The sequence below is a fragment of the Sorex fumeus genome, unplaced genomic scaffold (assembly GCF_029834395.1).
Source record: "Sorex fumeus unplaced genomic scaffold, SorFum_2.1 ptg000050l, whole genome shotgun sequence".
Lineage (NCBI taxonomy): Eukaryota > Metazoa > Chordata > Mammalia > Eulipotyphla > Soricidae > Sorex > Sorex fumeus.
Window position 1 is genome coordinate 5,582,658 of NW_026606107.1, and position 72,089 is coordinate 5,654,746.

Here is a 72,089-nt window from a genome sequence, read left to right on the forward strand (position 1 = left end):
ATTAAATTTGTAAAAGGCATTTTTAACACTGCAAATCCTCTGCTTGCTTCTTCAATCTCCAGGTGAGGACAGCCTTCCAGCTGATACCACCTGTAATTTTTAGAACCAGAACAGGAAACAGATTCCCTTCCCTTTACCTGATTCTTAGACACCTTCAGATTGAACCTCTGCCATCATTGCAAGCCCACTTCCTCAACCTAAATCGAATACTCCTTGCACTGACAGGAACTCATTTGTTCCCACCTATCCAATACATTTCATCATCTTACTGTGAACTGACAGTGTCTCACTTAGAACTCAGTCTCCACCAATAGAACCTTTACAGCAGATTTTGCAACTTACATATACCCTGCTGAACATTTCTCACTAGAGAGCGATAGGAGGCAGAAATTAGTAGAGGCATAAAATTCTGATTTACTGAACAGAACACAGGATCACCCTTGAAGTCATCTGGAATTTTAAATTCCACCTCTAATACTCACAAATCATTTGAATATTGAAATAACAAAGGAACTTAAGAGACTTAGGCAGATAAGAACAGATATAGGGCTATGTCTTCAAGTTTCTCAAAACTGTTAATGCAGCCTATTTATGACTTCAGAACAATAGTCTCCTCAGAGCTAACTGAAATAAAGAAACCATAGAGTCAGATATTTGCTCAACTCAAATATTGATGGAAAATGTTAAAAAATTCATTAATTAATAATCACAAGAACTGATTTCAGAAGTAAGTCACAGAAGCAGAACTGAGGAAGTTAAAAACCAAATCAGTGGACTTGGAGTGAATATAGAAGATGTCATCAAAAAGTAAAAAGCAACTTTAGTAGAATAAACTGGAAGAAACTCTAAGATATTTAGTACATAATAGTAAAAGGAATAACCTGAGAATCATGAGGATAACCAAAAATGAGGAATGAAGAGATAAGGATAGTACTGCTGGTTAAAAAGTTAATAGCTATGAACTTTCTGTCATCCACAAATAGTGACAGTTTAAATTCTTACTTTCCTATCTGGATGCTATAATATCTTTTTATTGCTAAAGTGCTGTGATATGCACCTCCAATACTATAGTAAATAGACTACTGTATTTAGAAAACCCTAAAGAATCTACATAAAGCTCATATAAACAATAGATCTGTACCATAAAGTGGTAGACTACAGAATTAACACAAAAATGTCTATGGTTTTCTAATATGTAAATAATTAAATAGAAGAGATATTAATACACTCCCATACACAGTTCTGCCTCATAAAATATAGTACCTAGGAATAATCTTGACTAAAGAGGTAAAATATTTAACAAAGAAAACTACAAAACAGGACTTCAATAAATAAATACAGCTAAGTCATCTGCAAAAAAGTCAATACATTAAAATCAATGGCATTCTTATACACGAGAAAGTGATCAAGGTGTCTATTCAAATTTCAATAGTATACAAAACATCAAGTATCTAGGAATCAGCTCAACAAAAGATGTGGGAGATCTATACCATGATAACTTTAAATTGCTTAAGAAAGAGAAGAACTTGCACAATGGAAAAATATTCCAGCTCATACATGGGAAGATTCAACATTATTCAAATGTTGAATCTACCTAAATGTTGAATCTACCTAAACTATTATATAGCTTCAATACATTCCCCATCCAAATTCAAACAAAATTCTTCTATGATCTAGAAATGTCAATAAACTTTTTGTATGTTACCACAAAATACTATGAATAACCAAAGCTATACTAAGAATACAGAATTGGGAGTTATTTAATTATCAAATTTGAAACTGTGATATGAAGCTACAATGATCAAAACTTCATGGGACTGGAATAAAGATTCACTCTTTGATCAATGAGAAGAACAGGATACTCAATAACAAAAGCCTATAAATGTATATGTACTGTTCATTTTCAATAAGCATGATGAGAACATAAAAATGAGTAAAGATAGCCATTTCAATAATGATGCTGGGAAAACTGTACAACTGTCTGTAAGAAGTCAAAACTGCTTACATATCTTACACCTTACACAATAGTCAATTCAAAGTTGTTCAAAGAACCTTGAAATCAGAATAGAAACTATAAAGTACATTGAAGAAAATATAGGCAAAGCACTTCAAGATTTGGACCCCAAAAGAGTCTTTAAGGATGTAATATCACTTTTAAAGGAAACAAAATAAAAAAATAATCAAATGGACTACATAAAATTAAAAAGCTTCTGCATAGTAAAAGAAACAAATGACAAAACCAAAACACAACAGACTGAATGGGAAAATATCTCTCATGCATTCAATAATCATATAAAGACTTAATTAAAAGATATATAAACTACCTACACTCTGTCTGTATTCATCTAATTGTTAAATATTTTCGCCATCTGAAAATTGTGATAATTTCACTTATTTTGCAAATATATTTTATTCTTACCTGATAGCTTTACTTCAATATTTTTTATTCCATTGAATAATAGTCAAGACACCCTTGCCTTGTGCCTTACCTCAGAGGCAGTGCTTTCATTTTTTAGCTATTGATAATGATACTGACTGTGGGTTTGTTACAGATGGATATTACTGTTTTGAGGTATGTTCTTTCTAGTCCAATTTTATTGAGGGTTTTTGTGTTGGATATTGTCAAAAATTTTCCTTTGATTATCTATAATATATTGATAAGATAATATAATTTTTATCTTTCCTTTTATTGATTGGGTGTATTACATTAATTTCTCATGTATGTTGAACCAAATTTGCATCTCTAGGATGAATTATTTGTTTTTGGTGTCTGATCTTTTTGTCATACTATTGCATTTGGTTTGCTAGGATTATTTTGAAAATTTTTGTGTTAATTCTCATCAGGAAGACTTGTCTGAAGTTCTATTTCTTAGTATTATCTCTATTTGACTTGACTATTAATTTAATGTTGATTTCATAGTGAGTGATAGGAAGGACTACAATACCATTAATATTTTGGAAGAGCTTGAAGAATAAAGGGGTAATTCTTTTTTTTTAGGGTCTGATAAAACTTACTGATGAACCCATCTGTACAAGGATTTTGTTCTTGATGATTGTTAATTATAATTTTAATGTCCTTGGTTGGGATTGATCTGTTTAAATTTTCATTCAGTACTTTCTCCTCAGGTCTCTGAGGCATATGTTAATACAGGAAGAACAGTGAATCGAAGAGATATGCTTGGAGCTGGAGGTTCTTTGTCCTCTTAGTTATTTTTCCAACGCTCTTGATGGCATTCCAAGCTGCTCTCTTCCTCCTGCGCAACTCAGGTGCTAGGTCATTCATCATGTTGATTTCTCGACCTAGGTATATATAAATTTTACATTTGGAGATGGTCGTTCCATTGAGAGTGAATGGAACATCAGGAATAAGACTGTTTCTTATGAACATTGTCTTTGTGAGATTCAGTTGTGATTCGACCTTTCCACACTCACAGTCGAAGTCAGTTAGCATTTGTGCCTCTTAGCTGATGTTTGGTGTTATTAGAACGATGTCATCAGCAAATCGGAGGTGGTGTAGTTACCGACCATCTATCTTCACTCCCACTCCTTCCCATTCCAGTCATCACATGATGTTCTCGAGGGTGGCATTGAAGAGTTTTGGTGAAATGGTATCACCCTGCTGAACCCCTCTCTTGACGTGAATGATTACTTCTTTGTTGAATGGTGAGATCTTGGTAGTAAATCCATAATAGAGCTACAAGAAGATCCTGATGTGTTGAGTTTGTAGGCTCTGATTGGCTAGGGCTTCGATGACCGCTTCTGTCTCAACAGAATCAAAGGCCTTCTTTAAATCAATAAACGTTAGACAGAGCAGCATCTCGAAATCCTGAGAAACCTCAATGAGCTTGGTTATCGGGTGGATATAGTCGATGGTGCTGAATCCTTTTTGGAACCTGGCTTGCTCGCATGGTTGTCCTTCATCTAGTGTTCTGCCAATCCTATTCAGGATGACTCGAGTGAACAGTTTGTAGATGATAGACAATAGGCAGATTGGGCGATAGTTGCAAATGTCCTGGATGTCTCCCTTCTTGTATAGTAGTACAGTCCTGCTGGTTTTCCATTGGAATGGAACCTTGCATTCACACAGGTAGCGTGTGAAGAGCTGAGCCAGTGTATTGATGAGTACTGATGGTAAGTTCTTCAGGTGTTCAGGTCTGACTTGTCTGGGCCAGGTGCTCTTTGTTTCTATACCGACGAGATGGCATGCTGGATTTCGGAAGGGAGAACATTGGGAACGACATATCCATCCTGCAGAACTTGGTATTTGGGCAAGTGGATGTGGCTATTAAAGAGATCTGAGCGGCCGCACGGGAGCCTTGTGGAAAGCAGGTTTGAGCCGGGGCTGGCGGGAGCGGCAGGGACCTCATGGGAAGGGGGGCTTTGTGGGCCGTCCCCCACGCCCCACTGAGGTCGCCAGCTGCCCCCCACGAGCGGCTCTCCGGCACGGCCATGGCCCCGGAGGCACAAGGACTTAGCACAGAGAACCAGCCGCTTGGAGCAGAAAAGCAAATGGACTTGTGTTGAACCGCGCCACCAAGCCTGCCCGGAGGGGAAAGGGCGTTGACCGGCCCGCCCGCTCCTCTCTGGAAAGAAAGATGGCGGCCGCACGGGAGCCTTGTGGAAAGCAGGTTTGAGCCGGGGCTGGCGGGAGCGGCAGGGACCTCATGGGAAGGGGGGCTTTGTGGGCCGTCCCCCACGCCCCACCAAGGTCGCCAGCTGCCCCCCACGAGCGGCTCTCTGGCACGGCCACGACTCCAGGGCACAGAAACCAATCTCTTAACTAGCTAACTTTTAATAGAAATTCTTCCAGGATCAATAAGTAAAATAGTAGAAATTCAAAACCGCGCGGCCGCAATTGCGGCCGCGCGACATCATTTTATTCTTAAACCAAGTTGTAGAAAGCAAATAATTTCACAACGCTGTTTCAGCATGTCTGATTGTGGGGGGTGGGTCGTAAACTCTAAACAATAATTGTGCATCTTCTATCGAAATAATCTACCTAGTCAAAGTAGATAGAGTATTAACTAGAACATATCTGCCTCACAAGAATTGGGAGGGGTGGGAGGTGGGGGTCTATTGGGGTTCGGGGTTAAAAATGAGTATTGGTAAAGGGAAATGTGTTTGGTATCTACATGACTGAGACCTAAACCCGAAAGCTCTGTAACTTTTCCCACAGTGATTCAATAAATAAATAAATTATAAAAAAAAAATAAAGAGATCTGAGTAGAAGTCATGAATAATCTTCTCCATTGCCTTCTGGAAGATGTGATACATCCATCAGGACATCGGAGGGCAGTCATCTTGGTCTTGTAGTTGATGAAGGACAGACGGGCATTACGAATGCTTTTCCTGGCTTCTGCCGCATCTACCAGCACTGCTGCTCTCCTGTCGTTGAGGTCATCCTTGACCGCTTTTCTGTACTGTTTTGCCAGCTCAGATGTTTGCTTGTGGTTGCCTGAGGCATGTGCCAAGCCACGTTGCCGAATAAGTTCAAGAGTGTTCGAATAAAGGCTTTTTTTTTGTGGTTATCTCTCTCTTGGCATTCCTTGCACAACCATGGAGGTGCTGAATCATTTGATCATACTCCTCATCAATTTTGTCAATGATGGCATCTTGCCATGTTGCCACAACAGAGCTAAAGAGCTCCCAGTTGGTGGTCGTTCTGGGAGTTCTCTTCTTAAACTTTGCATTCTTTTCTCCCCGTTCTGTGAGGTAGAATTTTGCACAAAGAAGACGGTGGTCCGATCCTGTTTGGAATTTTGGGACAACAGCAAAACCGGTTAGGCAAAACTGCCGATTGAATATGATGTGGTCTATTTCATTGTGGAACCGTCCACCGGGAGACTCCCATGTCCAACGTTTAGAATCAGCCTTTTGGAGCTGTGAGTTACCATGGATGGTCTTGGTTGACATGATGAACTCAGACATTCTGTCACTCTGTTCCTTCCATTCTAGGTCATGGGTCCCTATGTGCAGTTCATTGGCTGATCTTCTTGGTCCTATCTTGCCATTAAAATCACCGACAATGATCTTGTAGAAGGTATGGTCTTCTTTATAGAACTTCTCCAGGTCCATGTAGAACTTCTCAATTTTTCCTTCACCATAATTGGATGTTGGTACATAGACAACAAAGATAGAAACTGCTGGCAGTGAGCCACATCTATTCAAGTGTAATCGTCCAATTTAGGTTGTTAGGCATTTGAATGAATCAATGCTCATGGCTAAGTTTGTGTTGATAAGGATACCGACACCACTGATGCCTCTTTTGTCACAAGTTCCAAGGAACAGTTCTTCTAAAATGTCGAAAACGGCGTGATGTGATTGATGTCTTCTCCTTTCGGTCAGACCAATGATGTCGTACTTGATCTTTTGCGCTTGTATCATCCAGTCCTGGATGGATGCATCAGATGCCAGCATATGTGCATTGAAAGTACAATCATTTTTGTATTTCTTTGTTTTGGCATTCTAGTTCGGCCTTGAAATTTTATCAATTTCTCTTTCCACTTCCTTCTCAACGCTGCCGTATTCAGGGTCAGGGGAATGAGATCCATTTTTTTCCCTGGATTTGGCATATCAAATATACCATGGATAGCTTGCCAGGCTCTGCCATGTGGGTGGGATATTCAAGGTAGCCTGAAAAAATAAATAAACATAAATAAAAAAGTTGCGCAACCGCAAATGCCACCTCGCGCTCCCAGGAGCTTGGTGTGATAATCTCTGGATCCTGGCCATTGTTGGGGTTACACGGCAGTTGGTGGGTGTAACTGTCTAGGTACTGGAAGGTCCAGTCCCAAATTGTGCATGGAGATCTCAGCCCCAGGTCCCGCACACCTGGGTTCATCTGCCAGTTCCTTTATGCGTGAGGCTCATCCAAGCGTGAGGAGAGTAGTCTCAGCATGACTTTGGCTGGGTCCCGGAGGTCTTCTGCTGTCGAGCCCTGGTGAGGACAGTCAGGCACGGGGTAGGAGACTCTGCCTTGTTCTCTCCCGGGAGCTTGGTGTGATAATCTCTGGATCCTAGCCCTACGAAAACAGGATGAGAATGCTATTCGGGTCTCTCAAAGAGGAATCGAAAGAGCTATGCTTGGATTATTACGCTTCACTTAAATGAGAGACAGAATCTGGAGTTCCAATCTCCGTCAAGACTCAAGAATCAGGGATGCTGTCCCATTTGCCAAGGCATCAAAAATCAGATGGGCTGGACACGTAATGAGGTTTAGAAACAACCGCTGGACTAGAGCCATTACAGACTGGATTCCACGGGACGTCAAAAGATTGCGTGGACGCCCAACTACAAGATGGTCAGACTTCTTCGTCAAGACCCTGAATTATAGGTTTGAGGCTCTGCATGTTCCTAGAACTAGCAGATGCCATTGGGCTATGGTAGCACACAACAGGGATGAATGGAGACATGAATAACGGGGCATCAAGTGATCAAGTGATCAAGTGACTTTCTCCTCACTCAGTTTTGTGAGGTTACATGTTTCTAAGAATCTGCCCCTTTTTCTAGGTAATTTCTCCTCTTCCATCTCTGATATGTTTTATTTAGGTACTTAATGAATATATATACATGTATATATTTGTTAATTTAGACAAAAGATTGTTTATATTGCTTATTCTTTTATATAACACTTTCCTGGTTACATGGACTTTTTGTATTGCTTTCTTGATTTCCATATCAATTGCCTCTGCTCTAATTTTTATTTATTTTGTTCCTTGTACTACTTTTGGAATTTGTTTTTCTTTGTTCTCATTAGTCCCCAGGAATATTTATATATCCCAATTGATTTCCTTTTTGATTCAGTTTTTGTTTAATGGTGTTTTGTTCACCTTCCAAATGGTGGTTTGTCTAATCTTTCATTTTTGTGGGTAAGATTAATTTCATCTACCTTTATGGCACTGTTATATGACAAGATGATTCACATGATTTCTATCTTTTTAAATCAATGGATGTTTGAGCTATAACTTAGTATGTAGTCTATGCCCTGGTATCTGCACTAGAGTATTTATTCAGATCTTTAAGGATGGAGAACCATATATATATATATATATATATATATATATATATATTATTCCTAGCTCATTTAACTCCTTGGTTAGGGCTCATGTCTTTATTGATATTCTGTCAGGTTAATAATTGTGGAGGCAGAATCTCCTTACCCCGCACCAGTCTGTCTTCACCAGGACACCTCAGGGGGTGGGTTGAGTTTCTGTATCTGCCCCAAGCAGAACCTTGGCAGTCAAAAACCTCCAGAACCCAGCTACAGCCATGCTCAAGGCCACTCCCCACATGCTTGGATGAGCCTAACCCATGAAGGAACGACAGAGGAACCCAAGGTATGCGGGCCCCATGGCTGAGATCTACAAACCTGCTTGGATTTGGAACTGGGCCTCCTCCCCAGCTCCCTAGTTTTACAGTGGCTTGGCAGTCAAACTCACAAACTGACCCCGATGCCATATAATCTCATCAGCAGCCAAGATCCAGAAGAGAGCAAAACAGTATTTCCTGGAGCACATGGCCATATTTGTGGCTGCATGACCTCTTATATTCTAACCCACTGATGGACCTAAAGTTGCACACATTTGTTTGGTTTTTATATACTTACTTGTATTGTCTTATATACAGACTTAAATGGCTCCAGAATGAAATACAATAATCTTCACACACTTCCCTCTTATTGTGGTGGGAAGATGCTCGCTGGTGGGCTGGGTGTTTGAATATTATCTGTAATAAACTATTGTGAACTACCTTATGAAAATAAAATGTCTACAAATCTCAAATAAATAAATAGAAATACAATTTAATTTAAAATTTTTTAAAAATAATGATGCAAATTGAAGTGTTTAAGCTCCACTTTATGATTGTATTTCCATAAATGTATTTCTTTAGGTCTGTGTGAAAAATTTTTAAAAACTTTGCTCACACGTCATTTGGTGATATATGCTGATAAGATATGGTACTTATTGATTTAGTGTTTATTCCTACATGTATTACATTGTATAAATAGAGTCTTATTAGGATTGATATAAGTATAGCTGTTAGTTTTTTCAATATTTTTGGTTTACCACTGACCTGTATGATTTTCATCCTTTCACCATGAGTTTGCATTTATGCTATAAATTTAGGCATAGTTTCATTAAGCAGAAGGAATGAAATTTATTTCCATATCTGTCTAGTAAATCTATGACTTTTAATAGGAGAATTAATTTCATGGACATTAAGAGAGATTATTGATATTAAGAGCGATGCTGCCATTTTTCTTTGTGTTGGGCTTAGCTTTTTTTGCTACTTTCCTTTTGGTATTTATAGGCTATACTTCAGTAATACTTTGTATTTATAAAAATTTGGAGGGGTCATATTTTCTGACTCTAATTTATTGTTTTTAATTTTTAATTGAATCACAGTAAAATATGCATTTGCAAAGTTATTCATGATTAGGTTTCAGTCATATAATGTTTCAACACCCGTCCCATCACCACTGTACCACTGTACATATCCTAGCACAGAGCCCCTCTGGCAGGCACTACTTTCTTTCTTCTTCTTTTCCTTCTCCTTCTTCTCCTTCTCCTCCTTATTCTCCTTTTCTCCTTTTTCTCCTCCTTCTCCTTCTCCTCCTCCTCTCCTCCTCCTCTTCCTCCTCCTCTTCCTCCTCCTCCTCCTCCTCCTTCTTTCTTCTTCTTCTTCTTCTTCTTCTTCTTCTTCTTCTTCTTCTTCTTCTATTCTTCCTCCTCTTCTTTTTCTTCTTCCTCCTACTCCTCTTTCTCCTCTTTCTCCTACTACTTCTTCTCCTTCTCCCATTCTCCTCATCTACATCCTCTCCCCTCCTTCTCTCCTTCTCCTCCTTCTCCTTCTCCTGTACCTCCTCCTTTTCTTCCTCTCCCCCTTCACTTCCTGCTCTGTCTATCTCAATCTTTCTGTTTTCTTTTGGGACTTAAGGCTTGCAATAGAGATACTGAAAAGTTATCGTGTATATCCATATACCTATATTCAACAGTTAATATCCAAAATGATAATTCCAAACTCCTATATTCATACTGGTCCCTTTCCTATCCTAACTGCCTTTAGCCCTCTGTACAGTCTAGTGGCAACCTTCCAACCATTTACCAGTTCTACTGACCCCAGTTTTCCTTGGTCTTGAATATTAGTCTCATACTAGTTTTATATCCCTCAAATGAAATCAGTCATTCTATATCTGTAATATAGTAATAAGTAATTCTTAAAGGGCTGACTTAGTTGAAGCAAATTTCAGTATATCTTTTGTCTGAAAATGTTTTATCCTGCTCTAAAATATAAATGACAGCTTCGCAGGTCAGGGAATCTGGGAAATTTTGTGGTGCTTTCTGTTTATTTGTTTTGGGGGAACCACACAGGAATTGCTTGTTGCTTTCCCCTGATTCTTGTCTCATGGATAACTGGATCAAAATCTGGGTTGCCATGTGTAAGGTAAACATTTTGGCAACTGTCCTATCTGCCGGTCCTGCATGTTTATTTTCAGTACTTTCAATAAATCATTTCACTCTTGTTTGCTTATGCAATTTTATATGGGATATCTATTGTAATTCTTATGTTATTTCCTTATATTTGATGGTTTTGCCCCAGAATGATGTTTTAAGTAGTCTGCCTTTCTTTGGTTCTTGTCATTTTTATTACAACATATCTAGGTGTTGTTTCATTTTAATTTGTTTGGTACTTTTCGACCTCTCCAGTCTATTCAATAGCTTCTCTAAAGAGATTGAGGAAGTTTTGAGCTATTACCTTTACCACTAGTTTTTACCCCTCTTCCTCCATTTTCTTTCCCAGTATTTGTATATTTCAGATTGTGACTCTTGATATTGTCTATTAGGTATGTTATATACTCTTCCATTGTTTTACTTCTCTTTTCTCTTACCACTTCATTATTTTGATCTGTTCTGTTATGTCTTCAAATTTGCTGTTATTATATTCTACATGCAAAATTTATTTCTGTTGTTTTCTACTATATTGTTTAGCTCCTCAATGCCATCTATTTGGTATTCTTTAACACTGTCAATCAATTATTATTTGAGCCGATTAAATTTCTCTTCCAATGATTGCTTCATTTTCATTTCCATTACACACGGTGTTGATTTGAGTTCCTCCTTAAGCGTTCTTTATAATTTTCATGAACTCTAGGTTTTGCCTAAATTTCAGTCACTGTGTAGCTGAACTCCATTGTTTTCAATTGTTCTTAGAGTTTTGTAGGTACTGAAAGTGGAGCTTTAGGTTCTTGGCTATCTAAATACTGACCTAATTTGTTATTTTACTCTAACTGGTTACAGGTAATAATCTGCTATTCTGACAGTTTTTCATTGTCCTGTAATGGTATTTTGTGGGACAGGCAGGTTTAGGTCTATTGACCCTCAGTTTTTTACCCGTATTTTTATTGAGTTACCATGGAGCAGAATTAAGACTCTGCAGTTTCCCACCCAACCCTGGATTGACTTGGATGGGTGGAATAGAATAATCACATATATGTTAACATGTTCCCAGGTGCTGTTGAGGCCACAGGGCTTACTACTGGCTGTTCAGTGAGGGATCACTTTTGGTCCTGTTCAACAAACCATATAGGGTGCCAGGGATTGAACCTGGTTGGTCATGTGAAAAGCAAAATGCCCTATCCTCTGTACTATCTCTTTGACTCCTCACACATGATAGAATATTAAGATGACCTAAGCTGTCCCAGTTTCCTGAGGCTTGCTAGGAGGAGGTAGAGGGTCACTCAGAGGACATCTTAAAAATAACAGATTCGAAAACTCAAAAAAGACAGCAGGCAGCGGTGGTCTGTCTCTCCCGCCGCCCATTGTTCAGTAGTTTCATGCCGCTTCCCCCACCCGGGGAGAGGTCGATACCGATGGGCAGGCGAAGGAAGGAAATGAGGGGCAGGCTTGTTGGTCTTAGTTGCACTTTATTCCAATCCTCTCTCCATTCATTCATGTCTCTCTCCTCTGTCTCCCCTCTTGCATCTTCCTCCCCCATGCTACTTCATTCTCCTTCTCGATCCCCCTTCATCCTCCTTCTCACTCTGGAATCTGGATACTGATCCCCCAACCCACTCTTAAATCCCAAAGCATGAGGGGTTTGGGGTAACAATTACACATAGGTGTGGTCACAATCAATAGGGGTAGAATGCTTCCCTTGGGGAAAGCCGCTTCTAGGACAGATACTCTCTCAGCAGGAAGATCCACCCTAGAACGAAATCCCCTGGGTGTGTTTCTCCTCTCCTTGTCCAACGAACATATAAGAATACATAATATAAATCATTTTGTATGGATACAGTAAGAAATACCTTTCATTCATTCATTCATCATCCTGTTATTCGTCGATTGCCTCGAGCAGGCCCCAGTAATGTCTCTTTCATCCTAGCCCTGAGATTATATTCAAGGCTCTTTAGGAGAATGAGACCCATCATTGTTACTGGTATTTGGCATATTTGGTGCGCCACGGGGAGTTTGCCAGACTCTGGCCTGTGGGCAGGCTATATGCGATAGCCTGCAAGTTTGTCCAGAGTAGGAATGAGATAATAAGATATCATAAAAAGATGTCCTGATAAGATGTCGTGCGGCCGCGAATGCGGCCGCACGGTTCCGGGAGCTGAATTTTATAGTCTCTGAGTCTTGGCCGTTGATGGGATTACACGGCGCCAGGGGGCCAGGTGGTGGGTGTGACCCCCGCCTACTGGAATTTGGAGGATCTGGGTGGAGGATGCTCGACTCCAATTCGAGTAGGCTTGGAGATCTCGGCCCCGGAATCCGCGTGGCTTTGTCCCTCTGCCAGTACCTTCATGTGTGCGGAGAGTGGTCTCAGCATGGTGGTGGCTGGTCCTGGAGGTCTTCGGCTGCCGGAGCCCTGGTCGGGGCGGGGAGGAAAGCTCAACCCGCTCCCCTCCAAGGGACCCTTAAACTTATAGAATTGCTTTCCTAGGGCCATCTCAATCTCAGACTACATTGCTCAGGCCAGATATTCTTTCCTATCCCTAGCAAGGTCCTAGTCTCATCATTACTTTTGGATCATGACAGCATTTGCTTATGATCAAACTCTTAACATACAGTTAAGAATCATGGCACTTTGTCTTGGCCCATCTCGATGCCAGGGTAGCTCACAGCTTGCCCTGGGTCCATTTAGTCCCTCGTCAGGACCCTGCTTTTGGGGTGTTAGGAATTAAGGGCAAGTGAGGATTAAGTCGATAAAGCAGATGCCCTGGAGTGAATAATATTCAGAGCCAATTAAATCTTAAGTTACAAAGCATAATTTTAACGGTCTTCCTGTATCTATACAAAAAGGGCATTGCATGAAAGTAAACTATTCTATTCGTAAGACATAAGGAGAGGAGAAAGGCAGTATTAACTTACAATACAAGTTCAGTGTCCTAGAAGGATCTGACCTTACAAATGAACAGATACTGATTAGGGGGAAAAGTTGATTAACTGGTTGGGGAAGAAAGCATAGAGAAGTGGTTACAGATAAACGAAGAAATTGGAGTGACTCGGGAGCACTGTGATGGGTGTAACCTGATAAACCTAAACTCCTTATGGCAAGGGAGAAAGGACAAAGCAAAGTCATCCTACAAACAGAGGTTTAAGATGTGTTCCAAAGTTAATTGGAGTTGAATACACAGGGTTTAAGGCCTCAATAATTCAACCATTTGCATTTAGGGAAGCCTTCAAAGACTTGTATACTTAAGGATTTGTTGAGGGCCAGAGATTCCCAACGTCTGGAGGCTGAGATGTCCCAGAGCTGAATGGATTTATAGATAACCTTATCTGACATGAGACTCTGGGTTGTTTAGGGAACAGGTTGGTACAGCGGATACTCCAAAATTCATAGGTTGCGGGAAGTCAGGCCAATTACATTTTTAAACAGTGAACAACCCCATTAGAATATTTTTAAATGAAATAAAATTATAATGTCTATATTTAATCTTTGCATTCCGTACCAGGTTGGATCCCTTATTTAATATTAAACTATTTTTATAGAATGTTGTTCTTTGAATACAAAATTACTTACAAATGGTGTTAATTATAATCCTCAGTCAATTCTTTCTTAAAATACTATATTGAATATTATTTTATAATATTAACTGACGTTTTTTGTAATTGCTTTATATAGATTTTATATAATTACTTCTTCCTACATCTCTGTTTGCATCTTCAGTGTATATTGATTTTGTTGAAAGCTCATTTTGCATATATAATTGTTCTATAAGTGATTAATTGGTAGGCAGTTACCTCACACTGCTTTGATGATCCTCATAGATACGAGGTTGATATTAAATCCTAAAAAATATGATGTAAATTTCTTTCCTAAAGTATGAAATGAAATTGGAACCTATAAGTTATATGGGAATGGAGAAATATTTTTCTTTAAGAAGAGTAGTTGTACCTAAAAAGGCTATAACTAATAAATTGCAAGTTATGACAATGGTCAAAATAATATAAAATATAATTAATTGGTTTTAGAGGAAAAAGAGGATAAAGCATTTAACTTTATTTTTATTACTATTTTTGTTTTATTGAATCACTGTGAGATACAGTTACAAAGCTTTTATGTTTGAGTTTTGGTCATACAATGATCAAACACCCATCCCTTCACCAGTGTGCATTTTCTACTACCAAATTCCCCAGTGTCCCCCCATCCCAACTCTTCCCCTGCTTGTGTGGCAGACAATTTCCACAATACATCCTCTCAACTTTTATTACATCCAATATTTCGACATCAGTCCAACCATTATTGTTTGTAATTTTCCCACCACCACTCAAAGCTGCCGAAAAGGGAATGCTAGACAATTTATTTTGTATTGCTTGTTATGAATAGCATATGATGTCATGTGGCTGCTCTTGCAGTCACGAGCTCCTGGAACTCTAAAATTTTTAATAATTCGGGTCTGGAGAGATCTGTGCAGTGAGCTGCTTGTTTCTGAGATTCTTTTGTGTCTCTGGATCATGGCCATTAAGGAGTTTAAATAGAAGCTGGATGCAGTTCATGGATATCACCTCAGGGTCCCTTCGGGGTGGGGGCACTAGAAGGACCAGCTACTCCAGTATCCCATGAGATCTGACATTTCCAGTTACTGCTCCAGAGTGCATTTAACTTTGTATCCGTTCTTTTCCATCTAGAGCTAAATGGAAAGTTTCCACATGAAATAACTATACTAAATATTGTAGAAATACTGTGGCTTAAGAAAAGTAAAGTAAAGTAAAGGCCCTCCCATTGATCATCGATTTGCTCAAGCAGGCCCAGTAACGTCTCCATTGGAGACTTTGTTGTTACTGTGTTTGGCATATCGAATACATCACGGGGAGCTTGCCAGGCTCTGCTGTGTGGGCGAGATACTCTCGGTAGCTTGCCGGGCTCTCCGAGAGGGGCGAAGGAATCGAACTCGGGTCGGCCATGCTGGCTGCGTGCAAGGCAAACGCCCTACCGCTGTGCTATCGCTCCAGCTTAAGAAAAATATATGAAATTATTTATTTAAAATATAAACATATTTTCTTGCTTTTATTTTGAGGACTTTTATATAAGAAAAGAAATACAATTCATGGACTAAATATATTGGACAAATAAATAAAGATTTGAAATTGAGATGACCAAGTAAAATCTACCTTCAGTTATAACTGAAACTTTAAAACCTAATTGAATAAAGCTTATACAGACACTAAAGTACAGACAAATAAACTCCTAAAGCAGGGTACAAGACATTTATTCCATATAAATGTATGCACTTATAAATGTATGTAGTTGTTCACTCGAGTCATCCTGAATAGGATTGGCAGAACACTAGATGAAGGACAACCATGCGAGCAAGCCGGGTTCTGCAAAGGATTCAGCACCATCAACCATATCCACACGATAACCAAGCTCATTGAGGTTTCTCAGGAGTTCAAGATGCCGCTCTGTCTAACGTCCATTGATTTAAAGAAGGTCTTGGATTATGTTGAGACAGAAGCGGTCATTGAAGTCATAGCCAATCAGGGCATTCAAACTCAATACATCAGGATCCTCCGTGAGGTCTATTACGGATTCACTACCAGGATCTCACCATTCTACAAAGAAGTAATCATTGATGTCAAGAGAGGGGTTCAGCAGGGTGATACCATTTCACCAAAACTCTTCAGTGCCACCCTCGAGAACATCATGTGACAACTGGAATGGGAAGGAATGGGAGTGAAGATAGATGGTCGGCAACTACACCACCTCCACTTTGCTGATGACATTGTTTTAATAACACCAAACATTAGCCAAGCGGCACAAATGCTGGCCGACTTTGACCGTGAGTGTGGAAAGGCCGGACTACAGCTGGAGCTTACAAAGACAATGTTTATGAGAAATAGCCTCGTTCCTGAAGCTCCATTCGCTCTCAAAGGAACAACCATCTCCGAATGCAATATTTATATATATCTAGATCGAGAAATCAGCATGATGAATGACCTGGCACCCGAGCTGCGCAGGAGAAAAAGAGCAGCTTGGAACGCCTTCAAGAGCATCGAAGAAATAGCTAAGAGGACAAAGAACCTCTGGCTCCAGGCTCATCTCTTTGATTCCACTGTTCTTCCTGCATTAACATATGCCTCAGAGACCTAGGCCCTACGCAAACAGGATGAAAACGGTGTTCGGGTCTCCCAAAGAGGAATTGAAAGAGCTATGCTTGGAATATCACGTTTCACTCAAATGAGAGAAAGAATCCGGAGTTCTGAGCTCCGACGTTGATCAAGAATCCAGGACGCTGTCTCGTTTGCCAAGGCATCAAAAATCAAATGGGCTGGTCACATAATGAGATTTAGAGATGACCGCTGGACTAGAGCCGTTATGGACTGGATTCCATGGGATGTCAAAAGACCGCCTGGCTGTCCACCTACCAGATGGTCAGACTTCTTCATCAAGACCATGAACAATCGGTTTGAGGCTCTTCGTGTTTCTAGAACGAACAGACGCCATTGGGCTACACTAGCACGCGACAGGGACAAATGGAGATTTTACTGGTGCCCGCTTGAGCAAATTGACGATTAATGGGAAGTCAAGCTATCAAGTGAAATGTATGCAGAGTGATACCAATCAACAGAAACATCTTTTTATTTTATGTATACTTATTTATTTAATTTTACTTTAGTTGTCTTTTTCTGTCTAATTGAAGAAACTCCTGACGTCAATATCGTGGAATGTTCAGCCAAATTTTTATTTAATGAGTTTTATAGTTTCTGGTTTAATCTTAAGGACTTTATTTTTTCATTGTCTGAAACTGTGATTTTATTTTATTTTATTTTTTAATTTTTATTAGTGAAACACCATGAGGTACAGTTGTAGACTTACAAATTTTTGTGCTTGGGTTTCATTTATACAATGATCAAGTACCCATCTGTTGGAATACAAGGAGCTTAGTTTTATCAGGTTGCACCCATCACAGTGCTCCTGAGTCACTCCCATTCATTTGTTTGTCTGTAACCACTTCTCTATGCTCTCTTCCCCAACCAATTAATCAGCTTTCTCCAATCAGAATCTGTTAATTTGTAAGGTCAGATCCTTTTAGGACACTGAACTTGTAAGTTAATATTGCCTTTCTCCTCTCCTTATGTCTTTTGAATAGTTCACCTTGATGCAATATACTTTTTGTATAGATACAGGAAGAAAATTAATATTATGCTTTGTAACCTAAGATTTGATTTACTTTGATTATTATTCACTCCGGGCATCTGCTTTCTCAACTTAAGCCTCAGTTGCCCTCACTTCCTAGCACCCCCAAAAGTAGGGTCCCAACGAGGGACTAGATGGAACCAGGGCAAGCAGATAAGCTATGTGCTACCCTGGCATCGAGATGGGCCAGTCCAAAGCACCACGATTCTTAACTATAAGTTAGGAGTTTGATCATAGACAAATGCTGTCTTGATTCAAAAGTAACGACAAGACTAGGACCCTGCTAGGGATAGGAAAGATATCTGGCCTGAGCACTGTAGTCTGAGATCGAGATGGCCCTAGGAGAACAATTATATAAGTTTACAGTATTTTTTACTGTGTCCATACAAAATGATTTATATTATGTATGCTTATATGTTTGTCGGACAAGGAGAGGAGAAACACACCAAGGAGACTCCATTCTAGGGTGAGTAGATCTGCTAAATGAGAATTTGTCCTAGAAGTGGCTTTCCAGTGTGTCCTGACTAGTTTGGATGAGGCTGAACAATTCTCCCCTTCAAACTGCCATCAGTAAATAATTTCAGTATATTGTAAGAGGCAGTTTTCCTTTTCTCTCAGAAATCTCAGGTGCTAGCCAGGCTGATCTTTCGGATGTAGATTCTGAGCTCTAGCCAGGCTAGTCTTTGGAATTCATAACTCTGATACTTGTCTTTGGGATGTAGATTCCAAGCTCTAGCAGACTGGTCTTTGGGATGCAAATTCAAATGCTTGTAGCTTGTGCAAGTGCTTGTTAAAGGTTTCAGTGTTGGTTTTGTGTCTTCTTTCCAGAGGCCAAAATTACTGGCCTGCAGATGTAAAGAAACAATGTATATTTTGCCACCTCAATGTTCTTTCTATAACTCCTTTTGATGACATCACTCTATTGTGCCCTTTAGAGGTACCATAATTTATATTAGGAGATTTTCGGGGCTCTGGAGGGAGGAACACGTGCTTTAGAGAACCTGGGAAAATGGGGCTGAGAGAACCAAGAGAGAGATCTGAGAGAATGGGGACAGAAGCTGAGAGAACAGGAAAGCACGTGCTTGAGAGATCCTGGGCCCTCCATGATGCACATTTCTTCCATGTAATAAACTGCTACTAAGACCAACCAGCCTATCCATCGCCATCGACCTTCCTGGAGTGGGGAAACGTGGACAGCGGGAGAGATAGGCTCCTGCCATCCCTTTGTTGTCTTCTTTGTTGTGTTTACATAGCCATCCTTCCACCAGTGCCCATTCTCCACCAAAACTGATCCCAGTATCCCTCCCCCCCCCGTACCCCACACCCTACCCTGCCTCTGTGGCAGGGCATTCCCTTTATTTCTCTTAGTTTGCTTTATGAATTGTGTGGATTACAATTTTAATTTATTTTTTTAAATGTGACTCTTCAGTTTCCCCACCACCATTTGTTGGAGATCATTCCTTTGTTCCACAAAATATGCTTAGCTCCTTTGTTGTACATTAACTGTCCACAAATCTGGGTTCTAAATCAGGACTCTTAATTCTGTACCTTTAACCTTTCAGGATTATTTTTATTTCAGCATCATGCACTTTTGATTTTCATACCTCTGTTTAAGATTAGGAAATAGAATGCCTTCCATCTTCTTTTTCCCTCCTTTGGGCTGTTTCGGATATTCTGAGAATTTCATAGTTCCATAAAATTTTAGGAGGGTTTGTTCCACATCTTTAAATAATTCCACTGAATTTTTATGAGTATTGCTTTGAATCTGTATGAGACATCAAGTAGAATAATTATTTAGCTGATAATGATTCTTCCAATACATGAACAAGAAATGCCTTGCTGTTTTCTAGTACCCTCTTTTATTACTCTTAGCAATCTTTATAAGATGTATAGTACTTACACTTCCCTTTTTGTTTACTAGGTAGTTGATATTGGGGTCACTATTTTGAAGAAGATTGTACATTTATGGGCTGGAGTGATAGCACAGCGGTAGAGTGTTTGCCTTGCGCAGCCAGCCCACCCAAGCCAGGTCCAATTCCTCTGCCCCTTTCAGAGAGCCTGGCAAGCTACCAAAAGTAACTCTCCCGCACATCAAAGCCTGGCAAGCTACTTGTGACTTATTCGATATGCCAAACATAGTAACAAGTTTCAAAATGGAGACATTATTGGGCTGCTGGAGAAAATTGATGAACAACAGGAGGACAGTACATTTATGTTTGGTTGGTTGTTTGGTTTTGTTTTGAGACCACACCTAGTTGTGGTCAGGGCTTACTCATTGCTCTGTCCTCAGGATCATGTATTAAGGATTGAAATAAATCAATCAGTCATGTGTAAGGTAAATTCCCCATCTTTTTTACTATCTCTCTGATCCTGATTATTGTATTCTCTATCTTTCTTCAGATCCGAAGAGTTTTTGTATAGAAATGTCAAGGATTTTGTGTATTTTGTGTATTAAATTTGTCTTCTGTCATCTATTTGGTTTTAATTTTTTCTAGTTTTATCTAACTAAGAGTTTATAGTTTACTCTTTCTTGTTGGTGTTGATTGAATAAATATAAACTCCTAAGAACTCTTTTTGCTGTGTCCCATAGTACTGGTAGTTGTTCTCTTCATTCTTGTTTATTTTGAGAAGCCTTTTGATTGGGTCACTTTCTTTCTTTCATAATTGTTCTTTAGCAATAAGTTGTTTATACTAGAGCACCACAAAACCTATAAGGTATTTATCCATTGGTTTAGTTTTGGGGTTTTGGACCATGCCTGGTGCTGCTCAAAAGTTACTCCTAGCTCTGCACTCAAGAATTATTTCTGGTGGTCCTCTGGAGACCATATGGGATGCTGGGGATTAAACCCTCATTGAAGATGTGCAATCAGGCACCTTACCTGCTTACCTATCTTTCCGCTTCTTCTCTCCATTTAAAGCATCTAAAACCAGGAACTCAAGTCATTTATAACGTCTGACAAACATTGGTGACACTGTCGACAAATACTCAATAAGAAACACTAGTTGTGTTAAGGCCTATATGATTTATAATATCACTGTCACTGTCAGGGAGAGGCTTATTGTTACAGGTACCTTCTTGAACACAAACACCTGAACCATATTAGGGTACCTAGAATGCCAGACAAAATGATACGGAGGAACTGATTTACACTGATATATCAAGACTAAAGCGTGGGAAGAATACCTAATACAAAAAACATGTAAACTACTTGAAGAAGACTTCAAATCATAAATGATGCTTACAGCAATGTGGAGCTCAATGAAAAAATATCACCCGGGACACAGAAAATATGATGAAATTTTATACAAAAATAATAGTGCAACAGTACATTAAAAATAAAATAAAGAGACCAAAGGTAGAATGAAAACAACAACAGTTGTGTTAATCAATGATAAGGTAGAAGAAACTATCAAAAAGACCAGCGATGCTCAATGACCTGCACTAACAAGAGAAAAACAAAATATAAAAGAGCATGCTTGTGTACTTAAGGATTTAGTAGTCTTGTAGTTTGTAATTTGTTGTTGTTGCTATTTATGTAGGAGTATTGCCATTTATTCAGCCATTGATTAAGCTGATTGAATTGGGTATGTACTCCTCATTACTTTTTTTTTTTAATGGAATCACCTGAGATAAAGTTACAAAGCTTTCATGTTCGAGATTCAGCCATACATTGATCAAACACCCATCCCTCCACCAATGCACACTCTCCACCATCAGTGTCCCCATTATGTTCCACCCCACATCCCAGTCCTCATCTTGCCTCCATGGCAAGCAATTTCCCCAATACTCTCTCTCTACTCTTGGAAATTATGTTTTGCTCAAATTTTCCCACCACCATTTAAGCCTGCTTGCCAGAGGCAGATGATAGATTATTTATTGTCTATTGCTCATTTTAAATATCTTGTGGGCTGTGGACAGCCACTTCTGAAATCCTAGATTGTTGAGTTCCAGAGAACTTTCTGGAGGGAACTAATCCATTTTGGGATTCAATTGGGCAACTCTGAACCAGGGCTGTTGGTGTGCTAATATGGCACCCAGATGCACGTTGTGGGGGTGACAGTCAAACCTACAAGCAGGCAGGAATCCGGTGAGGGACAGCCCGGTGCCTCTGCCGCAATATTGCATGAAGATTTCATCCTCGAAACTGGATACTTGAGCCTTGCTTGTGGAAGTTCTTGGTCACTGTGATTTCATCTGGAGTAGGTGGGGGAGACTGCACCTGCTCCATCTGAGGTGACCCAGTAAAATTGGTTCAGTATGGTGCCTGGAGAGATCTCCAGCTCTGTGCTTTCTCCTGGGACTCGCTGTTGTGTCTCTGGCTTTTGCTCTTTTTTAAGATTTATTTATGAGTCTCTGAAGCAAGAGAGTGTAGACTCTCTTGAGTGTATTACACTCCCCGTAATAGAGTGTACAGGGTGGCACTGGAGTTGGTTCCTAGGTTGACTGCCAGTGCTTTCATGTGCATTGGGAAGTGGGGATAGGTAGCCCACCCCAACTCCGTGAAAGCCCGGAGATTTCAGTCACAAAACCCACATACTCGAATTTTCAGTAGATTATATCTTGATGTCTCTCCTGAGATGGTGGAGTCAGGCTTAGAGTATGGTGGCAATTTTAGATTGTGAAACAAGTGGCTTCTGGGCGCTCTGCTTGGGCAGACACAGGTCAACCTGCCCCCCTCAGATTTACCCCAGTCTGTTCAGCCATGTGTGGGTCCAAGATTAACTAACTTTTGGTCTCTTTCGAGATTTATCTATGGGTCTCTGAGATAAGTCCAATAAGTAAGCTTGTATAGCTAATTAGGAGGTGGTTTGTGGCCATGGTTTCCACGTACCTAATTTTGGCTGTTTAATTTCTTGATAAACTTGGCCCCAAGTCATTGGGATCTGGCCAAAGGCACAGCGGCAATTTTGGGGTGTCAGGAAGCCTAAAGGTACCACCAGGTTACTGATGCACTTGCCCCACACATACAGGTTGATATGCTGGCGGCACCATACCCCCAATAGTTTGTAATTTTTATGGAATCTTAGGAGCCTGATTAATAACAGAAAACAGAGGATTATGTCTGATTAAATAAGACATTAGGGGATGCTTTGCTTCCCAACAGTGCTCCCTGTCGTGGTCAGTGCTAGATTCCTACCACAGTGCCCAAATGCCTAGACATCCCACAGCTGCTGCCATGTCAACTCACCCACAGGCCTTTCTACATAGATTCATGACTAATTCTTAGAAGGGATACAAATTTAGCCCCTAAAATGTATAGGTACATTGGTCTCTTAGCTGAAAATTCTGGGGCACTCTTGGCAGGGGTGCTAGCTGAGTCCCCCACCCTGTCCAAGCCCTAGCAGCTGTAACCTCACCCTCCACTCACAGTTGCAGCTATGTGTATGGACAAATCCACTGATTCACAAGTAATCTGTGAGACACCAAATATGAAAACTCCTGGTACATTGATTTTCCGGCTGAGAATTCTGTGGTCTTCATGGAATGGAAGCTAGCAGCCTTCCCCTACACTCCATACTTTCTGAAGTCCTGGAAACCATTCCAACATCCCACAGCTGCTGCCAAATCAATACTGCCACTTCCAAATTCTACAATACTGACATCACAATAGGAGTACACCGAATTAGATGGAAAAGTAACATAGACGCCAACTAAGCTCAACTAATAGAAATAATAACAGAATGCTAAATTAGCAACAAACAGCTTAGTAAATTCTAAGACAAACTTAATTATCCCATAGTGACAAAAAATGTTTTTCAGAAATTTTCCTTTACTTTTACTGAAGTATTTATGATAATTCCATTAGCCATATAAAATAAATTACTTTGTGGCTGGGAGCTGGAGCGATAGCACAGCGGGTAGGGCGTTCGCCTTACAAGCGGCCAACATGGCCGACCCGAGTTCGATTCCTCCGCCCCTCTCGGAGACCCCGGCAAGCTACCGAGAGTATTCGATATGCCAGACACAGTAACAACAAAGTCTCCAATGGAGACGTTACTGGGCCCGCTCGAGCAAATCGACGATCAACGGGAGGGCCTTTACCTTTACCTTTACCTTACTTTGTGGCTGCTAAAGGGGCAGGCTTGAGAGATGATGGGAAAATGCATATAATATTAGAGGGAAGGTCAATCTGATGCTGGGATTGCTGTTGGAACTTTGAATCACCATCATAACTGTATTATGAACAACTTTGCAAGCCACAGTGTTGAAATAAAGAAAAAAATAGGAGACTAAGCAATATTAAATCAGAAGTACTTAATACTTCCCTCTTCCCAATTCAGTTAAGGGTGAGTCTTGGTATCTCTACTGTGTGGGAAATTGTCACATTAATAAAAGCCCCAATGACTGAATAGTTCTCTGAACAGAACGAGTTTAGCTTTGTTTAGACAATGAGGGCTATAAATGTGTAATCAGGTAGTAATAGACTAGAGATTACCAAGGCCTCAATGCTACACATTAACTATTATTGCTGATTGTATAACCCTATGTAAATATTCTCTTATTTGCTCCTCCTGTACCTTCTAACCTCCCTTAATGTAACTTTTAATGCATACAATGTTTTACATGTCTGGAACCAGGTAGCCAGGATGAGGAAACAGAAACTGTATTTAAATAAAAGGCCACTCTATTCCCTTGTTTGGGATCATCAAGGATGGCCTGAAACAGAAACAAGCCACTTAAAAAATTCTTCTGTGTGCATTCTCTGTGTCTGGACCAAAAGTGATGTCTTAATTACATTTAAAATTTAAAAAAAATAGCACTGTAGCACTGTCCTCCTGTTGTTCATTGATTTGCTTGAGCAAGCACCAGTAACATCTCTATTGTGAGACTTGTTGTTACTGTTTTTGGCATATGGAATACATCATAAGGTGGGCGGGATACTCACAGTATCTTGCGGGGTTCTCCGAGAGGAATGGAGGAATCGAAGCAAGGTTGGCTGTGCGCATGGCAAACGCCCTACCCGCTGGGCTATCTCTCCAGCCTTAAAAAATTAAAAAAATATTATTATATTGGTTTTTGAACCATACCCAGCATTGATAAGGGCTTACTCCTGGCTCTGTGCTCAGGGATTACTTCAGGCAGGCCCAGGGAACCATAAAAGTGGTCGTCATTGAACCCAGGTTGGCTGCATGCAAGGCAAATGCCCAATCCACTGTAATGTAGTGGCAGAAATAAGCAGAAAATGTCTGACCCAGTCCCTACTGAAAAAAGCATGTATTAAATATCTGAACCACAGAACTAGCAAAACTGAAATATTGAGATCCAAATTACAACAAACAAACTAAAAAATGTGGCTATGAAGGAGGCCAGCTGGGGGTATTAGGGAAACTGGAGACACTGGAGGGAAGTTGACACCAGTAATGGGACTGGTGTTAAGAAATTGTATTATAGTGTACTAGCACAGCGGTAGGGCGTTTGCCTTACAAGTGGCCAGCATGGCCGACCTGAGTTCGATTCCTCTGCCCCTCTCGGAGAGCCCAGCAAGCTACCAAGAGTATCTCGCCCACATGGCAGAGCCTGGCAAGCTCCCCATGACGTATTCGATATGCCAAACACAGTAACAACAAGTCTCATGATGGAGACGTTACTGGGCCCGCTAGAGCAAATCGATGAACAATGGGAGGATCGTGATCGTGAACAATTTTGAAAAGCATGGTGCTTTAGTAACTATTTTAAATTTATCTTTAGTACCCCTTCCTAAAACTAGCCCACCATTAGTTCCTCTCAATGAATGTGATGCCAGCGGGTCTCTGGGTGAATTACGGAAAGCAAAGAAGAGAGAGATAGCATCCTCAAGAAGGGGATCTGACTCTTTCTCTCAATCCACCTTTGCCACCAAGGGGACAGCTGGGAACTCTAAGACTGAAAAAATCTCAAATGATCTTCAGCACAACACAGCCTTAAGACTCTCCAGCCACACTAGATAGCTGTCAAGCCACACCTGGCATCCACTTGTTCTGCAAGGCAGGGGGTTAATTTCTGATTTCTCCAGGAGCTGTGGACCGAGGCTGGAGTGTCAAATTGTTCTTTTAGGAAAGAAAAGTCAGTCCTAGACCTGACCCAGGCCTTTTGGATTATCCACCTTTCTCACAGAAAATAATTTCAGGAGCAGATTAGAGTGAAGTATAAACAGATTTTATTTGGAGTTTTTTAAAAAGTCAAGGGACAGAGATAAAGAGAGAGAAAGTATGGTACTCAAGAGAATGGGTTTCTGCAATGACAGAGAATGCTAGTACACATCCCAGCATTAGATAGGAAAGTATAAAAGTACACATTTCAAGAGGTGAGATGTGGGTGACACATGTGGCCCACATGCACTAGACCACAACACATAGGCATGTTTAGCACATGGGCTTGGGTGCATTTGCTTTGTTCACATTGGCTTTTATAGAGTTTCTCTCAAGCTGTTCCCCCTTGGGGCTTTAAACATAGGTAAGAGTCTATTGCTAGGATGATTGTCAAGGGGGTACAGTTGGGAGCAGTTGATGATCTTAATTTAAATTCCTTTATAGGCCTGTGTTCCAGTTGGGGCTTCTCTGAGTCCGGGTCCAGCCTTCTCTGGGTCTGTAGTGGTGCCAGGTAAAGGTTTTATTAGGCCTTTGTCCCTGTGTCCACAAGGTTAGTCCTGACAGCCTGAGGGCTAGTTGTTTTATTACTTTTTAGGAATTCCATCGCCATGAGTCCTTACTTATCTACCTGCCTCCCTCATATTCATTGCATTTAAAGCATGAGAAGCTTTAAATTAAAGCATTTAAAGCATTATTTACTTTTATGTTAACAATTATATTATCTAACTCTTCTAATAGCATGTCCAGTGAAAGACAGAATAGCAACTTTTTTTTGATAGAATGGAAACTATGATTAGGCAAATATTTTTACTCTTTTTTTGGGGAGGACACACTTGCTGTTACTCAGTATTAACTCTTCTCTATGTTCTCAGGGCTCACTCCTGTGGGCTAAGGAACAAAATGGGGTACCAGGGATCAAACCCAGGTAGGTTGTGCGTGTGCAAGGCAAATGTCCTATTCTGGCATAAAGCAAAAAAAATTTTAAGATATTTCAATCCAAAAATATACATTTTTGAAATCCAATATAGGAAAATTAGTATCTTGTAGGGCTGGATCGATAGCACAGCGGTAGGGCGTTTGCCTTTCAAGCAGCCAACATGGCCGACCGGAGTTCTATTCCTCCGCCAATCTCAGAGAGCCCGGCAAGCTGCCGAGAGTATCTCACCTGCACGGGCAGAGCCTGGCAAGCTCCCCGTGACATATTCGATATGCCAAACACAGTAACAAGTGTCACAATGGAAACGTTACTGGGCCTGCTCGAGCAAATTGATGAACAACTGGAGGACCGTGAACATGACCGTGAGTATCTTGTAGAATGAATGTTGTTGGCAGAAAAGAAACACAAATAGAGGAAGGAAATACTTGGAAGTCCATCAAAATTTCCACCTCATAATATTTTGTCTGACAATTTCAGAATGAAAGGTAATTAATGTATTCCTTTTTTTGTCATACCAAGGAAATATTCCAATGTAAGTTAAGTTGAAAGCATGTGTTAGTTTGCTTCTATTTTGGCAGTGGGTGTTGACTTACCAGTTGAATAATAAAATTGACAGGGTGGTTTGTGTTAAGTGCAGAGGAGAGGTAGCAGCTTTCAGAAGGAAATCTACCATTTCCTTCTTCACTCTTCTCAATCACCTGGAGAACTGCCTCAGAAATTTAAGACTTATGAAAATCTTTATGAAATATTTCAGGGACACAGATCTGTCCCTTTGAGCCATGAGGCATGCTTGAATTCCACTCATTCTTCACAGTGTGGGGAAACACCCTGTCAACAGATTTTCTGGGAGTCATAGACTTAGGCTCTATGAGAAATTGTTATTTGGAGGAAAAGAAAGTTATTCCTAAATCTTATACAGATCTTTAGGGTCTGTTGCCTTTCCCTCACAGAAAATAATTTCTGGAGATGAATAGTGAAGCAAAACATTATTGGGGAAATAAAGGGAATAAATGAGATATGTGTTAGATATGTGTTCAAGAGAAACTGAGATTTTCCAGAATGGAAAAAGCAAAGTACACATAATAAGCATAGATATGCAGGTTATTTCACCAGAATAGATAAATGTGACCTAAAATATGAATTTGAACATCTCAAAAGAGAGGATGTTGATAACACTTATGTGCCTTTTCCGCAAAGTTTATATAAAGTTTTTCCAAAATGCTGCCACCTTCCTCAATTTCTTCCAATGCTTGAATGGTTGCTGGAGGGGAGAACTTGGAGTAGTTGATGATCTTCTTTTGATGTTCTTTAATGTCTTTTGTTCTAGGGGTTGAGTCTCTCCTCCCAGTGATTTCTTTCTTTTTACACTGTCACTGTCACTCTCCTCCCATTGTTCATCGATTTGCTCTAGCGGGTCCAGTAACATCTCCATCATGGCACTTATTACTGTGCTTGGCATATTGAATATGTCACCGGTAGCTTGCTAGGCTTTGTCGTGTGGGCGAGATACTCTCGGTAGCTTTCCGAGCTCTCCGAGAGGGCCGAAGAAATCAAACCTGGGTTGCACAGGTTGGCCACATGCAAGGCAAATGCCCTACCCACTCTGCTATTGCTCCAACCCCTTTCTTTTTACTTTTTTTAAATTTATTTTTTTTCTTTTCTTTATTTCTTTTTAAATGAATCACTACAAGATACAGTTACAGACTTACAAACGTACGTGATTACATTTCAGTCATACAATGATCGAGTACCCATCTCTCCACCAGCGCACAGTCTTCACCACCAGTATTCCTGGTATCCCTCTAGCCACCCCTATCCTATCCCCTTGCCCCTCTGCCTCTGTGGCAGGCACAAAAACTAGAAATTGAGCTCCCATTTGACCCAGCAATACCACTTCTGCGACTATATCCAAGAGATACAAAAAATTACAATAGAAATGATATCTGCACTTGTATGTTTATTGCAGCACTATTTACAATAGCCAGAATCTGGAAAAATTCCTCCCAGTGTTTTCAGACAGCTCCTCTTTCAGAAAACCATCTTTGTACCTGGCCTTGAAATCTGCATTTCAATGGTTTTCTTTGTCTTTAGCAAGGTATTTTGTGTCAAGGTCTTCCTGCCTTTGGGTTAGTTTATGTTTCAGACAATGTATGTTGAGGCATTACCAAGCACCACCCCCTCACCATCTCCCTGTATTTAACATTTCACTTGGCAAAATAAGAATGTACTAAATTGCATATAAAGAAAAGCGAAGGTATTAAAGTTTTGTTATGGCAAGAAGTATATTATCCTGTGCTGGTGTGTTCTTGAGAATTATATCAAATATTTGCATACAAAACTTTGAAGGTTAAGAAGCTGAGATTATTTTAAAGTAGATGGGTTTGGGTTCCTTCCCAAATGTCCAGGCTACTCTTTTACCCCTGAATGACTTTACTTGTCCTGTCCCTACCATTGCCATGTCTGGTGTATGACCTCCTTGTCTCATCTCATGCACTCTCTTGCCTCAAGTGAATGATGGCCAGGTCCTTTCCCTGCATCACTCTCTATTCCATGTGCACTTTCTCATGTATACTTTGTACACGTGGGTGAGATCTATGTGCTCTGTACCTGAAGGTGTGCCTCTCAATTGTACTCAGGCAGTTCCTGTCGTCGATTCTCGGTTTTCATGGTCTCCAGTCACAGCCTCATGTACTTGATATTTGTTCCTTCCTGGACCCTCAAGGCCTGCTTGAATATGAGCATTTCTGACATCTGTTCCTTGCCCGTATTCTGCTCTATTTGGCCTATGAGGCCTACCTGTACTCAGACATCTGTCCAAGCCAGGGAGCCCTACTTAATCCTGAAGTCCGCTTGGCAGGTTCAAATATAGAGTGAATCTGAGCTGAGCGTGTCGAGAGAGAGAGAGAGTCCTGAGAGAGTGTGTCAGAAGAGAGAGTGAGTCTGGAGAGAGAGTGGGTCTAAAGAGAGAGTTGGTCTGGAGAAAGAGAGAGTGGGGCTGAGAACCTCCTTTTCTGCTGCCATATCCCACCCCAAGCTATCCCATTATCTGTTTTGATTGGCTAGGTAGCCAATCTTATCCCTCTCGGAGAACCCGGAAAGCTACCGAGAGTATCCCACCTGTATGGCAGAGCCTGGCAAGCTCCCTGTGGCGTATTAGATATGCCAAAAACAGTAACAACAAGTCTCATAATGGAGACATTACTGGCGCCTGCCTGAGCAAATCGATGAACAATGGGAGGACAAGCTACAGTGCTACCTGTCTGATGGGTGCCACCTGTTCTCTAGGAAATATTTAAAGTTACCAATAAAATTCATTGGTGTTACAACCTTCCACTCCTTCTGTATCAGTGATATTCTTAAAATTATTGATGTTGGGACTGGAGCAATAGCACAGCGGGTAGGGCATTTGCCTTGCATGTGGTCGACCCGGGTTTGATTCCCAGCATCCCATATGGTCCCCTGAGCACGACCCGGCGAAATTCCTGAGTACAGAGCCAGGAGTACACAGTGGTGTGCATTGCCAGGTGTAACCCAAAAAGCAAAAAGAAAAAAATAAAATAAAATAAAAAATAAAAAATAAATTATTCATGTCAAGAAACAAGAAATCTATAGTGTATATTGAATAAGTCTATCTTACATTGCTTCAAAATGACAATTTTTAGTAGTTAGCTCTTGGAAACAATTTTTATAATAGATAACATAACACTTGTAGGTATTATCAGCACATTACATATAAATAATAAATATTTTCCCCTGAAGTGTATTGGACATAGAACTCTAAAATGTTGAAATAACCAAGGTGAATAGATTTTACTCACCATCAGTTGAGTATAATAAGGCAAGGTTTGGTTTTTTCCATCATATATCACCAGAATGCCAAATATTCACACTCTGATGTGTTGGTGTTCTCTTATCTTTATGTCTCTGACTTTATATATTCTCTATGAAACCCTGCTGCTCCTCTGACTTCTATTAACTGTTATACATCCCTCAAGTATTAGGTTATTTTTTACTTGCAAACAATGACAGGAACAAGACCAATAACAGCGATAGCAACGGCAACAGCAAATATTCATTTGTCTTTAACTTCTCTTTATCCAACTTTATGTTGGTTGAATGTCCTGGATTTCTCCTTCTCTTATTTCATATTTCTTAGCTTATAACATACTTGTTTATTGAATTGTTTCTATCCTTTACAAAGAAACATTCTAAAGACATTGAAAATAAATAAATATTTTTAATCCTCACTGTATCTTCAGCATGCAGAAAGGATATATAAAATAATATATACATATATAGTAATATATACAGTAAATGAAAGAAATTATATGAGAAAAAGTATTAAATAATGAATAAAACACTGCATATAGGAGAGATTCAAGTCTACATATAGTTACATGATTAGAATTGTGTTAGTTACTTTCCTAAAACAGTGCCCTCACATACTTCACTTAAAATATGAATGTCTGCAATTTGTAATTCATATTTATGAAGACAATGTGTTTTCATATTGTGAAAACAATGTATTTTTCCAGTGGGTCTTTTATGATTATGCAAATATATCTGTGAAAACATTACATGAAAACACACTGAATTTCCATTGTATTGATACAATTAGAGTGGAAGAGTGGAAGGGTGGAATACTAAACAAACTAGTTCATTTAGTTGATCACTTTAAATATCACACACCTGAAAATGCATCCAACCAAAGTAAATAATGGAATTGTTGGGGGTGGAAGATGACAACAGATAAAAGGAAACCTCCAGCCAAGTTCTTTCTATCTTCCTATACTCATCAATGCCCAGAGAGATGGGAATATTAGGTATGGCTCATATGATCAGATAGAAGGCAGAATGAGGTAGGAATATATTTGGGCAGAAGTCAGAATGAGGCAATGCTATTATGCACAGGCAGATAGTAAGACAACATGGATTTTGTCCACAAGCACATGGCTGAATACAGGAACAGAGGCTATTAAAAATGAAATCATCAGGAAAACACTGGGGTACAGTCTAAAAGAGGCCTAGCAACAGGTAAATAATACAGTGATATTGCCCACATGCATATGGCCATGCCCAGAGACAAAAGAAAACTGGGATGATAAGGAATGGCTTAAGTACAGTCCTAAATGAAGCTCAGTGGCAAGATTTCAGACTAGGAATGTGTACACTGGATAGAGAAATGTATGAGGACAAGATCAGATCATCGTAACTGGATGAGGGACAGGATTCAGGTTATAGTACACTGGGTTGGCCAACAAGTGACAGGATGAATGATGTATATGGTAAAAAGAGAGTCCTGAACAGTTAGTAGAAACTCAGAACCATCTACTTGAAATTTAACTTCTTAAGCTTCTTAGTATTGTGTGTAAACCTTTATCTTTTTTTGCTTGTTGGGTCATATCTTGTTTGGAGGTTCTAGCAGGGGAGCACAGCTACTGGTATACTCTCGACCGAAGACCGGTCTGTCTCTATTCAGGGAAGGCCCTTCTCTTCGACCGAGCGCGCAGCTTCGGGAGGGACGCACATGGAGCGGTGAGGGAGGAAGGGGACACCCACCTAGCCAGCCAGATCAGCCGAATCAACCCTGGCAATCAATGGGGTGACAGATGTCGCAGCCAGATTGCCCTCACATCACATCGGGGCCCGGAGCGATAGCACAGCAGTAGGGCGTTTGCCTTGCACACAGCCAACATGGCCGACCCAAGTTCGATTCCTCCGCCCCTCTCAGAGAGCCCGGCAAGCTACGGAGGGTATCTCGCCCGCATGGCAGAGCCTGGCAAGCTCCCCGTGACGCATTCGATATGCCAGACACAGTAACAACAAAGTCTCCAATGGAGACGTTACTGGGCCTGCTCAAGCAAATCGATGATCAACGGGAGGGCCTTTACTTTGCTGGGTCATATCGACGGGTGTTCATGACTCCTAAATCTGTGTTCAGGGATTACTCCTGGTGATGCTTGGGGTCTATATGGAATGCTACAGGCTGATTCCATGTCGACTCAAGTGAAAGGCAAGTACCTTTCTCACTGTACTATTGCTTGGTCCCTGTAGGCAGATTACACTTTTCAAAGAATTCACTAGTGTAGGAAAAACCCACTTTCATATAAACAATATTAGAAAATATGTCCTGAATAATGGACCCTGCATGATATTAAAATTATAGGGTAGATCTTTGGAATAATAGTCATTTTTTTGTGCAACTTAGACTTTTGAATTTTAGTTTAATTAATTTTTAATGAAAATACAATATACTTAAACATGAAGTTCTAAAGGACATAAAATATCAAAAAGAGAAAAAATGGAGCAGAAACAGAAGTTTATATGGAGGACATGAACGATCATCCTGTCGTACTCCTAAGTCCAACTCTCATTTATGGACAATTTGAGTTGAAGAATACATGAAAAAACAATTCCAGAAAGGAATTAAAGAACTGTTAATTAAATTACTCATGCCACACATTACTGACATGGAAAATGCAAGACACTCCTCCATATTTTAGCACACTCCCCCATATTCCAGAAACTATTTCAAAGTTCATAAGTTCAGAAATCATCACTACATTTTATCTTATATCCTATTCCCTTCGCAAATCTAAATTTTCTTCATGTTGATAGTTTGGCTAGATAAACATTAACAGGGTCTAACAAGAGAGGAAGAGAAAGGGGGGAATTTGTTGGAACTTCATTAATAGAAGCTTGCTGACAAGGTAAGAAAGCTGACCATTTTTCAGACATTGGCAGAGTCTGGCAAAGACAGTAGAAGAGAAAGGAGGCTTGTCAGTGACACAAGAAATGTATAACCACAAGCTAATCTAAAGCAATATCTATCACTGCTTGTGGTTTAAAGTTTCACTCTTTGTGGTCCCTGAGAGAACTGATCTCAACTGGTTTATAAGGTAAATCCTCTAGTGTCTGCAATGCCCCAGAAGGACCTAAACTCATTATATTCTATTTAAATAATTTTGCATATCATTAAGGGTGTATTTCATCTCACATGGACAATACAAGAGAATTGTGGGGGTTGATCAGATAAAGAAGCAACTTACTTGGCTATAAGAAAACTCCACCTTTTTCCAATAAAATTTTACACTTATGTAATTAAAGTAAAAGGTAAAGGTAAAGGTAAAGGCCCTCCCGTTGATCGTCGATTTGCTCTAGCGGGCCCAGTAACATCTCCATTGGAGACTTTGTTGTTATTGTGTTTGGCATATCGAATACTCTCGGTAGCTTGCCAGGCTCTCCAAGAGGGGCGTCCTCGTTAGTATAGTGGTGAGTATCCCCGCCTGTCACGCGGGAGACCGGGGTTCGATTCCCCGACGGGGAGGTACAAATAAATGTAATTAAAGTGGCAGACCCAAAACAATAAGTAAGATTACATATCATAAAATAGGGACGGAAAAATAAAGTGATTTATCTCAGATACTCACCCTAATGCAGTGCCTCTGTGCGATTTGACTTTCACAATAAATGCTGAGTTTACTTGCCTTCATGTTCTTTGTGAATTCTTTCCTGGGGAAGAGAGAATCTGGGCAGCTCCCTATCATGGCTAAGTAATATTAGCTTATTGAAGTTAGAATCTCAAATTTATTATGCATTTAGCTCATTTTTTCTTGAATTTAAATAACTTTTCCATATCTTCTTGCTTTTAGCATTATTAACACTGCTGAATCATAACATGCCAACATTTTCCAAGATACGAAATGGCACATGATAACTTTGCAGTACAGATAATATAAGTATACAGATAATTACAGTGTTAAATTATATAAAATGAAACTACAAAAAGAAGGATTATTTAGAAATCATTTAATGAATGAAATAATAACTGCAATTAAGAAGTGCACAGACTCATTTTCAAGGTTAACATGGTATTTCACGTTTTAAATATCTTTTAATTTATTTTTAATAATTCCGAATTTTCAGGTTTACAAACAAATTGTGATGCTCCTTGACTTTTATAATTTGACACCACTACAAATGCTTAATATGCATAATTTATGATTGTGAGATGCTCACAAAATATTTCATTTCCGCTGTCATCTACTTGTATAATTGGCAAAAGTAAACTTGTGAAAGTTAAATGTAAAGAACTCAAATCGAGTGAACTGAAACAAAAGATAACTGCAACAACACATTTTATTAATATTTTAAGCTTTTCAAAGTACGTCGCTGCTTTTGGTAAATAATTTTTAATGTAAATGCCAGGGTGATTTTCCTCTTGTATGGAGATGATAATTTCATATTTGTTCTCCCACTGATGGAATACAAATTGTTTAGGTGACATCAGTCAAATGAGTAAAGCAGCATAATTAAACACATAGTTTGACTATAAGGAATGTATGAGTGTGTAGATCTCTTATTTTACTCAGAGTTGCTCCTCCAGAAATCTAACATAGAGTAGACTAAGGATTATTCCTTCTGATGAAAGAACAAAGCTGAAACAGACTGGTTTTTAATTAGGATTATACATACATTTATGAATAATATATGATTATTATATTTTATTCATATAGAATGCATTAAAATTGAAGCCATGTCAAGAGTGTGTGCAAAATGAATGTAGTTATAAGACCTTAAAGCTGTGACTGCTGAGATGCTGATAAATGCACCTCTGAACATACCCATTAGTGAGCCCTAAGGTGAGAGCCAGGAATAAGGCTTGAGCACGGCCAGGTGTGTCCTCAAAGCAAATAAAAAATAATTAAAGTGTGAGGAGGGCTGAAAAGACTGTACAGTAGGTAAGGTGCTTGTCTTGCATGTGGTTGAACTATATTCGATCCGAGGATCTCCATATGTGCTCCCAAGCCATTTAGGATTGTTCCCTAAAAGAAAGCCAGGAATAAGCAAGGCCAGGCAACTACCATAAAGCTAAAATTAAATTAAAAATTAAGGAGTGAAAAGTACTTCAAAAATCATCATGCAACAATCTCACAGAAGTATAGGAAGAAGTACATTTGATGATATCTGAGATATATATATGATATTTATATTTATATATCATATTTATGATATATGTATGATGTAGGATAACCCTGTTTTGTCCTTCCTGCCTCAGGTAGTTTAGGTTTATTGGGTTGCTCCCATCACAGTGCTCCCATTCCTCTCTGTTTATTCGTAAACTTTGTGCTGTTGACTTGTAAATATTGTTTTTCTCTTCTCCTTAAATCCTTTGGATAGTTTATTCAGAGCAATGTCTTTTTTGTATGGACACAAGAAGACAGTAAATTCTATGCTTTTGTGACATGGGAATTTATTGACTCTGAGTGATATTTTCCTCCTGGGCATCTGTTCTCTCACCTAAGCCTCAGCTGCCCTTACTTCCTAGCACCCCCAAAGGCAGGGTCCCAATGAGGGACTGTATGGAACCAGGCACAAGGTAAGCTATGTGCTACCCTGGCATCCAGGTGGGCCTGGCCAAAGTGCCATAATGCTTAACTATAAGTTAAGAGCTTAGTCATGGACAAATGCTGTCATGATCCAAAAAGTAATAACTAGATTCGGACCCTGCTAGGGTTAGGAAAGATTAATCTGGCCTGAGCTCTGTAGTCTAAATCTGTGGCAACATGTTCCCAGGAGAGTTGCCCTACAAGCCTCAGTGTATTTCTTACTGTGTCCATACAAAAATAACTAGTATTAAGATGTTCATAGAGTTATTGGACTGAGGAAAGGAGAAAAACAACTTGAGAGGTATTTTGCCTTAGGCAGCCAGAAAGGGCTTTGGAATACATCTTAGGTAGTAACATTTTTAAACTCAGTTGGCCCTCAGGAAGGGCTTTCTTATGTTGATTTTGCTACCTGACTGGGTGCAGTCAGCCCAGAGCTCCGGAGAGTTGAGGAGACAAGAGAAGAGAGATAGAGGTGAGAGACAGATAGCAGGGAAGCAAGATGGAGTTTGGAGAGACTAGCAAGAGGGAAAGAGAGAAAATGATGTAAAAGAAGAATACAGGAGCAGGCACATGGAGAGAGAGAGAGAGAGAGAGAGAGAGAGAGAGAGAGAGAGAGAGAGAGAGAGAGCGCCCAGGCAGCCAAATGAAGCCCAGATAGATGAGTGAGAGAGACAGGAGGAGACAGTAATGAGAGGCAGTGTGAGACAAGAACAGGAGGCTCAGAGAGACTGAGGCAGGTGCGTGGGGAGAATGGAATAAGCAGCATCTGATCAAGCAACCGGCTTGGCCTCGTTTCCTCCACCGTCTGCTCAATTACCTGGCCCACCCGGCTGGATGAGCAGCCCTGGGCCTACCCGAATGCGGGCAGCAAGGGGGAGAGCTATGGGCCCTCTCCCTGGGCCGCCCCCGGAGATTTTATAAAATATGTAACCTACAATACCACAGTAAAATTTCATGAATGTTTTCTATCTGTTCCCTGTAAAACTGATTTTTAATCATTATTTAAGATTTATAATTACACTGGCAATAATTTGGTAATTTTAAATTTGTCAAAATTGTCTTTTAGTCTTAAAAATTTTATTGTAGTTTAGCATGATACTTTCCATGTAGTACCACTTGTATGTAAATTTCATAATTTCATTCTTTCTAACTCAATGCCTCTTTTGCAAACCACAGCACCCAAAAGGAGAGAGAGAACAAAAGGTAATGCCCTGCCACAGAGGTAGGGTGGGATGAGGGGATAGGGGGTGGGAGGGATAATGGGATCAGTGGTGGTAGAAATGGGCACTGGTGGAGGGATGGGTACTCGATCATTGTATAACTGAAACCCAAGTACAAAAATTTGTAAGTCTACAACTATACCTCATGGTGTTTCACTAATAAAAAATTAAAAAAAGATGTCATGAAGCCACAAAAAAAATATTGTAGTTGAGACAATATAGTTATATTAGTTTCAATGTTCATGATTTAGGTATAAAAAGTCATTACACTTCCACCATCATCAAAGTGCCAAATACCTTGCAACACTGAAGAATTGGTTTCATCTGTTTTCTGAAACGCATACATTATTTTTACAATAGTACTAGTAGTACTGTTATACACTTGCAGTGCTGCTATAGTATTCCACCACCCAATACCTACATCTGCACACTATTGTGCCTAGGGACCTTTCCTCACTCAGCATCCCCAGATTATAGTTCTATATAAAGAAAAAAATCTGTTTTGAAAGGACAATTATAATTAATGAATATATAATTTATTCCATGCCAGTAATTCATTAATCTAGATAAAAGTCTATTAGCATTCATGAAGCTTAACATTTTGTAATTTCTAGGTACTTATATCTTAAATTATTCTTATTATATATATTTTTTCATATATTTGATTCCCTTATACATGTTAAGCCAACACTTTACCTATCTACCTATTGTCTTAAACAACAATACTATACTTGTTTTTTTTAATGTTTCCTTAATTTTTCTAGAAAAAGTGGTTGAAAATATTATTCAATAATAATATTTTCCACAGTGCTTAAGAACAGAAAACCCTCCTTGGTTTTGTGAAAAATTATTTCACTCAATGGTAAACTGGTTAATTCTCAACACCTGCTTTATCAATGCTTTTATAAAAGGTGCTGAACTTTGTTAAAGAAAATAAGCTGTTCTGATTAACTTTATCTTTATTTGTTGTTGCACAATTCTTTCTTTTATCTTCGTTTAATAACATCCTGTAATCTCTTTTATCATTATTCTAAATCATTTGCACTGTCTTTAAGCTTCCAGTTACAATTGTCATTCCTAATTCAGTAAACATTAATGAGAATAAGACCAATAATGTTCTGGGGCCAGATATGTAGTACTGTGGGGTGGGGGTGGGAGGCTTGCACTGCATGTAGCTAACCTGCTTTCCATACCTAGCATCCAATGCAGTCCTCTAAACCCAAACAAGAGTGATCCCTGTGCATGGTCAGGTTTGGCCCTAAAAACAAAATAAAAAGTCATTTTTCCTGAGCTCTATTTTTTCTCCTCCAACTCAAAGTTTCTTTAGATTTTCTTGATTGGATTATCTATGAGTTAAACATGTTCACTCTATTTTACATGATTGAATGTTTTATCTGTAACAACAAAGTCTCACAATGGAGACGTTACTGGGCCCGCTCAAGAAAATCGATGAACAACGGGAGGACAGTGACAGTGACAATGAATGTTTTATCCATTCCTACAGGTCTGTTTTTGTGCTGTTATTTATATCATTAGCTCATTTTCTCTTAATTATAATATATTTGTTCATTTAAAGAATTTATAATTAAATTCTTTTTAGTTGACTATGCTCTTAGTGATGCTGTTAATGAATATAAATAGACCACCACAACCATCTCCAGTGTACTCCCTCTCTCTCCAAAGGGTGCAAAGACCGTCTCTCTCCCTGGAAGAGAAGAGCTCTTCCTCCAATCCCCTCCTCTCAATTGTGTGGATCATTTATCCCATTATGTTGCCCGTGGATCTTTGTTACTACCTTACTATATATCTTTAAGTCTCACATAGTGAGAGGTCATTCTGTATCTATCCTTTACCTGCTGACTGACTCTACAAAGCATGCTATACTCTAGTTCCATCTGTATCACTGTAAATTGCATTATTCTGTTCTTTCTTATAGCTGCATAGTATTCCATTATGCATGTGTGTTTCTGTGTGTGTGTATCACAACTTCTTGATCTATTGAGATCTGTATGGTTATTTGGGTGATTTTCACATTTTTTATTTTTATTATTTTATTTGTGTTTTTTTCTTAGTGAAACACCATGAGGTACAGTCGTAGACTTACAAACTTTCATGCTTAGATTTCAGTTATAAGATGATCGAGTACCTGTCTCTCCACCAGTGCCCATTATCCACAACCAATGAATCCAGTGGTCCTCCCACTCCCGCACCCAATCCCCCCAACCCTGCCTCACCTCTGTCACAGGGAATTCCCTTTTGCTGTCTCTTTCCTTTAGGGTGTTATGGTTTGCAATAGAGGTATTGAATGGACGTCATGTTTGGTCTATAGTCTACTTTCAGCACGCATCTCGAATCCCAAGAAAATCCTCCAAACACCCTTAAATTGCCGTTCCCTTCTCTTTCTGAGCTGCCGTTACCCCTAGCATGTACTACTGGCTTCCAAGCCGTGGGACAGACCTCCTGGTACTTATTTAAACTATTCTTGTGTGCTTGTCTCCCATTCTGTAACTTTATATTCCCCAGATGAGTGCAGTCTTTCTATTCTGTCCCTCACTTTTTGAAACATTTCACTGAGCATGATACTTTCCATGTAGAACCACTTGTACGCAAATTTCATTACTTCATCTTTTCTAACAGCTGCATAGTATTCCATCGTGTAGATGTACCAAAGTTTCTTTAACGAGTCATCTGTTCTTGGCACTCGGGATTTTTCCAGATTTTGGCTATTGCAAACAGTGCAGCAATGAACACAGAAGTGCGTATGTCATTTCGAATATACTTTTTTGCTCTCCAGGATATATTACCAGGAGTGTTATTGCTGCATCAAATGGGACTCAATTTCTAATTTATTGAGAATATTCAATACTGTTTTCCAAAAGGGCTGAACCAGTAGGCATTCCCACCAGCCGTGAAGGAGAGTCCCTTTCTCCCCACATCCATGCCAACACTGGTTGCTTTTGTTATTTTGGATTGTGGGCCTGTCTCTGTGGTGTTAGATGATATCTCATTGTTGTTTTGATATGCATCTCCCTGATGATTAGTGATGTAGAACATTTTCTCATGTGCCTTTTAGCCATTCAAATTTCTTCTTTGACAAAATTTGTGTTCATTTCATCATCCCATTTTTTGATGGGGTTGGATGTTTTCATCTTGTGGAGTTCAACCAGTGCTTTGTATATTCTTGACATCAACCCCTTATCGGATGGGTATTGGGTGAATATCCTTTCCCAGTCTGTAGATTATCTTTGTATTTTTGTCTCTACCTTTTGCAGTGCAAAAGGTTCTTGATTTAATATAGTCTCATTTGTTGATCTCTCTTTCCACTTGGTTGGTCAGTGGCATGACATCTTTGAAGATATTGTTAGCCTCAATATCTTGGAGGGTTTTTCCCACCTTGTATTCAATGTATCTTATGGATTCTGGTCTGACGTTGAGGTCTTTAATCCATTTTGATCTGACTTTTGTGCATGGTGTTAGGTCGAGGTCTAAGCCCATTTTTTTGCATATGTTTGTCCAGTTATGCCAGCACCATTTCTTAAAAAGACTTTCCTTGCTCTACTTCACATTTATTCCTCCCTTATCAAAGATTAGATGTTCATACATTTGGGTTTGTGGGTAGGAATATTCCACCCTGTTCTGTTGGTCTGCGGTTCTGCCTTTGTTCCAGTGCTATGCTGTTTTAATCGTTATCCCTTTGTAGTAGAGTTTGAGGTTGGGGAGTGTGATGCCTCCCATAGTCATTTTCCCAAGAATTGCTTTAACTAATCGTGGGCGTTTGTTGTTCCTAATGAATTTTAGGAATGTTTCATTCATTTCTTTGAAGAATTTCATGGGTATCCTTATATGAATCGCATTGAATCTGTATAGTGCCTTGGGGAGTATTGCCATTTTGACAATGTTAATTCTTCCTATCCATGAGCAGGGGATCCTTATGTCCTTCTTTATTTCGTGGAGTAGTATTTTGTAGTTTCCTTTGCAGAGGTCCTTTACCTCCTTAGTTAGGCTGATTCCGAGGTACTTGATATTTTTTGGGCATGAATGTGAACGGGATTGCTTTTTTTCATGTCTCTTTCTTCTGTCTCATTATTTGCATATAGGAAGGCCATGAATTTTGGGGTATTGATTTTATGGCCTGCGACTTTACTGTACAAGTCTATTGTTTTAAGGAGTTTCTTGGTAGAGGCTTTAGGATTCTCTAGATACAGACGATGGGAGGCAACACCCTCCCCAACTGGTTGTCCAGTTATACCAGCACCAACTTTGAAGAGGCTTTCCTTGATCCACTTCACCTTTCTTGCTCCCTTATCAAAGATTAGATGTCCATACATTTGGGGTTGTTTGTACGGAGATTCCACCCCGTTCCATTGGTCTCTGCCCTGCATTTGTTGCAGTACAATGCTGTTTTAATTATTATGGCTTTGAAGTAGAGTTTGAGGTTGGGGAGGGTAATGCCTCCTCACGTCTTTTCCCCAATAATTGCTTTATTCATGGGCGTTTATTGTTCCATATGAATTTCAGGAGTTCTTGACCTAGTTTTCTGAAGAATTCATGGGTATCCTTATAGAGATCGCATTGAATCTGTATAATTCTTTGGGGAGTATTGCTATTTTGACAATGTTAATTCTTCCTAACCATGAGTAGGGAATATGTTTTCAATATCTCGTGTCCTCTTTTATTTAATAAAGTAGAGTTTTGCAGTTTTCATTGTAGATGTCCTTTACCTCTTCAGTTAGGCTGATTCCGAGGTATTCGATTTTCTGGGGCACAATTGTGAATGGGGTTGTTGTTTTTTTTTTTATGTCACTTTCCCCTCTCTCATTATTTGCGAGTAGGAAAGCCATAGAATTTTGGGTATTGATTTTGATTTTATAGCCTGCAACTTTACTGTACAAGTATATTGCCTCTAGGAGTTTCTTGGTAGGGAATTTAGGATTCTCGATATATAGTATCATATCATCTGTGAATAGTGAGAGCTTGATTTCTTCCTTTCCTATCTGGATGACCTTCATATTTTTTTCTTGCCTATCTGCTTGCAAATACTTCAAGTACTTTATTGAACAGAAGTGGTGAGAATGGGCATCCTATTTTTGTCCCTGATCTTAGAGGGAGGGCCCTTAGTTTTTCCCCATTGTGGATAATGCTTACCATAGGTTTGTCGTAGATGGCTTTGACCGTGTTGTGGAAAGTTTCTTCTAAACCCATTTTGTTCAGAGTTTTCATCATAAACGGGTGTTGGATCTTGTTAAATTCTTTCTCTGCATTTATTGATATGATCATATGGTTTTTATCTTTACTTTTCTTGATATGATGGGTTCTGTTGATTGATTTCCGATTGTTAAACCATCCTTGCATCCCCGGGATGAATCCCACTTGGCCGTAGTGTATGATCTTTTTGATGATTTTAGGATTTTTTTGCTAATATTTTGCTTAGGATATTCGCATCCATGTTCATCAGAGATATTGGCCTGTAATTTTCTTTGTTAATGGTGTCTTTGTTTGCTTTTGGTATTAGGGAGATATGTTCTTCATAGAAACTGTCTGTAGAGTTCATGTTTTTTCAATTTCCTGGAAAAGCTTGAGGAAAACTGGCAACATGTCTTCTTTAAATGTTTTAAAGAAGGGGCTGGAGAGATAGCACAGTGGGTAGGGCATTTGCCTTGCACGCAGCTGACCCGGGTTCGATTCCCAGCATCCCATATGGTCCCCTGAGCACCGCTAGGAGCAACTCTTGAGTGTAAAGCCAGGAGTAATTCCTGTGCATCGCCGGGTGTGACCCAAAAAGCAAAAATAAATAAATAAATAAATCACTGTCCTCCTGTTGTTCATCGATTTGCTCGAGCAGGCCCAGCAACGTCTCAATTTTGAGACTTGTTGTTACTGTGTTTGGCATATCAAATACATCACGGGTAGCTTGCCAGGCTCTGCTGTGCGGGCGAGATACTCTCGGGAGCTGGCCGGGCTCTCCGAGAGGGGCGGAGGAATCGAACTTGGGTCGGCCATGTTGGCTGCGTGCAAGGCAAATGCCCTACCGCTGTGCTATCGCTAAATGTTTTAAAGAATTCACTAGTGAATCCATCTGGGCCTGGAGTTTAGTTTTGGGGAAAACTTTGTTTTTTGTTGGGGAAAACTTTGTTTTTTGTTGGGGAAGTCTTTTGGTTACAGTTTCAATTTCCTTGATAATAGTGGTTCTATTCAGATATTCCAAGTCCTCTTGGTTCAGTATTGGGATATTATAGGAATCCAGGAATTTATTTCCTCTAGGTTTTCTTTTTTCATGGCATACCGACTCTCAAAGAGTCTCAGATAATCTTTTGAATTTCATTGGTTTCTGTTGTGATGCTCTCTTTTTCATTTCTGATTTGGTTTATTAGGGTTTTCTCTCTCTATTTCTTTGTGAGACTTTCTAGTGGTTTGTCAATCTTGTTTATTTTCTCAAAGAACCAGCTCTTGGTTTCATTGTTTTGGATTGTTTTTTTGGGTATCCATGTCTTTAATTTTTGCTATACGTTTTATTATTTCTTTCCTTTGGCAAGGTTTGGGTTCCTTTCGTTGGTCTTTTTCTAAGATCATGAACTGTGAAGTCAAGTTATCTATGTAGGCCCTTTCTTCCTTCCTGAGGAATGCTTGCAAAGCTAGAAATTTTCCTCTTAACATGGCTTAAACTGCATCCCATAAGTTCTGGTACCTTATGTCTTCATCCTCTTTTATTTCCAGGTATCTTTTGATTTCTTCCTTGACTTGCTTCCAGACCCACTCATTGTTCAACATTGAGTTGTTTAATTTCCAGGTGCTTGATTTGATTCTACGCATCTGTGTGTGATTTGCTTCTATCTTCAGTGCATCGTAGTCTGTGAAGATATTTCATATAATTTCTATATTCCTAACATTATTGAGGTTTATTTTCTGACCCAGCGTGTGCTCCATTTTAGAAAATGTTCTGTGTGCACTGGAAAAGAATGCGTAATCTTTCTTTTGGGGGCGTAAAACCGTGTATAAGCCCTCTCTCTTCTATTTCTTCCTTCAAAGCCAGTGTTTCCTTGCTGAGTTTTGTTCTTGTTGATCTATCCAGAGGTGATAAAGCAATGTTGAAGTTTCCAATTACTATTGTGTTGCTAGCAATGTCCTCCTTAAAATCTATTAGCGGTTGTTTTAAGTATTTAGCTGGTCTCTCATTAGGTGCATATACATCTTTCTTTGCTTTTTGGGTCACACCTGGCGATGCACAGGGATTACTCCTGGCTCTGAATTCAGGAGTTACTCCTGGCATTGCTCAGGGGACCATATGGGATGCTGGGATTCAAACCCGGGTTGACCACGTGCAAAGCAAATGCTCTACCCGCTGTGCTATCTAACCAGCTCCAAGGTGCATATACATTTAAGAGTATATTGTACATATCATTTGATAAATAGAAAATGGCCTTCGCTGTCCCTTCTAATCTTTTTCAACCTGAAATCTATGTTGGTGGATACTAGTATGGCCACCCCAGCTTTTTTGAGGGAGTTGTTTGCTTTCAGAGCTGTTTACCATCCGTTAACTTTGAGTCTGTGTTTGCTCTGACTGTTCAGATGAGTTTCTTGTAGGCAGCAGAATGTTGGTTTCAGTTTCTGGATCCGTTTTGCCACTCTGTCTCTTGGTTGGTGCATTTAGACCATTGATATTGAGAAACATTATTGTCATGGGGTTTTGTGCCATCTTTATGCAAGGGTTTGTTGTGCTTATGGATGTTTTCATTCTTAAATTGCATGGACTCCTTTAGTCCTTTGATGTTTGGTTTTGAGTCTATGAAGTTCATGAGCTGTTGTTTATCTATAAAATTGTGTATAATTCCATAAAGTTTGAGTGAGAGTTTAGCTGGATAAAGTATTCTTGCTGAGGTATTCATTTCATTGAGTTTTTTCACTATATCCCACCATTGTCTTTGGGCTTGGAGGGTTTCCTCTGATAGGTCTGCTGTAAATCTAATGGATGCTTCGTCCTTCTTTGTATGTGATTTCCTTCTTTGATGTTGCTGCTTACAATATTGTGTCTCTATCCACAACATCCATAATTATGACTATGATATGTCTTGGAGTGTTTTTATTAGGGTCTCTTTTAGCTGGCACCCTTCTGGCTCTGGATCTGGATTCCTTCATTCTCTATCTCTGGGAAATTTTCAGCAATGATTTCTTTAAATGTGGCTTTTTCATTGGGGTTGCCTCTCTGTCCTTCTGGTACTCCGATGATTCTAATGTTGTTCCTCTTGCAGTCATCCCCTAGGTCTCTGATTCACCTTAGGGCTATTTTGAGTTCTTTTCCCATTGTTTGTTGTTGCCTGCACGGTTTCTGCTGCTCATCCTCAAGCTCACTAATTCTGTCTTCAGCTGTAGTCATTCTACTGCTGAGGGCACCTACTGAGTTTCTAATTTCATCTACCGAATCCTTTATTTGTGACATTACTTTTTGTAGCTTTCTTATTTCTGATTTCATTTCTACCTGTATTTTCTCAGCTATCCATTCCACCATTTCTTTCATTTCTTCCTTTAATTTTCTGGATGTCTGTTCCATTGATTCTTTGAGTTCCTTGAACATCCTCAGCATTTCATCTCGGAATTCTTTATCAGAGAGATTCTATTTGTGGGTAACGCCTGTTGAGAATTCGGGACTCTTTTCTTCGTCCTCTCCTTGTAATTGAGATTTGTGTTGTTTCCTCATGCCGTTGAGGTTGTATAGAAGTATAACCTTCAAGTTCAATAGCACTGTTCCCTCTTATTGAGGGAAAGGATTCTGGATAATCTCAGTCAATGGTGGTCTCCCTTCTCCCCTTCTAGAATATGTCCTTCCTCTCAGACATTATTTTGTGGATTATCATAGGCATCTAATGAAGTATTGGAGCGGGTATTCTTTTATATTGGACTTGTACAGCTTTTTGCAAACACTGGTCTTATGTTGCAATTGGAGAAGGCCAGTGGATTATTGTCGTATTGTGATTGAGGTCTCCAGGATGTTTTCCACAGAATTAGGTGATGAAGGTTGGGATGTGAGTCGAGTGTTGGGAGTGCGAAATACAACTGCGTCCGTGTGAGTGGCTGCTGGCCTCATAGAAGGCCACACCCACTTTTGAGGAGGTCACATCCCCTACAGTGGAGACCACACCCACAGTCAGTCTGGATGTTAGTCCACCAACCTGTTGAGAAGGGACGGCTAGTTGGGCTGGCACTCCCAGTGGAAGTGAAGGCAGGTGCCCCCAGGCCAGGATCCCAGTGGCTAGTGTTGAAGGGCGTGGGACTGGGTGGGGAGTGGCCACACAGAAGCAGGCACAGACCTGTTGAGAGAGGCAGCAGCTAGTTGGGCACTTTCATATTTTGGCTTTTGTACTAAGTACAGTGATATTCATAGGCTTCCATATATCATTTTAAGTTATATTTTATGTTTTAGGAATATATTCCAAAAATATAAACACTAGGTCTTCACTGTATCACTTTCTTCCTGTTGTTCTTGATTGCCTCGATTAGGCCCCAGTAACATCTCCTTCGTCCTAGCCCTGAGATTTTAAAAAAGTGCCTTATTCGAGGCTCTTTCAGGGTCAGGAGAATGAGGCCCATAATTGTTACTAGTGTTCGGCTTATTGAACACGCCATGGGGAGTTTGCCAGACTCTGCCGTGTGGGCAGGATACTCTCGGTAGCCTGCCATGTTCTCCAGACTAAGTACTAAATGATAAGATGTCAAGCGTGGCCGCGTGCTTTAGAGAGCTAAGTTTTATAGTCTCTGGGTCTTGGCCGTTGATGGGATTACACGGCACAGGGGGCAGTTGGTGGGTGTAACGCCTACATACTGGAGGATGGGGGATCTGGGTGGAGGAGGCCCCAATCCCAATACGAGCAGGCTTGGAGATCTATGCCCCAGGTCCCGCACACCTGGGTTCCTCGGCCTGTTCCTTCATGCGTGAGGCTCATGTGGAGAGTGGTCTTAAGCATGGCCATGGCTGGAACTGGAGGTCTTCAGCTGCCGGGGCTCTGCTTGGGGTGGGGAGGGAAACTGAACCCACCCTCCTTCAATGGGCCCCGATGAGGACAGCCAGGTGTGGAGGCTAGGTCTTATGGTAGTTTTAATTAAATTTTTTGGATAATTCAATTTTTTGGATAGATCTCCACAGTGTTTTCCATGAAGGATGAACCAGATGACCTTCCCACTTACAGCATATGAAAGTACTTTTACCACCACAATGCCGCCAACATTGTTTCCAGACTTTTGGATATGTGGCTTTCTTGCAGGTGTGAGATGATATTTAATTGTTGTTTTGATTTGCATTTCCCTAATGAGGAGTAATGATGAGAAATTTTTCATATGCCTCTTGTCCATCTCTATGACTTCTTTAGGAAATTGTACGTCTCTTCACCCTATTTATGGATGGGGTCTTTCCTTTTTATGTTTGATTTCTACTTTTGTGGCTTTGTGGTCTGAGAAAACACTTGGTATGACATATTTTTGTTATTTTTATGGATGTTGGAGTTGTGTCTGAGCATGTGATCTATCCTGCAGAATGTCCCAACTAATATGAAAAAGAGTGTGATTTCAGTTCTTTTGTCTACTTTGGAGGGGGTGTATTGGAAGATCCTGAATGTGTGTTTTAGACTCACTTCTACCAGTTCTTCATTTAGGGCTTTTTCTTTATTAATGTCTTGCCTGGTTAATCTGTCTAATGATGAGAATGGAGTAAGTGTCCATTATTGTTATGCCATGGATACATTTCTTCAAATCTCTCATTTTTTCTTCTATATTGAATCACTGTGAGATATACAGTTCAAAATTTGTTCATGATTGAGTTTCATCATGTAATGTTTCTACATCTGTCCCTTCACCAATGTTCATTTCCCACTACCAATGTCCCCAGTTACCCTCCAACTACCACCCCCGGCTTCATCTACACCAAACTCTCTCTCTCTCTCTCTCTCTCTCTCTCTCAGTATTATGGTTCGCAACACAGGTACAGAAAAGTTATGTATAGACAGAATGAACAGAAACTTTCTCAAAAAAGAAATATAAATAGGCAGATATAAATGGACAGACACATGAAAAAATGTTCTGCAGCACGAATCATCAGCACATACAAATTAAAACAACAATGAATTATCATCTTATGGCATAGAAACTGGCACACATCAAAAAGAACAAGAACAACGAGTGTTGACATGGATACGGGAGAAAGGGAATCTTTTTCATTATTTGTGAGAATACAATCTGGTGCAACCTTTTGGAAAAACACTATGGACATTCCCCATAAAACTAAAAACTGAACCTCCCATTTACCCAGGAATACCTCTCTTGGGACTCATGCCCTAGGAGCTAAAAACACAATACCTCAGGGGTTGAAAAATACAACGCAATTTGCCATTTTATGTTCATTGCAGCACTATTCACAATAGTCAGAACCTGGAAACAACCTGAGAACCTTAGAACATTTGACTGGTATGGAAAAACAAACCATGGTGAATCTACAAAATGGATCACATTTCTTCAAGTCTATTAGCAGATGCTTTATAAACTTTGCTCTTTCATTTTGTGTACATATATATTGAGAGAGTTAAATCATCATAATGTGTTGATTCTTTGATGAGGATGTAATGCCCTTCCCTAATTTTATCACTTTCTTTAGTTTGAATGCTATTTGTTCTGAAATAAGTATGGCCTTACTTCCTTTGTTCTATCAATAGCCTGTAAAATTGTCTTTCAAACGTTAACTCTGAGCTTGTGCTTATCATTAGAGTTAAAGTGTGTCTTTTGCAGGCAACAAAATGTTGGTTTTTGTTTCCTGGTCAATCCTGCTGCTCTGTGCCATTTTATGGAGGAGTCAATTGATATTTAGGTAAATTATTGATATGAAGGTATTTGTTGCCATGTTTATATAAATAGTGTTTGCTATATGTTACATTATCATTTTATATGTGGACTTTCAGTGACATTACCAGGCCTAGGATAAGTTCGAAATATTTATTCAACTGTTATATGCTTGATAATTTTGTTTTTCCATTCTGAGTGGCAATCTTGTGGCTTAGAGGATTCTAGCTTGGAATTTATTTACATTCAATACTTTGTGTATTAAGTTTCAGATTTTTCTTGCTTGTAGAATTTATTTAGAAAAATATGATGTGAATTTTATCTTATTCCTTTTATGTAAGTCTTTTTTCTCTCTTGCAGCCTTAAAGAGTTTGTCTATGTCTTTAGTTCTCGCCATTTTGATTACAAAATGTCTTGGTGTTGTTTTGTTTGAGTTTATTGAGGTTGACTCTCCTTGAGCCTCTTATATCTATGCTCCCATTTCGCTCTTCAGATTAGGGAAGTTCTCTCCAATCATCTCTTCCACTAGTCTTTCTTCTTTTCTTTCTCATCCTTCTGGGATTCCTATGATTCTGAAGTTGTTCCTCTTGGCATTGTCAATACTTTCCCTTATGATATCTTCACTTTTAAAAATTATTTTAATAAAGTTGTTCACAATAATGGATTACATTCAATATTTAGACACAAGTCCCACACCATTACATCATCCCACCAACATTATTTTGAATTTTCCCACCACCACTCAAACCTGCCTAAGAGGCAGATGCTAGATAATATATTTTTTATTGCTTGTTTTGAATAGCAAGCTCCTGGAATTCTAAAATTTTAGGTAATTAGGGTCTGGAGGAATCTCTGCAGAGACCTGCTCAATTCTGAGATTCATTTGTGTGTCTCTGGATCATGGTCCTTAAGGAGTTTAAATAGCAGCTGGAGGCAGTTCGTGAGCATGACCTCCAGGGTCCCATAGGGACAGGGAAATGAAAAGTACTGGCCCATCCCCTATCCTATGAGGCCTGGAATTTGACATTGCTAATCCGGAGTACCTGGGCTTTTCATTTGATTCTGGAGGTTGGCGGCCAATGGGATTCTTAGGGGGTCAGGTATAGGAACTACACCTGCTCCTGTCTGAGGCACCCCAGTGAAATGAGCCTGGCCCAAAGTCCGGAGGCACCTCTGAAGCAATCTGCTCAGTTCTGAGCTTCTTTTGTTTGTCTCTCTCTTCACTTTTTAAAAAATCTTTTCTCTATTACTTCTTCTTATGGTGTATCTGCTTATGGTATCTTTCAGTGTAACCACTGGCATTTTGGCTTCATCCACATTGCTTCTATGACTTCCTAACTGCATTTTTTATATTTCATTTATTTTATTAAAGAAATCTTGATTTACAAAGTTATTTGTTATACAGTAGTTTCAGGCATTTAGTGTTTCAATACTACCAGTGTGACCCACCATCCAACATTGTCCCCATTTTCTCTCCCACCACCAGCCTGACGCCTTAGGCACATAACAAATTGACTTTATGTTGCTTGTTTCAACAAAATTTTAAGAAATGACAAATAGAATGATCAGAGAGTAAATCAGTAAGAGCCAATTTGTGGTTGTCATATGATTTTAACTATGTACATAAGGGAAATAAAATTCTTTAATAGATTAAGTTCCATTGTTTACTTCTATTTACATGATATTTTTTTCATTTTTACCAACAAATGTTCTTCGAGTTTGTTGGTTCTTTAATGGAATATTGATTTCAGATCATTTAGTATTGTTATGGTTAGTGTCCAGAAGGCTTCCCTGGGCAAATTGCAGAGGTCTGATAGTACCCATGATTCACCTGGGTTTTTATTTTCCCATTGTCTTAGGCTGTGGCGGGTAGGGTGTTTGCCTTGCACGCGGCCTACCTGGGTTTGAGTCCTCCATCCCTCTTGGAGAGACCAGCAAGCTACCAAGAGTATCCTGACTGCATGGCAGAGCCTGGCAAGGTCCCCGTGGCATATTATATATGCCAAAAACAGTAACAACAAGTCTCACAATGGAGATGTTATTGGTGCCCGCTCGAGCAAATTGATGAACAGTGGGAGGACAGTGCTACAGTGCAACATTATCTTAGAGGGTTTGACTGAAAGGGTACTTTTTAATGATGCTGTTAATATCCAGAGGGTGTTACTCATTTCTTTGTTAGCTCATTGTTTTGGGGAGCTACACCAGGTGGTGATTTGGGCTTATTCCTGGCTCTGTGCTCAGTGAAGACTCCTAAAGTGCTCAAGAGACCATATGGGGTTCCATTGGATGCCAGGTATGCAGCATATATTGGTCTCCTGCAAGGCAAGCACCAACTGGCTGTACTATTGCTCCAGCCCCTGTTCTTCATTTTTTAACCAGTGAGTATATAGATGTCTTGAAGATTCTGGTGCCTTCATTCCCACAGCAGGTGTGCTTAGGTCTTTTAGTAGTGTATTCTAGTGTAGTCCTTAAGTTGCTTTATAGGCGGCCATGTGGAAATGGGTCTGGGTATTTCCTTATTCCTGACGCCTGCTAGGATAGGAAAGCCTTTTTCCAGTTAGGCCACACAAAGTTAAATTAGTCAGGGTTGGGGGTGTGGTGGTGTGCTTGTCTTAGCATCACTTTTTTTCCTTTGCTGTTTGAGGTGAAGCCCTTGGGGCCATAGAGCACCTTGGGTTTGTGTTCTTCAGCTACCTGAGCAGGTTGCTATGGAAATATTCTCCCAGTGACCCTGGGGGCAAAAAGAACTTTAAAGCCACCACTGAGGCACATGTTCCTCATCAGCAGAAAGGAAACTGCTGGTGCCACAGAGCACCTGTGCTGGATCAGCACCTCTTCCCAGCCTGGCTCAGCTCTTTCTTTGCTCTTTGGCCAGGCCACACCTCCAATTCTCTTTTTCATGTTTAGTATACTCTGATTTCCACAAATTAACTCTGGTGTAAAGTAAATAAAAAGGGGACAAACAAGAATAATTAAACGAAATGTTCCCTTATGAACTGATATTCACTGCAGCTTACAACATATATTAACTTTCCACCACTGTCACTGTCACTGTCCTCCCGTTGCTCATCAGTTTGCTCAAGCGGGCCCAGTAACATCACCATTGTGAGACTTGTTATTACTGTGTTTGACATATCGGATACGCCATGGGTAGCTTGCCAGGCTTTGCTGTGCGGGCAAGATACTCTCGGTAATACTAATTATCATTATATACTTTTTAACTACTTACAATAAAAATATATTTCTCCATCTTTTGTTGAAACTGGGTTTTGAAGGTCAATAATGAGCACCTAACTTCCAAACTTCTGTCTTACTCTGCTTGACTTCTCCATAACATTTAATCAAGTATATTTCATTACATCCCTTTTATTAAAATATTCTGTTCTCTACCTTTGCACAGTTCCTCAGTTGTTCAGTCTTCTCAACTTTCCTACCTCTCTGGTCATTTATCTCTGTTTCTCTTGCTGATCCATTTTCCTGTTTTGTATTTTAAAAGTTTGAGCTAATTCCTTTAAGTCTCTTCACTTTTTTGTGTAGTAATTCCCCTATAATAATATAATACATATTTTATGTCACGTATTATATATTTTCAGTAAACTTTCTAACACATATCTTCATTAGTAAACTCCCCTTTTTGGTACTAAAATTCAGTCCAAATAATGAATTGATATTTAAGTAATTTTACTTGGAAATATGTTAACCATTAAAAATTGTTATGACAAAGTTGACTTATTTTTTTATCTTCAATACTCTGTGTTTACTGACTTTCATTTTCCAAGTTCTTTAGTTTCATAAATCCCAGAATAATTGCTAAAATAATTGCTTTTCTTAAAGCCACAATAGTCATTCAGATTTTCATGTTCCTTTTATTTATAAAGTCTCTCATTTTGTTTTTGATTATTATATATATTGGTGTATATATAATATATGTACTTATATATGTGTTTGTGTGAATAAGTAACACAATGTCAGACCGAACAAATCCATATTCTGACCACTGATGTGAGCTCAGTATATGTGGTTGGGGGAAAGAGGATCAAGGTGTGGAGGGAGTCTACTGGACCAGGGTTGGAAATATTACTACATCGGTGGTAGACATGGTTTGGTAACATATATTTTGAAAAATTGTGGGTGTGCACTCCTGAAACTTATGCAATGTTACAGTATGGTAAACTAAAATATAAATTAAAATCTGTCTCTGATTCTTTCCCTCAATTTTTCATTTTTTATTTTCATTCTAACACACAATTATTTTCATTCTAACACACAACTAGACATCTAAATTTATACAAATACAGTAGTTATCTGGCTTCCAATGTTTTCATAATCTAATCTTTTCAGAATCGTACAAGTGGGACATCTGCAACATTGCTTATATTATAAAATCTAATAGGTATTTTCCTTAATGAATTAAGTTCAAATTCCTTATGTTGCTATGTTTATTTAAATCTTCTAACTTTTCATAAGTTTATCCTTGCATACATCATCCACAGTATTTTCAACTTTTTTTCTGGTCATGTTTCCTCTTATGTCATAGTTCCTTTCCTCTCCTACCAGTTTCTCCCCTAATTTTCTTCTTCCAATATATTTTATTTTCACCTGTGGTCACATTGGAACACCCTGTGGGCAGCCCATATAGGGTTAAAGATTCCTATATAAGGAAAGCCTGGAGCAATAGCACAGCGGGTAGGATGTTGGCCTTGCATGCAGCAAACCTGGCTGACCAGAGTTTGATTTCTCTGCCCCTTTTGGAGAGCCCGGCAAGGTACCAAGAGTATCTCACCTGCACAGCAAAGCCTGGCAAGTTACCCGTGACATATTCAATATGTCAAACACAGTAACAACAAATCTCACAATGGAGACATTACTGGCATGCCCGAGCAAATCGATGAAAAATGGAAGGACAGTGCTCTATACAATAACCAAACTAAACTATTTCATATTCCAGCACAAACTTTTACCTTGGTGCTTTGTTTTATGGAAATATTCTTATTTGTTTTCCTTTTTTTGAGATTATAGTTAACTTTAGTCTTTCCATTTTCTCCCTGGTGGGGATCACTGATACATTGCTAGTACCCCATACTATTATTTTGTTTCTCATGTATTATACACTCCATATTGTCCAAATGAAATTTACTTACATGTGAATAGTCCTGTTATTCAATCATAAGCTCTATCAATGCAGAAATTTACCCTTAGTTATTTTCGTTACACATAATTAACAAATAGTACTATATAAACTTATTAGCAGACCAAATATATTTAAACAGGTACTTAATTATAAATAGGTATTTAATTTAGACATTTTCTATTCAGATACCCAACATTTTATGGCCATTATTTTACATCTTGAAAACATTCCTGGTAACAAATAGACAATTGCTATTATCCTTTGAAGGACTGAGTATAAAACAGTTTATTAGAATTGGCAAATAAGTTACAAATCTTAGGTGTTTGACTACTATAAAAGTATTCTTTATCTTCGAATACACTTGTTGTAAAATTCAATAATTTAGATTTAGAGGTAAAATTCCCATCTTCTTTGTCTGTCTAGCACATTATTCTGGATGTATTGTACCTAGGATTTCAAATTGCTTCACTTCTTGCTCTGTTATCTATGCACTGACAGTTTTCACTCCTCCTTGTCACTTGTGTGAAAGTACACTTTGATTGATATTCTTTTCCCTGGTTGTTTGTGCTTTGATGTGCTAGCAATAAGTAAACTTGTTCAGCCCCTTTCCCCTTGTCTCTGCTCCCTTCCCATTTCCTCCCCTCCCCTCCTCTTTCCTCCTCTTTCCTCTCTTTTCTCCACTTTCTTCCCCTTTTCTTCCATTTCCTTCATTTTCCTTCCCTTTCCTTCACTTCCCTTCCATTTCTTTTCCTTCCTTTCCCTTCCCTTCCCTATGGTCATTCTTCAATTTAAGTGGTGCCATTTGCACTAAATTTCATATGCCATCTGCTCCTGTCATGCTGGAGAGAAGAAAACGGCTGCAACTAAAGGGAGGAGAAGGGAGGATAATGACTATTTTCTGCAGAACATATGAGATATTTTTAAAGATGTCATTTCCTTTTATATAAAAAAAAAGTTGTGAGACTCCCTTTTATGGGTTTTATTATCCAAGGTCATAGAAAGAGTAAAGGGAAGTAATTTCGTATGATGAAAATTAAACATGAGCCGTCATGTATCTTTTAGGCATAAAGATCCAGAAGTACTTTGCTAACCACTAGTGTAACCAAGATGTCCATGGGCTCAATTATGATAAATATTCTACTATGGTAACACAATATATCAACTTTAGTTATATCAGTAAAAATATAAATTGAATAAAGGTAGCTATTTTCAAATTCCCAGCACTCTTCAGAGTATTGATCCGTGTATCTATTAATAATAATTAAATGTATTTTATGTGTAAATGAATTTAGGACACATTTTCCAACAGATGAGTACTGGATTCTGTGATTCAATTGAATCATAAAAAGCTGAAAATAAAATAATATAGAAGGTATTATTTATTTATTTTTGTTTGACATCAGGTTGACTGTTGTGAATTTTTATCTTGATTAGATTGTTTAGAGGATAAAATTTGAAATCCTACTAGTTCTTGTGAATTTTAAAATGTTAAGATTCCTATTTTATGCTCAAAAATCAGGTAATCACACTCAACCTACTTACACCTTAATTCAAAAATCTAAATCTTAAAGTCAGACAGGAAATTTTTTCTGTTAGAGGACTCCTATTTAATTCTCACTACTGTGTGTGGGAACCACACATCATATATTTTAAATGAACTATAATTCAGTCTATAAAGCTCTGCATCTTTGACTGAATCCAATAAATTGTCTTGTATAACTAGGAATCAGTAATGTCCTGACATATAAAATATCTTTTTTGTAATGATAAACATTAAAATGCATAAACAGCACAACATAAAATTAGTCTAAAATGGGAGCTGGAGGGGCTGGAGAGATAGCACAGCGGTTAGGGCATTTGCCTTGCATGCGGTCGACCCGGGTTCTGTTCCCAGCATCACACATGGTCCCCTGAGCAACGCCAGGAGTGACTCCTGAGTGCAGAGCCAGGAGTTACCCCTGTGCATCACTAGGTGTAACCCAAAAGTCAAAAATAAATAAATAAATAAATAAATAAATGGGAGCTGGAGCAATAGAAGTGGGCAGGTAGGGCGTTTTCCTTGCATGTGGCTGACTCAGGTTCAATTACTGCTGTCACATATGGTCTCCTGAGCCCCACCAGAGTGATCAATGAGTTCAAAACCAGGAGTAAGTCCTAAGTAGCACTGATCGTGATCCAAAATCAAACAAAAATCTGAAAAATATCTAATGATATACTACACATACAATATTATCATGAAATAAGTTTTATGTGGATAATAATGTAAATGTATATACACACAATCGAATGAGTTGATTTGGGTATATCAAACATTAATATTACATATTGACATATTTGGTAACTCTTACCTTTAGTAAATTAACAATAAATTAATCCTAGAAAAGATTGCGAAGTTGAAATTATATTAATCACAGGTTATGTTATTGGTAACAAGGAGTAAAATGTTAATTGGCAACATTGTTTCTCTTATAAATTTTGATTTACTAAACACAATCAGTATGCAAATTTGGAAATTAGTGAAAGTATCTGGCCTTATGAGTAAATCAAAGATTTTCTTTTAATGAGTTATTTTCACTTGATAGGTTGAAAAGTACAATGATTTCCCATATTTTTTTTTCCTTTTTCTTTACTTTGTTAACACCTCTTGATAGGGAATTATTTAGTTCTATGCTTAGGGTTCAATCGTGATGATACTTAGAGGACTTTACACTGTGCTGGGGATTGAATTGAGGCTTGGCTGTGTGTAAGGCAAGCACTTTAACCATTGGACTAACTGGACAATCTTACAGCATACTATAACTCATTTTTACATGAACTTGAGACTCCAATAACTCATTTTTGTTTGGAATAATGACCTTGTTGTACCTATAAGATGATATTTTATTAATAGAAGATATCAGATCCTAAATATGATATCTTTAAATAATTTGGGGCAATGATATAATGGTGCATTGTATCTATAATAAGAAAATGAATTCTATCAAAGAGTATTTATACTTTACCAAAAAATTCCTTGGAAACAAAATTTGTTTCCTGGTAATATATTCAGGAATTTATTAATATTTGCACATATGATGATTTTGCTTTACTCATATTTTGCTAGTGTTATAAACATTCATATATAGAAATTCAGTAATAATAGAGCAATGCAGTCAGCAATCATAAATCTTTGAGAAGGAAGCATTTGTTAATGTTTATGCAAACATTCCATTTTTGTAAAATATAGACTGTTTCTACATGACACAAAAACATCTGGATTGGAAGTTAAAAAAAAATATAGTAAATCTCTAGATGCTTCTCAATATCCAGATGTTTTATTTTGGGTAGATGAAGATTCCAGCTGATTCACTGAAGTGGTCACCCTCAGAGTTAACAAGAATATATTACTCCCTCTGGAATTCTGCAAAAGAAGACAGATATAAGAGAGACATGAGGTAGCATGAGACCTCAGAGAGGATTAATTAGAGTGTACCTATAATTTTGTTTCTATGCAATTAAAATGGGCATTCCATATGTTTCCCCAATCAAGTGATCCCTAAGCACAGAGTCTGGAACAAAACCTGAGCAACCCAGGTGTGGCTCAAAAATCAAAATTAAATTTCTTTTAATTAGGATGTCAGATAAATAGTACAGTGGTTAGGGCACCTGTCTTGTATATGTCTGGCCAAGCTTCAATCCCCAGCACCCCATGTGGCCCCCTAAAGCTTGCCAGAAGTGATCCTGGCATGTAAATCAGGGAGTAAAACCTTAGCACTGCTAGGGGTGGTCCAAAACATTCCCCCAAAACGTTTTTAGTTTAGTTACTGTGATTTAAGTACTGTGATATATTATTCATCAGAGATTTAAGCTAACAGTGTTCCAACTCCACAAACACCACTAATGTCAGTGTCCATTCCCTGATTCTAGGCATATCCTTCCCATTTCCACCTATTTGTAAAACTTGTTTCTTAAAGTTTAATGATAATAGCTGGACTTATAAGTTTATAGTTGTGTTTATGTTTCTGATATACACAATTACCTCACCTTCCCACTACCAATGTCCAATACCCTTAGAAAATATCTTTATTTTATCTCCAGTCTGCCCTCAAATTCCCATGACAGACATACCTCTCTATTTGGTTTTCAGTGCTATAAAGCAAGGGCAGGTTTGTACCATAATTTAATACATTGCATTTTATTATTTTGCTTATCTACATACCACAGATGAATGACATCATCTGATATTTTTCCTTTTCACTCTGACGTACTTTGGTTAACATGATACAGCATATACATCCAGGCTGTAGCCAACTGCTTGATTTCAATATTCCCTAAAATTACATAATATTCAATTTTGTATGCATGCCATAGGTTATTATCTGTTGATCTGCTGTTAGAAATGTGTATGGTGTTCCTATCCTGGCTATTGTACAAAGTGCTGTAATGAATATAAGTGTGCCTAATTTCCTTACTCCAGTTTATGCATCTAGCTTCTTTGTCATAGATTGATTATCTGTAAGTCTTTTATTATTATTATTATTATTATTATTAGTGAAACACCATGAGGTACAGTTGTAGACTTACAGATTTTTGTGCTTGGGTTTCAGTTATACAATGATTGAGTACCCATTCATCCACCAGTGCCCATTCCCCACCTCCAATGCTCCCGGAATCCCTTCCATACCCCACACCGCCATCCCACCCCACCCCTGTGTCAGGGCATTCCCTTTGTTTCTCTCTCTCCTTTTGGGTGCTGTGGTTTGCAAAAGAGGCATTGAGTGGCAATCATGTTTGGTCTATGGTCTAAGTCGTAAGATTTTTTATTCACAAAGGTGCAAAACTTTTTGGCAGTACCATGAACGGAATATTTCAAAAATGAGGCTCATAGTCACCGAAGAAACCAACTTTAGCAGCTTTAGCACACTTTCCACTTGAGACAATAACTATACTAGAAGTAGTTCAGTCGTATGTAGAGAAAACTAGTGAATGAACTATAGATGGTAAACAGGGTGATTACTATTTGATCAGGTATTCAGAACCTCTCAGAGCCACACAGTTCAAAGGATTTTCAATATAAAAGAGTTCATGAAATTGTGAGACCTGATATAAAACTATGAAAGTCTGATACATTAAAACATGGATATAAACCTAATATCACTCAGTGGTAACAGAGTACTTAGGAAGAAAATCATGACCCGATGAAAATGAAAATGAGTGAACACTGTAATTCATTAGAAATAACTGAAAGCTAGGCCCAGAACCTATTTATGTCATTGCTACTTTTTTCTTCTTTCTTTTTTTGAAGTGAAACGGATTTTATTTGGAGGTTTTTGAAGGGGAGGAGGGAGAGAATGTTTTAGAGAGAGAGAGTAAACTGCTCAAGAGAGAGAGTAGGCTTCCACAAATGTGGAAAATCCTTTATCACTGCTATTTTTAACTTGATTAACTCATCTTTCAAATGGGGTAGTAAGCATTTGTCCTGGATGTAAGCATGTGTCAATCCAAGGACTCGGGGAAAGGGAAGTTAGATCAGTTAGATGGTGGAAAACCCATCTGCTGCTCTAAGGTGTGGCTCAAAACAATTTTTAAAGGCTAATTGAGTTAGGTAGAACTGTTGATTAGCTCTCATGCCATTTTCTTTTGGATATTTTACTATTCATTCTTGCTTAATACACAGTAAGGGTGATGCAGTGTATGTGTATTTTTGTGACTCATGGAGTCACATATGAGTCACAACTTGACTTTATTTTCACAACTTGATGTAATTCACAAAAGTACTACACTATTTACTGAATAACCCTTTATGATAACATATTTTAATGTGGGTTCTCCAAAGACTCATTCTGTAATAGCACTGCCATCTTTTATAACGACATTAAAATGTCAAAATAATATAATTTTATATAGATCCATATGCATTTCTTTATTATAATCTCTTATAATAATGACCCATAACTGTGTCCCTAAAGAATTCCCTTATGTTATTATGAGATATTTAACATCATGGAAATTCCAGAGTAAATTGCACAAAAAATAGGTATTGTAATGAAACAAATGAGACACTGCTAACAAGTTTCTTATTTTTAGTTACTATTTCACTTAAACCTGTCTAATTTTCTCCCCATTACCAATCTTCCTTCCCCTATTTTCAAAACACCCCCAAAGATAGTATTAAGCATTAAAAATCTTACTTCCTAGCAACCAGGAAAATTTTATTCTTTGTATTTGGGCCAATTTTCAGTGAAACTTTGGCAAAAGTTCCAAAAACTTAGTTTCTAATTTAATAACTGTGAAATAATATGACATTTTTCATTTTATTTTTATTTTTGAATTGCTGGTGCCCAGAGTAGCTAAATTACAACTATATTCCAAATGCCAAACTTATATTTGAAACTGAACATCGAAAAAGCTTAGTCTTCACCCTGTATATGTGAAATCTGAGAAGAATCTATGGAATAAAGTTGTTTCAACTATTCAGCAACTAAAAGGGAAAAATTTTGTTTATGAATAAATAAATCATAGATATAGTTAAGGATGCATTACTAATTTAAGGAGTCACCACAATGAGTGTTGTTGGAGTTTACATTGTCAGTATTGTTTATAACAATGCTTCAGGTGAAGCAATGCATACAATTCAATGGATATCAACAGATTTGTTGTGTTTCCTGTTTTCTAAAATATGTACATTTTTTTGCTCTTTAGGTCACACCCGGCTATGCGCAGGGGTACTCCTGGCTCTGCACTCAGGAACTACCCCTGGTAGTGCTCAGGGGACCATATGGGATTCTAGGAATCGAACCTGGATCGGCCACGTGCAAGGCAAACGCCTACCGACTGTGCTATTGCTCTAGCCCCTAAAATATGTACTATAGTTGATGGAAAAATAAAAAAAAATTGAGGTCTTGAAATAACTCTAAAGATGGCTTTGTAAAGACATTATGGCCATGTAATTAAGACACTAATGTTGGAGAAAAAAAGTGACAAAAGGAACAAGTTTTAATTTTAATTTTAATTTTTTACTGTAACAAATTACAGATTTTGTGGTTATATTACACAAATATGTTATCTTAACATCTTTTATGGAAAATTTATTAAAGGTATAATTTCCTCGCCTTTTACACCTTCTTGGAAAAGAACGATAATTTCTTGACTAATGATTCCTCTTTCCATCATCAAAGTCAGCCATGTTGTAACTGAATATTTCTTCTATAGTTACATTTTCCTTTGCCTAATCTACACTTCCACCTATAAGAATGCTTGAAATCTCATATGAACACATTTATAATGCATTATAATATGTCTTATTATTTAATTTATGGATTTTGGGTCACAACAGAATAGGTAGTATGAAAGGCAATCTTCTTACCTACTGACTATACTATCTCTCTGAACACCTGAGATGTTTAGTTTAATCTCATCTCAGTAACATCCTTAATTCAAAGGACGACACTACTTCCTCTTTCTTATCAGGAAGGAATTATCTGTTTACAGAAGAAATAAATTATTTTTTAAAATTAATTTGAATAAAATAGAAGATGTTAAATGCAGAAGTGAATGTTTCTTATTTTATTTCAGTAAATCCTCAAATTACTTTAATGACATCAATGTCATTTATAACACATTTCACAAATTTTCTTTAACTGACTTGTTTTTTTCTCTTTTTGTACTTTTAATTTTGTGTATGTGTGTCAGACAGTCGCACGTGGCTGGCACGGCCAAGCTGGGTTCGATTCCTCCGCCCCTCTTGGAGAGCACGGCAAGCTACCAGGAGTGTTTCGCCTGCACGGCAAAGCCTGGCAAGCTACCCGTGATGTATTCCATATGCCAAACACAGTAACAACAAGTCTCACAATGGAGACGTTACTGGGCCCGCTCGAGCAAACCGATGAACAATGGGAGGACAGTGCTGCAGTTCCGTGCTACAGTCAACATATCAACTCCAGTCCCACCACCATTGCACCTGACCACCACCATCAACTTCGATTTTTACAACCCACCTCTTAAAGAGCAGACCTTCTGTAGTTCATTTTACATTGCTTGTTATAATTAATTTGTGTAAAGAATGATAAAAATGTTTCCTTAGAGGAAATTTAAAGATTGCTGTATCTCACCATGCTGCCATTAAACCCTTGTATAAGAGATTACTATGTTGTCTTAACAGATTCAACCTTCTTTGCTTACATTTTGTGAATCAAGATTGATTGTCTTCTATATTAAGGCCCTCCCGTTGATCATCAATTTGCTCAAGCGGGCCCAGTAACGTCTCCATTGGAGACTTTGTTGTTACTGTGTCTGGCATATCGATATTCGATATCGATATGTCTTCTACATTACATCACATAAAATCTGGTGTGCTACTCCTGCTTATCAGTGTTATAGAGATAGAGATGGCATGCAGTCCTGACTGTTACTGCACACTCAAGTTTGTCCAGAATTTTTGGGATGATACAACTAGAGTTTTAGCTGGGTGATGGCCTTGTGGCATGTTCATGATTGCCTGGGCTTCCAGAAGTACAGGAAGATTGGGGGAGGTAGCCCATCTCTGGCTCCCCGAGAGCCTAGAGACTTCAGTCACAAGAACTGCATATCTGAGTTTTTCAACAGGTTATTTTCTAGATGAGCCTCATCCCTAGCAGTGTGGTGTGGCCAGTAGTAAGGTTGCAGTTGTGGATTGTGGAGATTTTAGGCTGCTGAGGTTCAGTTTGAGTGGGTGCTGGATCATCAGCCCCCTCTGGTATGCCCCAGGTGGCTCATCATTGCTCGGAGTCCAGGAGCATCTCTGTGACTTGTTGGTCTGTTTTGAAATGTAGATGATTCTCTGAATCATGGCTGCTGAATAAACTTAGTTGGTGCTACAGTTGGATCATGGATGTCACTGCCTGGCTTCTGGAAGTACAAGAAGATTGGTGAAGGCAGTCCATCCCTGATTCAGTGAAAGCCTGGAAATTTCAGTCACAAAACACACATACCTGAATTTTTCAACAGATTCAATTTTGGATAAGGCTTATCCTAAGCGGTGGAGTCTGGCTGGGAGCATGCCAATGACTGTGGACTGCAGTGGTTTTGGAAATCATTTTGTAATGGAAGACTAGAAAAGACCTCTCAGAAGAGATTAAAATTAAATGGGTCTTTTAGAGATATAGAAATATGGAAACGATTTGGATTGGGATGTGAAAGTGTAAATAATTGCATTTTTTCCTGATAGCAGTCTCCAAATATGACGATATTATAGACGGTTGGAAAAATGACTTTGCTATTAGTCAGACTTAGTTTAAAGTCCAAGCTCTGCCAGGAACAACTTTGTGACTTGGGAAAAGATACAAAACTTAAATTTGAGCTTTAGCTGATTATCTCTGAAATGATGTGAAATTAACTTCTTAATGTTGAGCATCATAATGAATCTTAAAAGAAAAAGCATGGGCACTTTAAGTATGAGACTTTGAAGTTGCTATTTAATCTTATTTAAAAAACTGGAAAATATGAAAAAGGAACAACTTAAATTTGTTAGAGATGTGATAAATTGTTCCCCAAAAATAAATACAACAAACTAAAAGAGAAAATCACAAACTTAGAGAAACTCCAAAGCAGTAATCTTTGAGGACATAATTATGGAGTAGAAAAATATGGATTGTTATAAATTCAATATTGAAAATTCTGAAAAATAATACCTCGAGAAAGTGACTCATAAGGAACCAGCTCACTTTACTGAAGTTTATCTCTAGAAATCCAACCTCTTTATTACAATGAAAATCTCAGAAAACACATAGATGCTTTCAGTGAGTGAGGGGTAAAGACAGCATCTTTAAATATTCCAATCCATTTTGCTATTCATAGCAAGGTATATAACCACGGTAATCTTGTACCTTCCACCAAATATAGTGATTTTATTAGACTTTAACCAACTTGCCAAGAAGAAATAAAAAGTGCAACAATGTTTAGCTTTCTACAGGTGATTAAGTAGCTACTCTGCTACAATCCACTGTAGCAATTCTGTTCCACCTTAGTGAAGAGGACTTATAAAACCCTTTCAACCATTACAATATATAGACAAAGGATTACTAACGAATTGCAATCTAATCATTATACAAAGTAAAGTTTTCCCCTTTTAATTTTGGGATCACACCCAGTGATACTCAGGGTTACTCCTTGCTTTGCACTCAGGAATTACTCCTGACAGTGCTCAGAAATTACTCCTGACAGTGCTCAGGTATCCTGGGGATTAAATGTTGGTTAGCTACGTGCAAGGAAAATACCCTACATTATGTGCTACAGCTTCATTCCCAATGTTTCCTCTTTTAAAAAAAATAAATGCTTTAAAAATAATTATTCAACAACTATATTGTTTTTTGCCAAAAACATCGCACTCAATTTCATTCTAGAATAAAAAAGATACTAAAATGTGAAAGACACAGTTTGAATAAACAATATAAGAACTAGATTCAGATATGGCAGTGCTATTTGAATGATCAAACACAACATTTTAAAAATAACTATGATTAATATGATGAGAGCTTTAATGAATAAAATCAACAACTTACCAGGACAAATGGTAATATAAGGGAGAGATGGATGTCTTAAAAAATAGACCAATATGAAATTTTGTGTGACAAAAATAATGTGAAAAAAATAATGTGACAAAAGAGAATACTTCTGCTTATCATACTGTTAAATTCTACATAGCAGAGTGGAAAATCTCTGATTTTGAGGAAATGTTAAAATAAAACTCAGGGGAGAATGCTGCGGGCCCCAAACAGAGCCGATATCACTGGGAGGTCCTAGATGGGGTAGGTGCTGTCTCCCTGCCTTCTCCAGATGGAATCCCGGTGATCATGAGCTTCTACAAGCATGGCTCTGGCATGCGGGTACCAGGACATTTTTTTCCGAACTACAATGGGACTGCCCTGGCTCCCAGGCAACCTCTGATTCCTGAAGTCATGCCCATAACTCGCCCCCCAGCGCCATCTTACAGCACACAACAACGAAGAAGAAAACAGGCTGGAGGGCCCCACAGCTCCCGGAAAATGCTCCGGGCCCCAAGAGCCAATATCACCGGGAGGTCCCAGATGGGGTAGGTGCTGTCTCCCCACCTTTTCCAGATGGAATCCCGGTGACCATGAGCTTCTACAAGCATGGCTCTGGCATGCGGGTAGCAGAGCATATTTTCCGAACCATGTGGCCGCTTATGCACCGCTTGTGGACATTTCCTGATATGCAAAGTGATCAATGGAAAGTAAATCATCCAGCATTTCTCCCTGACAATCAGATTTGAATGGATGTGGGAAAATCTGAGCAAAGGATAATGCCCAACTGAAATGCATCTGGACTGTGTATTTAACTATGGTGCTATGCCACCCTTGGAAGGGAAGGGTGTCTGTCCCTCTGCCTGTCCCCCTCTGTGGCAGTGACATGGTTTCACGCATTGTTTAGAGCATAATGAACAGCCAGGTATGTGACTGCATTGATGAGGCATGTGGGGCTTCATGGGATGGGGTGGTGAAATCGACCCTGTTCCCCGCCACGACAATGCTCCGGGTTGCCATCCTCAAATGCCTCCTCCGGCTTCTGACTGACCATGAACCCAGAGTCGCACATCCTAATCTCGGAACCCAGGGCTTCTGGCAGTAATCTCTCTAGGTTTATTACTAAAATATTAGAATTCCAAATTCATGTGGCCACTATTGTGGACACATAACATCATATGTTCTTTATAATCAACATTAGAAAACAAATTTTCTAATGATGTCTTTGTGGCAGGTATAAATGTTGGGGAAAATTCCAAATAACAGTGGTGGGTCTTTTGTCGTAATATTGAATGTGATCAATAGAGAGAGAGAGAGAGTAAAGTGGAAATCTGCCACATATGTGGGAGGTGGGTGGGAGGGGGGGGTATAATGAATGGGGTTCTTGGTGGTGGAAAATGTACACTGGTGAAGGGACAGGTGTTTGATCATTGTATGACCGACCGAGACTTGAACTGAAAGGCTTTGTTACTGTTCTCACGGTGATTCAACAAATAAATAAAAAAATTATTAAAAAAAACAAAATAAAACTCAAAATATTTTTAGTTTTTTATTTGAAAAACAAACAGTTTTTAAAAACAGAACAGAGTATACAAGGATTAGGGTATAAGCAGGTTATATGATATCACTTAATCACTTAATCCCCGTTATTCATCGATTTATTCGAGTGGGTGCCAGTAACGTCTCCATTCATCCCGGTTGCGTGCTAGCGTAGCCCAATGGTATCTGTTCGTTTTAGGAACATGCAGAGCCTCAAACCGATCATTTAGGGTCTTGACGAAGAAATCTGACCATCTTATAGGTGGGCGCCCACGTGATATTTTGATGTCCCGTGGAATCCAATCAGTAATGGCTCTAGTCCAGTGGTTGTCTGTAAACCTCATTACGTGTCCAGCCCATCTGATTTTTGATGTCTTGGCAAATGAGACAGCGTCCCTTATTCTTGAGCGTTGACGAAGATCAGAACTCCGGATTCTATCTCTCATTTGAGTGAATCATGATATTCCAAGCATAGTTCTTTTGATTCCTCTTTGAGAGACGCGAATAGCGTTCTCATCCTGTTTTCATAGGGTCCAGGTCTCTGAGGCATATGTTAATGCAGGAAGAATAGTGGAATCAAAGAGATGTGCTCGTAGCTGGAGGTTCTTTGTCCTTTTAGTTATTTCTTCAATGCTCTTGAAGGCATTCCAAGCCGCTCTCTTCCTCCTGCGCAACTCAGGTGCCAGGTTATTCATCATGTTGATTTCTCGACCTAGGTATATATAACTGTTGCATTTGGAGATGGTGGTTCCGTTGAGAGCGAATGGAGCGTCAGGAACAGGCTGTTTCTCATAAACATTGTCTTCGTAAGATTCAGCTGTAGTCCGACCTTTCCACATTCACGGTCAAAGTCATTCAGCATTTGTGCCGCTTGGCTGATGTTTGGTGTTATTAGAACGATGTCATCAGCAAAGCAGAGGTGGTGTAGTTGCCGACCATCTATCTTCACTCCCATGCTTTCCCATTCCAGTCATCGCATGATGTTCTCGAGGGTGGCACTGAAGAGTTTTGGTGAAATGGTATCACCCTGCCGAACCCCTCTCTTGATATGGATGATTACTTCTTTGTAGAATGGTGAGATCTTGGTAGTGAATCCGCAATAGAGCTCACGAAGGATCCTGATGTATTGAGTTTGTATGCCCTGATTGGCTAGGGCTTCCATGACTGCTTCCGTCTCAACAGAATCAAAGGCCTTCTTTAAATCAATGAACGTTAGACAGAGCAGCATCTTGAACTCCCGAGATACCTCACTGAACTTGGTTATTGTGTGGATATGGTCGATGGTACTGAATCTTTTTCGGAATCCAGCTTGTTCACATGGTTGTCCTTCATCTAGTGTTCTGCTAATCCTATTCAGGATGACTCGAGTGAATAGTTTGTAGATGACAGACAATAGGCAGATTGGGCGATAGTTGCCAATGTCGTGGATGTCTCCTTTCTTGTATAGTAGTACAGTCCTGCTGGTTTTCCATTGGGATGGAACCTTGCATTCAGACAGGTAGCATGTGAAGAGTCAAGACAATGTATTGATGAGTACTGATGGTAAGTTCTTCAGGTGTTCAGGTCTGATCTTGTCTGGGCCAGGTGCTCTTTGTTTCTTTACCGACGAGATGGCATGTTGGATTTCGGAAGGGAGAACACTGGGAACGACATATCCATCATGATATATGATATATACCATAATATTCTTGGACAAGTATGATATGAAGATAAAAAGCAACAATATTTTTATTAGAGACTGAAAGTGAGTATGATGTATTTGGCAAAAAACAATGTAGTTATTGAATAATTATTTTAAAGCATTTATATTTTTAAGAAGAGGAAACATTGGAAATGAAGCAGTAGTAAATAATGTAGGGTATTTTCCTTGCACGCAGCTATGATATAAAGATAAAAAAGCAAAAAGCATTGCTATTTCTCCAAATTTATGCCAGATATTGAAAAGTGTTGAGTATTAGGGGATCAAAGAACCAAGAATTCTGTACCCTGAAAAATTGTTCTTCAAATGAAAGTAAAGTAAAAGGTAAAGTAAAGGCCCTCCTATTGATCATCGATTTGCTCGAGCGGGCCCAGTAACGTCTCCATTGGAGACTTTGTTGTTTCTGTGTCTGGCATATCGAATATGTCACGGGGAGCTTGCCAGGCTCTGCCGTGCAGGCGAGATACTCTCGGTAGCTTGCCGGGGTCTCCGAGAGGGGTGGAAGAATCGAACTCGGGTCGGTCATGTTGGCTGCGTGCAAGGCAAACGCCCTACTGCTGTGCTATAAAGACTCTTGAAAACCATAAAAATTCGTGGAATTTATTACTAGTATACCTGAATTAAAATACACGTTAAAATAAATAAATCATAGATAAGTATAGGTATATATATATAAATTTGAATTCATCCAAAGATTATTTCTTAGGGTTAATAGAAAGATTATTAAAATTTTAATAGGTATATAAGTAATAGGTCATTCAAAATAATCACTTAATCACTTAACTTCCCGTTAGTCGTCGATTTGCTCGAGCAGTCGCCAGTAACGTCTTCATTTGTCCCTGTTGCGTGCTAGTGTAGCCCAATGGCATCTGTTTGCTCCGGGAACATGAAGGGCCTCAAACCGATCATTCATGATCTTGACGAAGAAGTCTGACCATCTGGTAGGTAGGCGGCCACGCGGTCTCTTGACATCCCGTGGAATCCAATCAGTAAGAGCTCTAGTCCAACGGTCGTCTTTAAATCTCATTACGTGACCAGCCCATCTGATTTTCGACACCTTGGCAAATGAGACAGCGTCCCTGATCCTTGATCATAGACGGATGTCAGAACTCCGGATTCGTTCTCTCATTTGAGTGAAATGTGATATTCCAAGCATAGCTCTTTCTATTCTTCTTTGGGAGACCTGAATACCGTTCTCATCTTGTTTGCGTAGGGCCCAGGTCTCTGAGGCATATGTTAATGCAGGAAGAACAGTGGAATCAAAGAGATGTGCCCGGAGCCGGAGGTTCTTCGTCCTCTTAGCTATTTCTTCGACGTTCTTGAAGGCGTTCCAAGCCGCTCTCTTCCTCCTGCGCAGCTCGGGTGCCAGGTCATTTGTCATGTTGACCTCTCGACCTAGGTACACATAGCTGTTGCATTCGGAGATGGTCGTTCCATTGAGAGCGAATGGGGCGTCAGGAACAAGGCTGTTTCTCATAAACATTGTCTTCGTAAGATTCAGCTGTAGTCCTACCTTTCCACACTCACGGTCAAAGTCGGCCAGCATTTGTGCTGCTTGGCTGATGTTTGGTGTTATTAAAACAATGTCATCAGCAAAGCGGAGGTGGTGTAGTTGCCGACCATCTATCTTCACTCCCATTCCTTCCCATTCCAGTCGTCGCATGATGTTCTCGAGGGTGGCACTGAAGAGTTTCGGTGAAATGGTATCACCCTGCCGCACCCCTCTCTTGACATCAACGGTCACTTCTTTGTAGAATGGTGAGATCCTGGTAGTGAATCAGCAATACCGCTCACAGAGGATCCTGATGTATTGGGCTTGAATGCCCTGATTGGCTAGGGCTTCCATGACCGCTTCTGTCTCAACAGAATCAAAGGCCTTCTTTAAATCAATGAACGTTAGGCAGAGCGGCATCTTGAACTCCCGAGAAACCTCAATGAGCTTGGTTATCGTTTAGACATGGTCGATGGTGCTGAATCCTTTGCGGAACCCTGCTTGCTCGCATGGTTGTCCTTCATCTAGTGTTCTGCAAGTCCTATTCAGGATGACTCGAGTGAACAACTTGTAGATGACAGACAATAGGCAGATCGGGCGATAGTTGCCAATGTCATGGATGTCTCCCTTCTTGAACAGTAGTACGGTCCTGCTGGTTTTCCATTGTGACGGAACCTTGCATTCAGACAGGTAGCGAGTGAAGAGCCGAGCCAGTGTATTGATGAGTACTGACGGCAGGTTCTTCAGGTGTTCAGGTCTGACCTTGTCTGGGCAGGGTGCTGTTTGTTTCTTTACCGACGAAATGGCGTGTCAGATTTTGGAAGGGAGAACGTTGGGAACGACATACCCATCCTGTGGAATTTGGTATGTCGGCAAGTGGACATGGCTATCGAAGAGATTTGAGTAGAAGTCATGGATAATCTTCTCCATTGCCATTCTGGAGGATGTGATGGAACCATCAGGACATCGGAGGGCAGTCATCTTGGTCTTATAGTTGGCGAAGGACAGGCGGGCATTACGAATACTTTTCCCGGCTTCTGCCGCATCTACCAGTACTTCTGCTCTTCTCTCTTTGAGGTCTTCCTTGATCGCATCTCTGCACTGCTTTTTAAGCTCGGACGTTAGCTTGCGGTTGCCTGAGGCATGCGCCAAACCACGCTGGCGAATTAGCTCAAGAGTTTTCGAAGATAGGCAACTTTTTTTTTTTTTTTCCCCCCTTTATTTTATTTTATTTTTTTTAAAGTTGTAGATTTATAATTTTTTGTGCTTTGGTTTCAATTATACAATGATCAGATACCCATCCCTCCACCAGTGCCCATTTTCCACCACCATGGATAATATCCCTCCCACCCCCATCCCCCCATCCCCCCGTCTCTGTGGCAGGGCAATCCCCTGTGTTCTCTCTCTCCTTTTGGGTGTTGTAGTCTGCAAAAGAGGCATTGAGTGGCAAACATGTTCAGTCCATAGTCTACTTTCGACATGCATCTCCCCTCCTGGGAGGATCCTCCAAACATACTTTATTTGGTGCTCCCTTCTCTATCTGAACTGCCCTTTCCTCTAGGATACCCGGCTGGCCTCTAAGTTATGGAGTAATCCTCCTGGTGCTGATCTCAGCTATTCTTGGGTATTAATCTCATACTTTGCTACTTTATATCCCCCAGATGAATGCAATCTTTCTATGTCTATCCCTCTCTTTCTGACTCATTTCGCTTAGCATGATACTTTCCATATTGTACCACTTGTATGTAAATTTCATGACTTCATCTTTTCTAAGAGCTACATAGTACTCCATTGTGTAGATGTACCAAAGTTTCTTTAACCAGTCATCTGTTCTTGGGCATTCAGGTTTCTTCCAGTTTCTGGCTATTGTAAAGAGGGCTGCAATGAACAAACAAGTGCAGATGTCACTTCGACTATACATTTTTGCCTCTCTGGGATATATTCCCAGGAGTGGTATTGCTGGGTCAAATGGGAGCTCAATTTCTAATTTTTTGAGAATCGTCCATACTGTTTTCCAGAAGGGCTGAACCAGTGGACATTCCCACCAACAGTGAAGGAGTGTCCCTTTCTCGCCACATCCACGCCAGCATCGGTTGCTTTTGTTCTTTTGAATTTGGGCCAGTCTCTGAGGTGTGAGATGGTATCTCATTGTGGTTTTGATCTGCATCTCCCTGATGATTAATGATGTAGAGCATTTTCTCATGTGCTTTTTTGCCATTCGGATTTCTTCTTTGAAAAAGTTTCTGTTCATTTCATTGCCCCATTTTTGGATGGGGTTGGATGTTTTCTTCTTGTGGAGTTTAACCAGTATTTTGTATATCCTGGATATCAACCCCTTGTCAGATGTGTATTCGGTGAATATCCTTTCCCATTCTGTAGACTGTCTTTGTATTTTGGTCACTGTTTCTTTGGAGGTGCAGAAGCTTCTTAGTTTAAGATAGTCCCATTTATCTATCTCTGTTTTCACTTGCTCGGCCAGTGGCGTGGCATCTTTGAAGATACCATTAGCTTCAATGTCATGGAGGGTTTTGCCAACTTTGTCTTCAATGTACCTTATGGTTTCTGGTCTGATGTTGAGGTCTTTAATCCATTTTGATCTTACTTTTGTACATGGTGTTAGGCAGAGTTCTGAGCCTATTTTTTTGCATGTAGCCGT

At 39.3% G+C, this 72,089-nt stretch overlaps 1 non-coding gene across 1 annotated transcript; it reads left to right on the forward strand.

The window, feature by feature from the left end:
• Positions 1 to 33,902: 33,902 nt before the first annotated feature.
• On the forward strand, positions 33,903 to 33,974 carry TRNAD-GUC (transfer RNA aspartic acid (anticodon GUC)). The gene has a single exon. It is a non-coding gene; the product is annotated as a tRNA-Asp (tRNA).
• The last annotated feature ends 38,115 nt before the right edge of the window (positions 33,975 to 72,089 follow it).